Genomic DNA, 72,089 nt, shown 5'->3' on the forward strand with positions numbered 1-72,089 from the left:
TCCCTTCTCAAGTCAAATCCAATGAGAGCAAGATTCACTCATTCCCCCTCACCTGCCCCCTCTTCACTTCCAACACAGCTGCTTTTTTCTTGCCACTTTTATGTGAGATAATTTACCCCATTCTATCTCTCCCTTTCTCCCTCTCTCAATATATTCCTCTCTCGTATTTAATTTGATTTTTTTAGATATCATCCCTTCATATTCAACTCACCCTGTGCCCTCGGTCTATATAGATATATGTATATTCCCTTCAGCTACCCTAATACTGAGGTCTCATGAATTACACACATCATCTTTCCATGTAGGAATGTAAACAAAACAGTTCGACTTTACTAAGTCCCTTATGATTTCTCTTTCTTGTTTACCTTTTCATGCTTCTCTTGATTCTTCAGTTTGAAAGTCAAATTTTCTATTCAGCTCTGGTCTTTTCGCTGAGAAATCTTGAAAGTCCTCTCTTTTCTTGCAAATCCATATTTTGCCTTGGAGCATGATACTCAGTTTTGCTGGGTAGATGATTCTTGGTTTTAATCCTAGCTCCATCGACCTCCGGAATATCATATTCCAAGCCCTTTGATCCCTTAATGTAGAAGCTTCTAGCTCTTGTGTTATCCTGATTGTGTTTCCACAATACTCAAATTGTTTCTTTCTGGCTGCTTGCAGTATTTTCTCCTTGATCTGGGAGCTCTGGAATTTGGCAACAATATTCCTAGGAGCTTTATTTTTGGGATCTTTTTCAAGAGGTGACTGGTGGATTCTTTCAATTTCTATTTTACCCTCTGGCTCTAGAATATCAGGGTAGTTCTCCTTGATAATTTCTTGAAAGATGATATCTAGGCTCTTTTTTTGATCATGGCTTTCAGGTAGTCCAATAATTTTTAAATGATCTCTCCTGGATCTATTTTCCAGGTCAGTGATATTACCAATGAGATATTTCACATTGCCTTCCATTTTTTCATTCATTTGGTTCTGTTTTATAATATCTTGATTTTTCATCAAGTCAATAGCTTCCACTTGCTCCAATCTCATTTTTAAGATAGTATTTTCTTCAGTGGTCTTTTGGACTTTCTTTTCCATTTGGCTAATTCTGCCTTTCAAGGCATTCTTCTCCTCATTGGCTTTTTGGAGCTCTTTTGCCATTTGAGTTAGTCTATTTTGTAAGGTATTATTTTGTTCAGTATTCTTTGGGTCTCCTTTAGCAAGTCATTGACTTGTTTTTCATGGTTTTCTTGCATCACTCTCATTTCTTTTCCCGATTTTTCCTCTACTTCTCTTACTTGTTTTTCCAAATCCTTTTTGAGCTCTTCCATGGCCTGAGACCAATTCATATTTTTCTTGGAGGCTTTTGGTGTAGGCTCTTTGACTTTGTTGACTTCTTCTGACTGTATGTTTTGGTCTTCTTTGTCACCAAAGAAAAATTCCAAAGTCTGAGTCTGAATCTGAGTTCGTTTTCCCTGCCTGTTCATGTTCTCAGCCAACTACTTGACCCTTGAGTTTTTTTGGCCTGGTATGACTGCTTGTAGAGTAGAGAATATTTGTCCCAAGCTTGAGGGGCTGCACTGCTGTTTTCAGAGCTATTTCTACACAGCAAGCTCTGCCACACCAGTGCTCCTTCTCCCCCAAGAACTGCCAACCAGGATTGTGGCCCAGATCCAGGCAGAGCAAAGCAGGCTCTGCACTCCGGCTCTGATCTGCCACTTAATTCCTCCCACCAGGTGGGCCTGGGGCCAGAAGCAACTGCAGCTGTAGCTCTGGAAGCAGTGTCAGAGCTGCACCATCTCCACTGTCCTCGGCGCAGTGGCTGACTGCAAACTCCTTTCACTCTGTCTCAGAAGCTTTTCCCACTAACCTGCTCTGTTGTCTTTGGTGTTTGTGGGTTGAGAAGTCTGGTAACTGCCACAGCTCAATGATTCAGGGCCCTACAGCCTGTTCTGCCCAGTCTGGTTGGTCCTGGTGTGGCCCAACTGGGCTCCACTCTGCTCTGCTCCCAGCTCTGTGCGATAGACCCTTCCCAGTGACCATCCAGGCTGTCCTGGGCTGGAGCCCTGCTTCCCCCTGCTATTTCATGGGTTCTGCAGCTCTAGCATTTGTTCAGAGCCATTTTTATAGGTGTTTGGAGGGATCTGGAGGAGAGCTTAAGCAAGTCCCTGCTTTCTAGCCACCATCTTGGCTCTGCCCCCTCTCATATTTCTTAAAATAATTATTTTAAATAGCATTTTATATTCCTGAGTATTACCAATTTAGTGGTGGGAGGTACAATGAATGAATGAAGCAAGTTCTTACTATGCGCCAGAAACTATCCTAAACACTGGACATACAAATACAAGCAAGCATGATAGTTCTTGTCCTAAAAAAGCTTTCTAATGGGGAGGATAATGTATATAGGGAAGCAATGAACAAAGAGGAACATTATCAACAAGGGGGTTAGGAGAATGATGATTGGGGTAATAGGGCAATTGAATGCCACATCCTTAACAGTCAGTTAACAAGCATTTATAAAATCTTTGCTATGGACCAGATGCTAAGCTTAATACTGACGATACAAAGAAAGCAAAAAATAATTCCTGCCTTAAAAGTAGGTACATTCTAATGGTGGAGACAACCTGAAAATAACATGATATACATACAAAATAGATGAAGGTAGCCTGAAAGGGCAAAATTTTAGCATCTAGGGTACCCAGGAAAGACCTCCAGTATAAGATGGGATTTGAACTGAGTCTTGAAGGAAGCCAGAGAAACTAAGAAGCAGAGGTGAGGGAGCAAAGAACTTCAGGGAGAGAGTCAATATGAAGGCCTGGAGACTTATAGGAGTGTCATGCCAGAGGAACTGCAAGTAGGCCAATAGAGCTGGAGAGTGGGCAGAGGGGAGTAAAGAGTAAGAAGGCTAAAAGGTAGGAAGGGGCAAGGTTTAAAAACTTTAAATGACTAACAGAAAAGGTTTTATTTAATTTTAAAGATAATAGAGAACTATTAGAGCTTAATGAATAGATGGGTGATATGAAGGTCAAATCTACAATTTAGAAAAATCACCTTGGTAGCAAATAGAGGATGGGCTGCAATAGGGAAAAACCTGAGGCAGTGAAAACAGTTAGAAGGCTATTGCAGTAGTCAAGGCAAGATGTAGTATGGACCTGAACTAGGGTTGTGGCTATGTGAGTGGCAGGAAGGAGACATACGTGAAAGAATGTAAAGGATATAATGCACAGATATAATAATATTTGGCAGCAGACTGGATATATTGGGTGAGTTCAGTGAAAAGTTGAGAATAACAACATGGTTATAGACCTGGGTGACTGGGAGGATAGCAGTATCTTAGACAGTAATAGAGTTCAGAAGGGGAAGATCTGGGGGAATGATGAGTTTGAAGTGACCGTAGCCAGATTGTCAAAGAAACAATTAGAGATAAGTGCTTGTAGCTCAGTGGAGAGACTAGGGTTAGGAGGAATGGTAGTGTTATTTTTATTGTTCTCAGCTATAGTTAAGGAAAGGTGGTTCAGGATGGGCAGTGAGGGGAGCAGTGGCATAGCATGGAGATAGCTGGGAAGTGGCATGGTGTCCTTGAAACCAGGAAAAATAAAGCGAAATGCTCACCAAGAGAGCCTAGGATGACAGGGGTGACACCTTCAATTTGAGACTACCTAGTCCAAATAGTCATTACATTTGAGAAAACTGAGACTCAGCTGACTCCCACCATCAATTGTCTTCCCTCTTATTCACCTGCTATTGTATGAAGTTGGAGAAAATAAGGAAACTGTGCTGACTGAGTTGACTACAAATTTAATTTGTGTTACATAAACTTAACTGGGTCCTCACTGTGGCAAAGCAATCCCTTTACACCTCCTTAATTGATTCACTATTTCAATCACCATAGCAGCTTTTCCAAACTTTTTCATCCATCTTCAAACCTCCTATGGTTTTCTATTCCCCCACCTCCTCAGTTAAGAACCTTGTTTTATATTTCTCTAGAAAGAGACTAAGAACACTTGATGAGATCTCCCTCTTCTCTCCTTCTCCTCTCACATCACTCAAATGTCTTCCCCCACTATTTCCTCCTTCACTTCTGTGTCTAATGAAAAGATGGCCCTTCTCCTTATCAAGGCAAATTCCTCTTCATGCACAAGTGATCCAATAGCACCCCATCTTCTCTAGGAGATTTGTCCTTCTATCAACCCCACTCACTTACTCATTTTTAATCTCTCCTCTTCAACTAGCAAGTTCTCTACTGACTACAAATTTTCCCATATCTTCCCCTCATCATCTAAAAAAACACAGCCCTCACTTATTTGATCCATCTCTATTTATCCTTACTTGTTCTGTCCATTTCTAGCTATTGTTCTATATCTCTTCTCCCTTTCATAGATAAGTACCTTGACAAGGCTGTCTATAATCATTTCCTCTACTTCTTTTCCTCTCACCCTTTTTTAAACTCTCTTCAGGCTTACTTCTGACCTCATCATTCAACTGAAATCACTCTCTCCAAAGCTATCAATTATTTCTTAATTATCAAACCTAATGACCATTTTTCAAACTTCTTCCTTAACCTCTCTGTGGAGAAGATTGACCAGTCAATCACCCTCTTCCCCTTGATGTAATCTTTTCTCTAGGTTTTCATGACACTATTCTCCTAGTTCTTCTCACATCCGACTGCTCCTCCTCAATTTCTTTTCACTGGATCTTCATCCAAGTCAAGCCTACTGACTACAGGTAACCCCCAAACTTTCTGTCCTAGACCTTTTTCAACTCTCCTATGCTATTTCATTTAGAAATCTCATAAGTTCTCATGAATTCAATCATCATCTCTATCTTGGGGATTTAAAAAATCTATTTATCCAGAAAGGGGCAGAGCTCAGCACCAGGTAAATTACCAGATCATTACAACATCCAACTGTCAGCACCTGAGGCCCCAGCACAGAAAACCAGTAACCAGGCCTCCAGCCCCCAGCACAAGAAGTCTGGGACAGTGGCCCCCGGTCTCCAGAAGCAGAGATCAAATTTAAAAGCCAGGAGAAACAGGCAAACAATATGAGCAAAAAGAATTTTTTAAAAAATGACCATAGAGAAATGTCTTGGTGACAGGGAAGATCAAAACACAAATTAAGGAAAGGACAACAATATCAATATACTCACATCTGAAACCTCAAAGGGGAATATGAACTGGTCTCAAGTCCAAAAAGCCTTGGAAGAGTGCAAGAAGGATTTTAAAAGTCAAATAAGAGAGGTAGAAGAAAAAATTTAAAATACAATTGACAAAATGGAAAAAAATTACACAGAAAAAAGACTCCTTAAAAAGTAGAATTGGCCACATGGAAAAGGAGGTACAAAAACTACCTGAAGAAAACAATTCATTAAAAATTAGAACTGGGCAAGGGGAAGTTAAAGAGTCTATGAGACATCAAGAATCAGGCAAACAAAATCAAAAGAATGAAAAAAATAGAAGAAAATGTAAAATACCTTATTGGAAAAACAACTGAGCTAGAAAATAGATCCAGGAGGGAGAATTTAAGAATTATTGGTCTAGCTGAGAATCATGATGAAAAAAAGAGCCTGGACAGCATCTTTCAAGGAAAATTACCCTAAGGTCCTAGAACCAGAGGGTAAAATAGTCATCAAAAAAATCCACGGATCACCTCCAGAAAGATATCCCAAATTGAAAACACCAAGGAATATTCTAGCCAAATTCCAGAATTATCAGATTAAGGAGGAAATAGTGTAAGCAGGCAGAAAAAAACAATTCAAATATCACGAAACCACAATCAAGATTACACAGGACCTCGCAGCTTCTACATTAAAAGATAGGAGGGCTTGGAATATGATATTCCATAAGGAAAAGGAGCTTGGATTACAACCAATGATAAACTACCCAGTGAAACTGAGTGTAATCTTTCAGGGGAGGAGATGGACATTCAATGAAATAGGGGACTTCCAGACTTTCCTGATGAAAAAAGTCCATAGCTCAACTGAAAATTTAATCTTCAAATACAAGACTCAAGAGAGGCATAAAAAAGCAAACTGGAAAGGGGAAGAAAAAATGTTATTCAATAAGGACAAACTGTTTACATCCCTACATGGGAAGATGATACAACGCTTGAGAACTGTATCTTTATTACATCATATACATGGGAAATACATAGACAGAGGGAATGGGTTTCATTTGATTTTGATGTGATCATAAAAACTTAATTAAGTGCTGAAAAAAGATTATAATGGGAGAAGAGAAAAGGAGGGGGCAGAAAAGGTTAAATTACATCACATGAAGAGGCACAAAGACATATCACAGTAGAGAGAAAGAAGGGAGTGTGATGAACGTTGTTTGAACTCTACTCTCATCAGATTTGGCTCAAGAAGGGAATAACATACTCAGGTATAGAAATCTAACTTGCCCTATAGGCAGTTGGAGGAGAAAAGGGAAAGGAAAGGGAGAGAAGGCAGGGAAGAAGTAGTAAGGGAAAAGGGAAAGAAAAGGGTGGGGGACTGATAGAAGGGAGGACAGACTGAGGGAGGCAGTAGTCAAAAGCAAAATTCCAGTGGAGGGAAACAGAGAAAGGAGAAAGAAAAGCATAAACAGGCAGGGGATAGGATGGAGAGAAAGACACAAATAGTAATCATAACTATGAATGCGAATGGGATGAACTCTCCCATAAAATAGAAGCAGATAACATAATGGATTAAAAAGCATAATCCTACAATATGTTGTTTAAAAGAAACACATTTTAAAGGTAAAAGGCTGGAGTAGAATATATTACACTTCAACTGAAGTAAAAAAATCAGGTGTAGCAATCCTGATCTCAGACAAATCAAAAATAAAAATTGATCTAATTAAAAGAGATAAGGAAGGAAACTACATCCTGCTAAAAGGTACCATAGACACTGAAGCAATATCATTACTAAACATATATAGAGAATCCAAATTGTCAGAGGAGAAGTTAAGGGAGTTACAGGAAGAAATTGACAGCAAAATTATACTAGCTGAGGACATGAACCTCCCCCTCTCTGAACTAGGTAAATCTAACCACAAAATAAACAAGAAAGAAGTTAAGGAGGTGAATAGAATTTTAGAAAAATTAGATATGGAAGATATCTGGAGAAAATGAATGGGAACAGAAAGGAATATACCTTTTTCTCGGTGGTACATGGCACCTACACAAAAATTGACCACATACCAGGGCATAAAGACCTCACAATCTGATGAGGAAAGGTAGAAATATTAAGTAAATCCTTTTCAGATCATGATGCAATAAGAATTATATGTAATAAAGGGCCATGTAAAGATAGACTAAAAATCTATTGGAAATGAAATAATCTAATCCTAAAGAATAAGTGGATCAAACAACAAATTATAGAAACAATCAATAACTTTATCCAAGAGAATAACAATAATGAGACAACAAACCAAAACTTATGGGATGCAGCAAAAGCAGTTCTTAGGGAAAGTTTCATATCTCTAAATGCTTACATGAATAAAATAGAGAAAGAGGAGATCAATTAATTGGGCATGCAACTAAAAAAGGTAGAAAAAGAACAAATTAAAAAGCCCCAATTAAATACCAAATTAGAACTATTGAAAACAAAAGGAGAGATTAATAAAAATGAAATTAAGAAAATTATTGAACTAATAAATGAAACTAAGAGCTTGTGTTATGGGGAAAAACAATAAAACAGATAAATCTTTGGTTAATTTGATTTTAAAAAAAGAAGAAAGCCAAATTACCAGTATCAAAAATGAAAAGCGTGAATTCACCACCAATGAGGAAGAAATTAAAACAATAATTAGGAACAATTTTGCCCAACTGTATGCCCATAAATTTCACAATCTTAGTGAAATGGATGAATATTTACAAAAATATAAATTGCCCAGAATAACAGAAGAGGAAGTAAAATACTTAAATAACCCTAACTCAGAAAAATGAAATTGAACAAGCAATCAATGAACTCCCTAAGAAAAAGTCTCCAGAGCCAGATGGATTTACAAGTGAATTTTATCAAATATTTAAAGAACAATTGATTCCAATTCTATATAGACTATTTGGGAAAATAAGCAAAGAAGGAGTCCTACCAAATTCTTTTTATGATACAAATATGGTACTTATACCTAAACCAGGAAAAGTTGAAAAAGAAAAAAAAAATTATAGACCAATTTCCCTAATGAATATCCATGCAAGAATTTTAAATAAAATATTAGCAAAAAGATTATAGCAACTTGTCATTAGAATAATACACTATGACCATGTAGGATTTATTCCAGGAATGCAGGGCTGGTTCAGTATTAGGAAATCTATCAGCATAATTGATCATATAACAACAAAACTAACAGAAACCATATGATTATCTCAATAGACGCAGAAAAGGCTTTTGACAAAATACAACACCCATTTCTATTGAAAACACTAGAGAGCAAAGGAATAAATAGAGTCTTCCTTAAAATGATAAGTAGCATCTACCAAAAACCATCAGCAAGTATTATATCTAATGGGGATAAGTTAGAAGCATTTCCAATAAGATCAGAGGTGAAATAAGGATGTCTATTATCACCACTGTTATTTAATATGGTACTGGAAATATTAGCTTTAGCAATAAGAAAAAGAAATTGAAGGAATCAGAATAGGCAAAGAAGAAACAAAGCTGTCATTCTTTTCAGATGATATGATGATAGAGAATCCTAGAGAATCAAGTAAAAAAAATACTTGAAATAATAAATAACTTTAGCAAAGTTGCAGGATATAAAATAAACCTACATAAATCCTCTGCATTTCTATACATTACTAACATTGTCCAACAGCAAGAGATAGAAAGAAAAATACCATTTAAAGTTACTGTAGGCATTATAAAATATTTGGGAGTCTACCTGCCAAAACAAACCCAGGAACTATATGAACACAATTACAAAACACTTTTCAAATAAATAAAGTTAGATCTAAATAATAGGAAAAAAATCAGTTGCTCATGGGTAGGCTGAGCTAATATAATAAAAATGACAATTCTCCCTAGATTAATTTATTTATTCAGTGCCTTGCCAATCAAACTACCAAAATTATTTTATACAGCTAGAAAAAAATAATAACAAAATTCATCTGGAAGAACAAAAGGTCCAGAATATCAAGGGAATTAATGAAAAGACATGTTAAAGAAGGTGGCTTTGCCATAACAGATCTTAAGTTGTATTATAAAGCAGCAATCATCAAAACTACTTGGTGCTGGCTAAGAAATAGAGTGGTGGGTCAGTAGAACAGGTTAGGTACACAAAACACAGTAGTGAACGAATAATCTTCTGTTTGATAAACACTAAGACTCCAGCTTCTGGGATAAGAACTCACTATTTGACAAAAACTGCTGAGAAAACTGCAAAATAGTATAGCAGAAACTGGACATAGATCAATATCTTACACCATATACCAAAATAAAGTCAAAATGTGTACACAATTTAGAAATAAGGGCTGATACTATAAGCAAACTGGGAGAGCAAGGAATAGTTTACCTCTCAGATTTATGGAGAATGGAAGAAATAATGACCAAATAATAAATAGAGAACAGTATGAAATGCAAAATGGATAATTTTGATTACATTAAATTGAAAAGTTTTTGTACAAACAAAGCCAATGCAATCAAGATTAGGAAGGAAACAAAGAATTGGGAAAGATTTTTGCAACCAGTGTCTCTGATAAAGGTCTCATTTCTAAAATATATAGAAAACTGAGTCAAATTTATAAGAATACAAGCCATTCCCCAAATGATAAATGGTAAAAGGATATGAACAGATAGTTTTCAGAGGAAGAAATTAAAGCTATCTATAGTCATATAAAAATGCTCTAAATCGCTATTGATTAGAGAAATGCAAATCAAAACAACTCTTAGGCACAATATCATACCTGTCAGATTGGCTAATATGAGAAAACAGGAAAATTATAAATGCTGGAGAAGATGTGGAAAAATTGGAACACTGATGCATTGTTGGTGGAGTTGTGAACTGATCGAACCATTTTGGAGAACAATTTGGAACTATGCCCAAAGGTCTATAAAAGTGTGTACACCCTTTGACCCAGCAATACCATTTCTAGGGCTGTATCCCAAAGAGATCATACAAATGGGGAAAGAACCCAAATGCACAAAAATATTTATAGCAGCTCTTTTTGTGGTGGCAAAGAACTGGAAATTGAGGGGATACCCATTAATTGGAGAAGGGCTGAATAAGTTGTGGTATATGAATGTAATGGAATGTTATTGTGGTGTAAGAAACGATGAGCAGGCAGACTTCAGAAAAACCTAGGAATATTCGTATGAACTGATGCTGAATGAGGGGAGCAGAACCAGGAGAACATTGTGCACAGTTACAGGCACATTGTGTGATGATTAACTTGGATAGACTTGACTCTTCTCAGCAATGGAAGGTTCTGAGACAACTCCAAAAGGCTCGTGATGGAATATGTTATCCATATATAGAGAAAGAATTATGGAGTCTGAATGCCATTCAAATCATACTATTTGCTCCCTCTCTTTTTTGTTTTGTTTTGTTTCTTCTTTCTCATGGTTCATCCCATTGGTTATAATTCTTCTTTGCATGACTAACGCGAAAATATGTTTAATGTCAACGTATATGTAGAGCCTATAATAGCCAACCTTGTGTCATGCATTACCTCATAGTAGGCCTTGTGGATACAAATAAAATGAATGAAACATGGTCTACTTGCAGGGAGCTTACTTCCTAATTGTAGAGATAACAAGATAAATACATATATGTGTATATGTGTATTCAAATATACTATAAGGAGAATAAATACAAAATACTTTGAGTAGTTTGAGAAGAGCACTAGCGGTTGAGGGGATCAGTAAAGATTTTATCTTTCAAGGATTCTATGGAGGGGAAGATGAGGAGGAAGTGAGCTCTGAGATTGGGGGACAGCCAGTATAAAAGCAAAGAGAATGGCGAAATGGAGTACCTGTTCTATGTGAGGAACAGATACAAGACTAGTTTGACTAGATCAAAGTATAGAAGCTGCAATAATGCATGATGAAGTTAGAAAGACAGATGGGGAGAGGATTCTGGGAAGATTGCAGAGTAGGTCAGAAAATTCCAAGCTCTCAAGATTTTCCCCCGCAAAAGAGTTAAAATAGCACCTTAGGGCAAACGAAGTGTGGGTGGAAACAAAGAAGAATGGGGCACAACTAGGATGTTCCTGGGACAGTTTGAGAAGATCTGAAGAAAAATCCCAGGACCAGGTTTGGTCCCTGCAATGAGTAAACACCTCCAGGCTAGTTTCTTTTTTAACTACAAGTAGCAAGCCCCTTAAACAACTAGTGGCAAGCCCTGGGGTTAGTTGGTTGGAGAGGTTGCCTCGGCCCCAGCCACTGGAACTTTTCACCCCAGGATAGTGATGGGACTCATGCATTTGAGCTCAGGAAGATTGAGGAAACCTCTGCTGACAAGAACGCCAGACCCAGCTGTGCTGCGAAGAGCAGTGGGGGTGAGAAGAAACCAGCACATTCCCAGTGAATGCAGAAGTAGCGGGGCAGAAAGCCCCTGGCTGTGGGCACTTACAGGAGGTTGGAGGTTTGGCTTTGGCGGGGAGAACGGAAGATCTGGGGCAAGAGGAGCCACTTCCCATACCCCAGGGCTAGAGGTCATTACAAAAATCAAGTTATTACCACAAAAAATGCACGGGCAAAAGAGAAAGAATCCAACCATAGAAACCTATTATAGGAATAGAGATGAGGGGGGTTTATCTTCAGAGGATATTGAAGAAAAGAAACTCCCAAAAAGCAACGTCAAATGGTTACTTACCCAAAAAGAATTTATAGAAGATCTTAAAAAAGACTTTAAAAATCAAATGACAGAGATGGAGGAAAAACTAAAAAAAAATACATAAAAATAATACCAGAAAAACAAGAAGGTTATGAAAAGAAAATCAACCAATTAGAAGAGGAGGTTCAGAATTTCCAGGAGGCAAATGACACCTTGAAAATTAGAATTAGGTACATATCAAAGACTGACTATGAGGGATTCATAAGGACAGACTGTTTACTTTTTATATAACATAAAATGTAAAATGTATGTCTAAGATTCTTATTAATAATTATCAAGCTCATAAGAAAGAGGGGGATAAACCTGACTATGATATGAATTTAAAAAGTAAAACCATTTAGAAATAGCTAAAAAGAGTAACTATTTTATACAAAAGAGGTGCAAGAGAAAGAAAAGGATACAGAGGATTTAGATGAGGGAGGAAGGCTGGTAGTTCTGGTAAACCTACTTTCATCAGGAATGGGTTTAAAAGGGAACAATACATATATTTTTAGAAGAGTATAAAAGTCTTCTACATTTAGAAGAAATAAAATGGTAGGGGTATAGTGAGGGGGGAGAGGACAAGGGACGGATTAGGACAAGGGAGGGATTTTTAGAGGAGAGAATGAGGGAATAGGTAAAGGGTCTTTAGATTAATGGGAATGGGAGGATAGGGGAGGGATCCTTGGAGGTGGGAAGGTAAGTAATAGGAGGGTGATGTAGCAGGTAGAAGTAAAGTAGAGGAGGCAGAAGCGATAGGAAACAGGAGACATATACAAACATAAAAAGAAAGATCAGGAGTAGAGCATGTTTGGGAAAGTATACATCTATATATACATGTATATATGTATAAGTGTGTGTATATATATATGTATATGTATATATTGAGAAACATATCTAAACTATGTTGTAGCCTTCTGAAGGGTTGGGAGGAGGGGAAAAAGAACAAAGTTAAAAAGTGCACAGCAGAGAACAAAAGAAAATACAAGAAGGCAAAGAAAAGATGGACAATTTTCAACACAAAGTGGATTATTTATCCTACAAGCTTTCTGGAAATGAAAATTTATTGTTACAAATTTTGAATCCTCTCATGTTCTGCTATGCACATGTTTTTTTTTCTTTCTTACTTTGTATTTAACTTTCAATATTTAAGTTTATGATATGTTATTGTTTCTTTTCTCTATTCTGTATTTGTGTTCTGGTAAAATAAAAAAAAATTTTAAAAAAGAAAGACAGATGGGGGTCAGATTGTGAGTGTTTTAAAAAATAAATGCAGGGTTTTATATTTGATGCTAGAGGCAATAGGAAGCCACTGGAGTTTACTGAGTAACAGAGTGACATGATCATATCTCCGCATAAAGAAAATCATTTTGGCAAAATTAGATGGGCTGGAGTGCTGAGAGACTTGAAGCAAGAAGACCAATTAAAAGGATATTACAATTATCTTGGGCAGCTAGATAGCACAATATATAGAAGTACTAAAACTGGAATCAGGAAAACTCACCTTCCTGAGTTCAAATCTGACCTCAGACACTGACTAGCAAGTGTGACCTTGGGCAAGTCACTTAACCCTGTTTGTCTCAGTTTCCTCATCTGTAAAATGAGCAGAAGGAAATGACAAACTGCTCCAGTATCTTTGCCAGGAAAACCCCAAATGCGGTAACAAAGAGTCGGACATGACTGAAAAATGACTGAACAACGACCATCCAATAATCGAGGCAAGAGATGAGAAACACTTGAACTAAGGTGGTTGTGTGAGTAAGGAGAAGGGGGTCTGATATGAGAGATGCTATAGAAGATTTTTTTCAAAAGGCAACATTTGTCAACTGATTGAATAGCAGAGTGAAGGGAAAGTGGGGAATGAAAGATAATGCCAAGGTTACAAATCTGGGAAGCTGGAAAAATGGTGGTGTCTTCAACAAAAATAGGGATATTAGGGAAAGGGTACATTTGAAAGGAAAGATAATGGATTAAATTTTGGATACGTTGAATTGGAAGTGTGTCTGGGATTTCCATATGAAATGTACGATAGGCAATTAGTGGTGTGGAACTGAAGCTCAAAGGAAGGATTAGGGCTGGAGATAGATATTTATATGTACACACATTGTACATACATTTAGCATATCTATACATGCATAGACAGGAGTTGTAATTAGGAGTTATTGCCATAAAGATGACAAATAAACCCATGGGATCTGATGAGTTCACAGAATAAGTTCACCCTGAAAAAGTGTAGAGAGAAAAGAGTAGGTGGTTTAGGACAAAACCTTGGGGAATATTCACAGTTAGAGGTCATAATCTAGATGTCCCATCAAAGGAGACTTGGGCGGGGGGGGGGGGGGGGGGGGGGGGGGGGGGGGGGGGGGGGGGGGGGGGAAGACCATGAGATTTGGCAATTAAGAGATCACTGATTACTTTAGAGAGAGCAGTTTCAGCCTAGTGATGAAGTCAAAAAAGCAAGACTAAAAAGGGTTGAGGAGTTAGAAGAATTAGATGCAGGGAGTACAGACAACTTTTTTTCTAAGAGTTTGGATTAGAATGGAGTAGAAATATAGAATGATAGTTTGAGGGGATGGTAGGCTTCAGTGTAGGTTTTTAAAGAATGTGAATGATTGTATAATTGATACATCAATAAATCTGTAAATTAATTTAGATAGTATTATCATTTTATTATATTAGCATGGCCCAACTATGAAAAATCAATATCTCTTCGATTATCTATTTCTGTAGCTCTGTAAAGAGTAGGGTTTAGTTGTAATACATATAATAGCTGCATATATTTTGGTTAGGGAATGCTCAGATATTTTATATATTTCTATTTTATATGTGTGTATATATTTTGAATGGAATTTTTTTCTCTCTCTGCTAGGTTTTGTTGGAAATAGAAAGGCTAATGAATTTTGTTGTTTTATTTTATATTCTGCTACTTTGCTGAAAATACTGTTTCTTTAAGAAAACCATATCACTTGGAAAAAAGCTAATATTTTGTTTCTCTTTACCATTGCTTTTTGGGGGGGTCTTTTTTAGTGTGAACGTTTCTAGAAATACATCAAATAATAGTGGTGACTATAGATATGCTTTGTTTTTTCTTGATCTGTTTGGAAACACTTCTAGTGTTTCTCCATTACAGATAATGAAAGCTCTTGGTTTTAGTTATTGCTTGTCATAGCAAAGAAATGTCCATTTATTACTATGCTTCTTATTTTTTTAAATATAAATGAGTATTATAGTTTTTCAAAAAGAATTTTGTGTCAATTGATAAAGTCATGTGATTTTGTTTGTTATTAATTTAGTCTATTTTGTTTATATAGTTTTCTTAATACCTAATCAACTTTACCTAAACTAGCTGGCCAGGGTATACATTCTTTTAAATATGTTGCCCTATTCTGTTCAATATTTTTGCATCAATATTCACTAGAAACTTTGGTCTTTAGATTCCTTTCTGTGTTTTTTCCCCTCCTTGGTTTACATATTAGGACTATATTTGACTCACAGAAAGGAGTTTGGTTTGGATAACTTCTTATTTTTGCAAACAATTTATGTAACATTGGAATTAATTATTCTTTGAATTTTTAAGAGAATTCACTTGTAAATCCACTGGAACAAAGATTTTTTTCTTTTAGAGTTATTTGTTTTGTTTTGTTTTCTGTAGCTTGTTCCATTTTTTTTCTCTGAGATTGGCTTATCTAAATTCTTTATTTCCTGTCCTTTTAAATCTCTGTATTTTCAATTCATAAAAATATTGTGTCTATCGCATTTTAAAATCAGTTTTGATGGCATACTTAGGTGAATATGATGGCATAATTAGGCAAAATAATTTCTAATTTCCTTTATTTCCATTTTATCTGTTGTGAATTCTCCTTTGTAATTTTTGAATGTGGTAATTTGGTTTTCTTCTTTTTAAAATCCAAATAGCTAATATTGTGCTTATTTTACCAGCTTTTTTGTTTCTAGTTAAATCATTTTATCTTTCGATCTCATTTCTCAGATTTCCAAATTTTCTTTTGTATTTAGTTGGGATTTTCCAATTTGTTGCTTTTCTAGTTTGCTTGTTTTGTTGTTTTCTTTAGTTGCTTGCTCAATTCACAGATCTATTTTCTTTCTTTTGGTGATACAAATATTTAAAGATATAAAATTTCCCCATGACCATTTTGACTGCATTCCCAACCTAGTATATATTTAGTATGTTGTCTCACTGTTGTCATTTTCTTTGATAAAATTATCCATTATTTCTTTGACTTATCCTTTGACCTGCATATTCTTTAGAACAGGGGTGGCAAACCTGTGGCCTCACAGCCACATGTAGCCCTCTAGGCCCTCAAGTGGGGCCCTTTGACTGAATCCAAACTTCACAGAACAAAGCCCCTTACCAAAAGGATTTGTTCTGTAAAATTTGGACCCAGTCAAAAGGCCACACCCAAGTACCTAGAAGGTCACATGTGGCCTTAAGACCATAAGTTCCCTACCTCTACTTTAGAATTATACAATTTAGTTTTTACTTGTTTAAATATTTTCTTCAAATGCTTTTTATTAATTTTATTACTTTGTGGTCAGCACTAGGTTTTTTTTTAATATTTCTGCTTTTCTACAATTATTTATTTCTTTGTTTTCTAGCCCATACTCAATTTTTGTAAAGGTGCAATTCACAGCTGAGATGTAGATATGTTTCTTTCAATTTCCAGTTTGTAATATCCAAAATCTAGTCCTTTTTGACTCATCATCATCACTATTATGAATACTGATTACTATATTATCAATCCAGTCCATATTGCTATGTTATTTGAATTCTTCTATATGTATTGTATGTTTAAACTTGTATTTTCATTCCTTGCTTTTAGGCAATTTCTTTTCACTTCTATAAACATATTTTTAGTAGTCTCTCTTCTAATTTGCTGCTTTATATTAGCCATCAAGTTGAAAATCTAACCAAGCTTATTAGAAATATGTGTAATCTCAAAGTAGGATCTATATAAATGCCTGACAGTCTCCTCGGTAGATAGATAAATTATGTGTTTTTGTTAGATGAACTTTTAAATACCAGTTTTAGCTACTTGTAAATCTTTTTTCATTTACTTATGGTTTCTCACTGTGTTTTACAGTGAGGGTGCTTGATAGATGGATTCTAGATTGGCATGGCATTAATATATTATAAGTCTTTGAAGTTTCTTTGTTTTGTCTTTTTTTTTGACCTGTGATTTCATTAACATAGGGAACTTCCATTGTGTCAACTGTCTCTACCAATGAAAACAAGCAACTCCTCAGTAATTTACAGATATCCCTTCTACATCACAACTTTCCCCATTGCAGTTTTGATATATTGAGGGTCGCCATAAGAAATTAAATAGGAATTTGGGGGGAGTTTTGAGGAAGCCATGGACAATACACAAAGCCTGGCAGACAGCACGTAATTGACAGCAGACAACACAAAAAAGTTTAGAAACTCAAAAGTGCATAAATATATATATATACATATATGCACATATATATATATATATATATATATATATATATATAGTGTTTTTACTTAACATTGACCTACATATAGGCTTTGGGTCAAATACTTAACCCAAATTTTATAATAAGGTACTATAAACACACCATAAGAGAAAAAGAAAAAAAAGGGAGGGCCAAAAAATTTTATCTGAATTTTCTAGATCACTGGGGTGCTAAAACCCTAACCCCCATAAGATGTGGAAGAGATAACTGTAGTTTTAAGAGAACTGCCTGATGCATTGAGATTTTAAATGATTTTCCCATGATCACACAGTTTCCTAAATATCAGTAGCAGAGTTTGAACCCAGGTCCTCCTCAACTCAAAGTCAGCTTTCTCTGCATGATGACATTCTGCTTTTCACTATAAATCGGTTCTGGAGTCATATGGAAGGACAGTCGATTTAGTAGAATTGGGAATCCTATGCTCTCACAATGCTTATATTTGGTTAACTCCTAGATTATTTGGGGGACCACCATACATTAAAACTTTCCTGACACAGTACAGAAAAAGTTACGCTACAATAAAAGAAATGGAACCAAGTCCTTTCATAAGATGCAACCTTTAATCAAAAGACTAGATTTTGCAGAGGAAACAACTGATACTTTTAACACCATAGCAGATATAGTAATAGTTTAACTAACAAGTTTCCACTGAACTACACTGTGATAATCACAGTCTTTATCAAAACAAGAAGTCTACTTTCTTTTTTGCCTGTGATGGGCCTCAATCAAGAAACTAGTAAGTAAGGGGCACATCATTGCAGAGGTTTGGATATTTTCGGTAGAGAGATGTTGTTCCTGAGCAGCATGGTACTTCTATTCCTGGGATGTTCATCCAATGTTTTACAGAAGAAAAAAAACCCACTAAAATTCACTCGACTTCTGAGAGCTGATGTAACCATATTAGTGGATATAGCATATGGGTGCACTGATTGATTTGCACACATTTCATTTGAACCCATTGCTTGACTTTATTACTTTACCTTTTTATTCATGAAGCAACTTTGAAATGTCAATTTTTATCCATCAAGTGTGGCTGAGTGGCTCAATTAATGGCTAAATTATATTCTGTAAGCCAAATTATGCCCCCAGCTACTCACGTATGCAGCTACAACAGCTTTAGGAACACTTTGCATTTATATAGCACCTTTCAATAAAGAAATTTCATAGTAAGCAACAGTTATATAATAGAAGGAATAAGAGAATTTTGCTCACATAAGTAAGTTTTTGTGAATTCTTTAAACATTGCTTTGCTGTCATTTCATTTATGCTGTTTATTTACTGGTGTTCAGTTCCAAAATAGAATATACATGGAGTAGAGTGCTATATTAGAATTAAATGTAAAAACAAAAAAAAATTTAAATTGTACATATCTAATGTTTTAAAAAATCATTATCATATTTATTAAATTATAGAAGTAAATTTGTTCAACAAGACATTTTCCCATGTTAGTGAAGGATGCATTTTGTGGATATACAAAAATGAAAAAGACATATTTAAGACAAAGTGTTGAAAGCTCTTAATAATTTCTTTCAATCTATTAATTTTAAAGAAGAGACATGTCATCTGAACAGGAGAAATTCCAGTTCGTGGTTCGAGAGAGATTCACCAACTGGCAGATAACATTTTGCCTAATTTACATCTTTTCTGAAACCATCAAGAGGTTCAGTTTAATCTTAATAATTTAAATTTAACATATTTAAAGTACTCTATACTTTTAAGTTTAGAGAAATAGGCAAGAAAAAAATATGATCCCAGATTGTAGAGAAAGCTGACTAAAATGCATTACTTTCAGGAGAAAATGGCCAACCATTTCCAGGTAGACTATTTGACTTCTTGGAAGAAGTAATTTAACTAAAATGAGTGAGCATTTTGTTCCAAGGGAGAGCTTATTTTATTCAACTTATTCTACCATATGATTGGCTCATTTTGAATAAGGAGAACTGGAATCAAGATTGTGCTATCATTTTCCTCAATGATTTAATAATATCTTGTACCTAATCCTTCTAAGAGGCTAAAAGCTCTTTAAAGACATTTGGCTATTCTTCAGGTTCTCTTTAAAATAGAAAGTGGTTAGACATTATCTCAGTTTTAAAAGTAGAGAAACTGAGATATTTTAATAGAAAACACTAGATATTAATCATAAATTAGGCTCAAACCCAAAGTTAAAAGACCAATTTCTGTTACCATGAGAATTTATTTACATCACAAATACAGTGACCCCAAAGTCTTACTTTTAAGCTACTAAAGCCTAAAAAGCTTAAAACTGCTCTAAGACTTTGGGTACTGATCTGTATATTATTATTTCTAAAATGTAATTCCAATTACTAAGGAATTATCATGTTGATGAAAATATGTATCCTTACACATTCAAAATGCTTTTCCTTAGCATCGTAATTTGAAGAAAGATGAGATGGAGAATAGGGCACTCAATATTAGGATTTGTGCAGTCTTGAGTGAGTTACAGAATTATTTAAGATGTAGCTGTTGTGTTTCAGTAATATCAAATTGAACAGATAAAGTGTGTAAAGCATATTATTACCTGAGGTCCTATATTAATGTAAGATAATATTGTTATATAAAACTTCACCAGAGAGGTGGCATAGGTAGTGGATAAAGAGTGGGCATTGTAGTAAGGAAAACCTGGCTTCAAGACCTGACTCTTGAACATATTGGCTTTGTGATCATAGACAAGTTACTTGGCAAGTGCCCCATAGACTCTATGAGTAGAAATTAGAAATGTGTGGTTTATATGCATTGAGATAGGAGGTTTCCACAGCACTAGTTTTCCAAACTGATAAAATCACAGGTCCAAGCAAAAAAAAAATGACCATCTCAATAAATGACTCATTTCCTTGAGGAAATTCTATATATAATACCTACTTCAGTTGATTTCCCCTTAGAAGAGGAGTTATACTCTTACTCTAACTTTAAGAGCCAAATGGAATGTTGCAGAAAAATCAGTTTGTGCTGGCAGTTAAGAATCAGTTGAGAAATCTCTTGCAATAAGTGCTTCTCCCTATGGAGTCAGGGAAAGTATATGTGTTTCATTTTTGATCTAAAGGAATTCTATGAAGAGTTTGTGAGTGTATTCTGGAAAGACTATTTCTTGTGATGACTGAGGATAAGACAAAGTAAAAGAAAGACTAATTTATTTCCAGAAAGATTGAACTTAACCCTTATCTTGAAGAGAAATGTGAAAAAATTTCTTTAGAGACTTTAATCAGTGAATTGAATGGGGAAATTGTTTTTCTGAAAGTAGTCATGTACTTTTATATTGAGAGCCAGAGATGACTCATTGTGTTAAGTGATGGGGATACAAATAGAAGGTAAAAGAAAGCCCCTTTCCTCAAGGAGCTTCTGTTCTTACAGAGGAAGACAATCTATAATAAAGAGAGCTTGGGAAAAAAAATATGGCAGGGGGGATGGGTGACAGGGAGGGGAGCTGGAGAAAATGTACAGACTACAGATTTCAAGCCAATCCATTGTAATGTGTTATACCAAAATAAAAAGTGTCCAGCAATATGCTCCTTCAGAACATCATAATTATTTCACTTTCAATGAATGTGCTATAACTAAGGTTGCTTTCTAACCTTGCATAGTTTAGGGAACCTGGGTGGGAGGGGGAAATATTATGCCTCTGAAATGTTACAATTAGCTAACTAATATTCAGTAGAAGATGAAAAAGCAAACCTCCTGACTTAGTCACTCCTGGTAAATGAACCTGAATATCATCAAATATATTATCCTTGGCTGTAATCTAGCTCCTCTAATTCTCTGCCCATACTCAATTCAAAACAATCTTTGAGCACTTAAAAGATTTTAGAGATTTAAACTAGATCTTATGCTTTATATAGCACCTGTGTTACATCCCTTTCTTACATGGGTCTCCAAGAGAGTTACCATGGGTTTAAGATACTCCATAAATCCCTGTCTTCCCAAAACCATTGCTCCTGATTCCCAACCCAATATTATATTTATTTACATTTACTGTATTTATTTTTCTCTAACTAGTCAGAGAATATAATTAGCTTAAAGCAAAGACATTTAATGAAAAGACACAGTGATAAAAGAGTGGGGTGGAAATCACTTTATGCCATTTAACCCTGATATATATATATATTTTAGGTGAGTGAGAAAAGGACCTGAGCACCTTCCTAAGTGTTAAAGGAAATCTATTTGGGTTGCCTAAAGAAAGCTAGCCACACTCTGTGGGTCTTCTATATAACCAAGTCAGAATCACCCAAGATCTGAACAAGCAGAGAAGAAAACTAATGTTAGCTAAACTTCTAAAATGAAACTAATCGATAGGGAAGGAACATAGCCTCAGGCCTTAGCCCTGCGCTGCCCCCAGCCCCAGACTACAGGAAGACATCATGAACCTCAAAGATCTGAAGGACTACTGTCTTCCCATTGCTGTCCTAAAAGCATTCCTGAGTGGCCAAGGGAAGTGTCTGCATAAAAGGCCAAGGACAATGTGGAAATAGATTCAAGGCTTTACAAAAAGCCTAGAAATGAAGTCATACCATGTATAAGGGAACATTTTGAGGACTCTGGCAAAAGGACTTCCAGCAGTTGTGAGTTACCCTTTGGCCACCAGCGGAGGTGGCACTGCTTGTGTGTGTGTGTGCGCTGCTGGCACTATGTGTGCTCAACAGTGTGCTACACTGTGTGTGCTAAGGAGGCCGGAGAGAGTGAAAGAAACACGGGCTAGGCGGAAGAGTATAGGACAACTCCGTTTATTGAGCAGAAGCGGTGAACTTACATACTCTATGGAATAAGATAAGTGGACTAAGCATTGCAATGCTTTGTTACTTTACTGGGACATCCTGCCACGTGCCTCATGTAGCCCATGTAGCTTAGATACACCATGCTAACTGTATGGAAACATTACTGTTCTTTCCCATGCAGATAACAGCTTATCTTAGTATGGTCTCACCTAGCAGGGAGACCTTGCCTCAGATGGCCTTGCCTTGCAGAGGCCTAGGGAGGCATTATCAAGATACAGCTGGAACTTCACATGCCCTCCTGTACTTTGCCAGGGGAAGTTAGAAGGGAGTTGGCGAACCAACATTCCTAAGTACACAGCCCAGAGAAGAACAAGCACAGGCTAAAAAGAAAACCTGGCATGTACCCTTTTCATAATGGACTATCTCAGAGCTGGCCCTCTACATCCTTTTTCTATATGTGATCTCTAAGCTTGAACTCCTGGACTCTCTCTCTCTCTCTCTCTCTCTCTCTCTCTCTCTCTCTCTCTCTCTCTATATATATATATATATATATATATATATATATATATATATATATATATATACTTGTAGGAGAGTGTATCATAGACTTGGTGGGGTGCGGGAGAGACAGTATTTTGTACTAACTTCATATTATACTCTCTTAGTAAATATCCTTTTTTTAAAAAAAAAGTAGGTTAATTGATAATCAACTCAGAATCATGGTGGAAAGCATATCAGGGAGGCTTAGAAAGCTCTGTCCCCACTCTCTTACCCCAAACCTTTAGGGCTATTCACAAAGTTCTTAGAGGACATAATAACCAGGCTCTACAGATTCTGCTCATCAGGCAGGTGATACATGCATGTCAGCACCACAGTAGGGTCTACATGTCGCAGCCTGCTTATACCCACCAAGTTCTTCTCTATTGCTCTCTGAGTGATAGTCATTTTTAATTCTTTCAAGACTACAGTGTTCCATGACTCACTGCCATACCACAAGAAGTAGAAAATTGTTATTATAAAAAGATGGACCTTTGTTTTGGGGAGAAGTTTGAGGTCAATTAATTGTGCTTTGATTTTCCTAAATCTCTCTTCTTACCAAATATCTCTCCTATACACAACAAAATCATGCAAGATCCTTAAAAAACAGTTACAACAGAGGTAACCTTGTCTGATAACTGATCACTAATATCAGGCACAGTATAAACCAAGGAGACATACGCTAACCAAAGGTGTTCATCACTATATTAGAGGAGATCCAATGTAAAATCCAAGTCAAAGAGGAATTCCCTATGGTAAAGTGCTCCAGATGCTCCTGATTGTGATATTGTGATGGTTCCATCTTACCTCATACCCTGGCACACTAAAGAGCCACCTGGACAAAATCTAGAACCACTAAAAAAAAGTTTGGACTAGCCACCAACTCAGGAAAAAATAAATGGATAAAGAATGCATATTGTCTAGATTGGGGCTGCCAGGTGGTGTAGTGGATAGAGCACTGGGTTTGGAATCAGGAATACTCATCTTCATGAGTTCAAATCCAGCCACAGACACTTACTAGCAGTGTGACCCTCATTTTGCCCAAGTTCCTCATCTGTAAAATGAGCTGGAAGAAGGAAAGGGCAAATCATTCTAGTATCTTTGCCAAGAAAACCCCAAAATGGGGTCAGCAAAGAGTTGGACATGACTGAAAATACTCAATAATAGTAGTCCAGATTATGACACAGAGGTAGATGAAAAGTCTATTCTGTGTGTGTGTGTGTGTGTGTGTGTGTGTGTGTCTTTGACAGACACCATAAAGTGATAGCAAGTATGGCTAAGAATCAAACAGTAGAATGATAATAAATTGTTTATGTTTCTGGAAAAGCTGTTAGGCTGAGTGTGGGGACAGGTTATCATATCAGCATTATCATATAACAGCCATGTGATGATGTCAACACATATATAACACCATCCTTTTTCTCCTTTTTGTTTCCAGGAGTATAGGACAAAGGCTTCCACCTAGCATCAAGCTACAGGTTAAAGTATACCACAGGGTACAAGTCCTCCAGGTAAGAATGGAATATAACCACCTAATGAAACACTATCTGGCTCACCCAAGTTTAAACTAGCTGTGTCCTGTTTAGCTGAGGATTAATTTTCATTACTTAAAAAAAAATTCTGCAAAGCAGAGAACTTCCAACTACATTCAGTAAGTCTGATTAAAGAAACCTATGCCTATCAACACCATTCACAGTAGGCGCTCAATAATTTGCTGAATGAACGCTGAAATTTCATTTCAATTTTCGCTTTAGCATTGATGATTCTGGTACCAGAAAAGTTCAACATGACATTTGATTTGAAGTTTTTTTACCTAGTGCAGATAATTCTTTAACTAGAACAAAATGGAATGCTATATGTGATATTCCTAGTGGCATTTTGTAATGTTCCTTACCCTGGCTTTTTAAGTACTTCATACAGGTTTCAGTGTTACAGCTCTTCTCTTAAATTACTACAGCAGCCCTACAATTCTGTCTGTGAGATTTATATCTCGTTAAAGAGCATAGAATATGTTTCCAATGATTTTCTTTCTTTTCTTTTTTTTTCATTTTTTTTACCAGCTGTTTTCTTGATTATGGAAAGCTTTAAAAGTACATCAGTGGAGACATTTCTAAAAATCAAAATGGTGTTTTGTAACCAAAATATTAAACTGTTTTAAGCAAATACATGCAAAACAGAAACAACTTTTTTGATATTTTAAAAAAATATTAAAATACATTAAGTCCTATCACTTGGCTTTGAAATTGATAGACTGGTTTATGGAATAAAAGCCAAAAGCCAACCTAGAAATTTAAGGGTGTTTATTAATCAATCTGAATTTAATTACATTTTTTAATGTATTCTCTGAATATCATGGCAATCAGCTTTATATTGTTGTTGTAATGAGAGCTTGGGAAGCAATAGAAATTCTCTCTGGGATACTTAAATCAGACAAGTCAGAGAATGCTGACAGAAAGCACTGTCCGTGGCACTTTGAAAATAACAGGTAAGGTGCCCTCTAATCACCATAAAGTCACCCCCCCCATATTCTCATTCCAAAATTTCAGATTTACTTCTGTATTAACACTATCTAGGGGCCAAAAACAGAATGCATTCCCCTCTAATAGTAAATTAACCCATGTGAGCATAGAACACATGGCTTTAAATACAGCCCTAAATTATCCGTCCTCTACACAGAAGTCACGGACTCTGATTCATACAGTAGGTAGCAAAGCTGAGGTTTTCAATCACTGGTTTGAAGGAATTTATGTGCAGTGCAGACATTTGTTCTATGTTGAAGGTCATGGGCCTGGGAAATGCTCCCTGCCAGCCAACTTGCAGAGTACTATAGGCATTGCCCCTTCGAGTTGCTGCAAGTCTTTCAAGGGTGGAGGTCAGTGCTGTGATCACAGATAAGTCAAATTTAAAGGAAAAATTACCTGAGGTTAAAAAATGTAGTAAGGGGAAAAACAGGAGGGGAGGTGATGAAAGAGTGAGAGACACAGAGAAATAAAGAAACTAAGTAAATATATTGTGTTACTCTGGATTTTTGTGTGGAAATAAAGGAAAGCATGTGTAGCTTAGTATTAAATCTAGAATTTTTTTCTCCCTTAGGAAAGCTTCAAAATAAATTGACTAAATCTGAATATAAAATCTGATGGATGTCATGATGCAATCAATTTTGCGGGTATTTTTTAAATGCTGCAAACAAATCCATTTAAATGCTCATCAGCCTAGATATTCTAAAGAAGAAAAAAAATCAAGCTAAGTGACTTAAATGTGAAATGTGAACAGCAGTTCAATGATTAAATTACTGTATCAATTAACTTGAGTACACAAAAAGAATGCTGCTCTTTCAAGCAAAGCTAATTTTGTTTCAGATTAGAAAGATTCTTCATGTCATGGTTGCTGCTTCTTAAAACATAGATCATATAGCAAAAGGGAAAAGATTGTAAATAAGAATAAACTGCTCTCTGGTAATTCTTCATAAAGTAAAATAAGCAAAATAAATTGATGCTTTGGAGGAAAAATCGATAGTAATTTTCAAGTAATTCCTAGAGTAAAAAATTCTGAGAAGTATCTTTAAAAAGTGCAAAACTGATCAAAAGAAATTACCAGTATATTAAACATAAAATGGCTTTTCTATTTATAGGAAACATAAGTGCAAAAGATTAAAAGCTTTTGGACATGTATTACCAAAAAAATAGCAAAAGAGTTTATCACTGACAATTGCTATTACACACAATGGTCACAAATGTTTATATTTATATATTGTCATGTCAGGCAGTGGTGTTATAGTGTGAATATTCTAAAAGGATTTGTCCTTTTGACCTTTTGCAACATCCTCACCCACCCCCACTCTCTCTCTCTCACACACGCAGACTCAGACCTATTCAGACTCAGGGACCAATTTTTCTTGTAGGAGGACTAGATGATCTAAGACCCTACCAGCTTTAAATTCTGTGTGTTATAAATCGAGAGGAAGGACAGGTCACTCCGGGATGGCTAGGAAGGCTTTATGGATGTATTTGAGCCAGACTTTGAAGGATGTGGTTCCAGGTGAGAGGCATGATGTGAACAAAGAACAGTGCCAAGAGAAAAGAAGTGGGACATAAGATAGAAAAAGATTACAGTCTCAAGCCATTGAAGGGTTTTGGGCAGGAAAATGACCCGCTAAAAGGAGTGTTATGTATCCTTAATTTATCCATGTCTGCATCATCATCATAATGAAGTTTTTATTAAGCATCTGTGATAGAATCCCTAGTTACAATAAGCTTGCAATATTAATAGGGGTAATTAGGACACAGAAAAATACATACAGCATAAATATAAAGTTAATAAAAACCCACACACAATAGTTCAAATGAAATACAACTGTGGGAAGGAAGGTACTAGAAGTTAGGGTAATCAGGAAAGGCAAGCTCCTAGAGGACAGAATCTGTGTATGTTGTACTTGCTTTGTTGATGTTATCCCTAGGTTATTCCCCCTGTCACATTTGTTAAAGATAAACTAGGGGAAAAATATATCCATATCCATATATATATAATATATACACATATATACACACATATACATATATATATATATATATACATATATATATATACAAGTAACTGTGAGCGATAACTTAAAATGATGAAACAGCCTTTAACTCAGTAACATATACTTATAGTCCCTACTTTAACTCAGCCTTGAATATTTACTGAAACCAGTGGTGGGATTCAAATGAATTAATAACCAGTTCTCCACGGAAAGGAGCCAAGATGCTGCCGCGGTTAACAACCCACTCAGCCAATCCAACCTAAAATTAGGTACTGGTTCTACCAAACCAGTCGGAACCCGCTGAATCCCACCACTGAAACTGTGTTACTATGTCAGTCTCCACGTGGTTTTATAGACTGTTAAATAATAGGACAGTATGTAATGGGACAGACAGTACCAGGAGTAGGTGATCGGAACCACCAGAGTACAGTCTACAAGGGAGGTTAAAATCCAGGAGAGCAGGATGAATCGTTAGTAGGGCTTAATGACAAAGTAAACCTCCCAAAAGTGCACTGTTGTTTTCTGACTAGGAAATAATAACTTAGTTGTCCCAGTCCCCTCCACCTCAGCTATTTACTGAGACTCAACGATAGTTACAGTAGAATCCTCTCTTGTCCATCATTGCATTCCACCTTGAAATTTGATTTGTCCAGTAATTATACAGGTAAAAGGGAACTGGAATGAATATCATTACCAGAAAGCTACAGGACAGCTAAGTAGCATAATGGATGGAATGTTGTACTTGAAGTCAGGAAGAGCTGAGCTCAAATCTTGCCTCAGCCATTTAGGAGTTAACCTGTCTTAAGTTTCATTACCTGTAGAATTGGGGATAATAATAGCATGGGATTGTTATGGGAATCAAATGAGATTAAAAGGTGTAAAGCAGTCTGCAAATACTAAAGAATCATAAATGCTAGTTATTAAGAGAGCTGCTTGCATAATAAAACCATTCCAAATTCAGTTATAGCTGTGTTTGGTCCTTTTTTTATCATCTTTTTCCTGAGTGGAGGCAGGAAAGGCTTGCTTTTTTGGGGGGGGGGAATATGCTTAAGGCATGAAATTACTTAAGAGCTATTATTTCCTTGATCCTGAGAGAGAAAAAAAATGTATGTAGAACAGGCTTTCAAGTTTAATCTGCACCAACATTTTCTCCATCACCTTCTCAAGTCTAGTCAATCCACAAAACACTAAATCACACCCTGATGTGTGGAGTTTGTCCGAGGCTGCCCACTCCCCAAGGTCTGACTGTTGACACTGAAATCTTAGAAGAGCCGGTTTGAGGTGCTTTGCGGCCAGCTCCGCACTTCTCTCAGAGAGGTTAAGTGACTTGCCTTCGGGTGTGGCACACAGCGGGTCAGTGTCTGAGGGTGGAGTCTTCCCGACTCCAGTGCAGGGCTTTGTCCATCGGGCCACCAAGGTACTTAAAGACACTTCCTCAAAAGTGTCTACTTAATGATGGGTGACTAGACCTAGCCAGGTGCGCGGGGGCGGGGAGGGGGGGGGGCCGCGGAGGGAGGGGCAATCTCTGCTCTCAGCGCACCCTCTCCTCACAAACTACATCTCCCATGAGGCTATGCACGGACTGTCCTCCCCGAGAGCGGAAGTAGCCTGGGGCTTCCTCCGAGAGCTGGAAAAGTGAAGAGGGACTCTTCCCCGCCCTTGGGCTACGTTTCCGCCGCAGCCGTTCTGGTCGCCTCTGGGTAGGGTAGGCTTCCCCGCAGTCGCAGCCCCTCGGCGCCCCCTCTCTCGTGAAGTCTCCGGCCGGCCCTGGCTCCGCGCTGAGTCACGGTGGGTGGCCCAACGGGGCGGGTGCGCATGCGCGGGGGCTGGAGGCAGGAGGTCTGAGGCGCCCCCCGAAGCCGGAGGGAGGGCTTGGCCCCGGGGCGGTTACGTCCGAACCTGTGTGGTATGGGATAAAACTACCATCACCGAAGCCCTGGCCGCTGTGAAGGTGTTCAAAGATAAGCACTCGGGGGGCAGGGCGTTAGGCGAAGGAACCCCATTTTAAAGCACCCTGAACCCTTAGGGATTTAGGGGCTCCTGGGTCCTTGTCAGGGCCCGAGTACAGCATGGGAGTTCTGAGGCCCAGAGTGAATTAGACCCCCCACCACCCCCCCTCGCTGCTGCCCACTCCTGGAGGGAAGGGGTTAACTGGCCCTGGGCGGGAGGAGCCCTCGTCCCTCCTCCCGGGCTCCCCTCTAGTCCTTTCAATCCCCGCTCTTGATTTCAGACGACACCAAGAAAAAAAAAGAAAATCATGCAAGGAGACGACTCCTCTGGATAACCTGCGGCCCCGTCGGCTAAACGGCTTCCGTTGTAAGCGCCTACTATGTGCGGGGCACTTGCTCAGGGCTAGGAATCAAAGCAAGTCAAAAGAGCGTCCTTTTCCTCCCAAACGCAAAACGTGAAAGACTTAGTGGTTCATCGTCCCCTTACCCCGGTTCAGCCTAAAGTAGCTAATTTAGGGATGGGGACCGGGGTGTGGTTTAGTGGGAGCTTGTAATAAAAAAGAACCAGGCGGGGTTTTACTGGGCAGGTAGAGACCGTAAGGAAGAAGTGTGCCAGGAGCCACACGCGGTACCCTAGCCTTAGTGTAGACGCCTTCCCTTGGAAGTTTTAATCCGATTGAGGAGGGAGGGGCACAACTTTTAAAGCATCTGGGGCAAAAGCCTTCGCCAATTAATATTTCGGTAAAACAACGAATTATTTCATGATGTAGAAACTATCCCTTAATTTGTTTTTTGTTCAGATTTTCTTTACACCTGGTAGGGAGCCAGAAATGAACAGAAAAGATGTATAGTTAAATAAAAACTAGCATTTTCCTTTCATTCTCTCCCAGATTCTCATTTTTCTTTGCCAAAACCTAAAAAAACAAAAATTGGAAAGCCAGGTTTTGGATTTTCAAATCCTAAAGAATCTCAGTTTATTACCCAAAAGAATAGTTTTCCGCCAGAACTGCTTAATATGTAACCAGTTGGAGGTAGTTTATTAGCAAACCTTTATTGATTGCCTATGGTATGAGGGATGGACTTTGTCCAATGGGGAATAGGTGAGAAATAAAACCTATGATCCCTGTCCTCAAAAGAGTTCAACATCTGTTTGAGAAATCCATATATGTATTACAAGCATAAAAGCGAGAGGACATTTACAAAATGATATATCAAAAATGTAAGTGGATACATAAATGTTAAAGTAGAAAACAGTGGTGTAGTACAAGACCATATAGCACTGAGTCAGGAGGAGAGACTGGTTTTGCATCCTACTTTAAATACTGACTACCCTTGAATGATAGCCAGATAGACTGAACTCTGAGCCTCAGTTTCCCAATCTGTAAAATGGACCTAGACATTTTCTGTTGAACTTATTTCACAAGATTGTTGTGAAGTTCAAGTGAGATAACATACACAATGCATAAACCTTAAAGGTATGATATATTTTTATTATTTCTGGAGAGGCAATATGGCATTGTCAAAAGAAATCAGAACTTCGAGTCATGAGATATCCAAGTTCAAGTTACTGCTTTATGGTTACTAGCTGTTCAACCACAGGAAGCCACTTGACCTATCCAAGCTAATTTCCTCATTTGTACAACATTGATGATAATACTTTAAATGTCTCTGGATTGTTGTGAGGAATGTTCTTTATAAAGCTTGAAGTGTCATTTAAATGTTAATTAATATTGATATAAAGGAGTGATCAAGGTGGAGGTAGGGTAGTCTATCAGGCACTTCTTGGACAAAATGAATTCTGACCTTCAAGAGTTATAAAACTAGAATCACACACTTCAAGAATTTCAGAGTTAAAGGGACCTTTAGTGGCCATCTATCTTGTACATCCCATACCTGAAAAAAAATCCCCTTGACAACATTCCTGTCAAGTTAGGGAAATGTTCCAAGCATGTTCCACTTTTAGATAGCTTAATTCTAATTTGCCTGGAGAGAATATTGAGATGTAATAACTTGTGCAAAGACAGACATTAAAACATTTTGGGCAAACAATAGTAAAAAGATTGGTTTGCTTGGCAAAGATTAAAAGGTTGAAATTGGAGAGGTAAGGTAATATGATTTGATGGATACCCTTCAATGAAAAAAGATGGAGGTTGTATTTTATATTAAAGACAATGGGAAACTACATTAGATTTTCAAGATGATATAAAAACAGCACATTGCTTTGTACATGGTAAGCTCTCAAATAATTAATTTTCTTGAAAATTATTCAAGCAGTTATCCCCATGAAAGCATGAATATAAATCTGAGAAAAAAAGATGGCCAGAACTGAGGAATCAGTAAAGAGAGAATCAATTAGGGTAATAACTGTGAAAGCAGATCAAAAAAAAATTTTTACAGAAACAGAAATAGTTGAGTTTAGTTTTGCAGGAGTAAGCTGCATAATTTTGCTGCCTTAAGTTTTTTTCAGTATTATTTTATATATTATAGCCAAAGTCATCCCCTAATCTCACAAACTGCAGCCTAACCAACTTTAGATGCTTCTTTGAAACGCAAAGCTTTCTTGATCTCTGGTGACAAAAAGTTTTCTGATTATCAGTCTACCATCGCCATATTCTTCTTATGTAATAATTATCCGCCTATAACATTGTTTTACTACCTGTAGTGTGAGACCAGTTAAAATTAACTGCCTAAAAATAGATGGTCCCTGATTTATAAATAGGTCATTATTCCAAATGTTTATCATTTTAGAAATAGGAACACATTTCCACATAGAAATACTGATAATAGTAATAACTCACATTTATGTAGTCCTTTAAGTTTATAAATGATTCCTTTCAAAAAAAAGGTCCTATTAAACCCAAATAGACCTGAAATTGAGACAGTATGAAATACTGAATGGAGTACTGGGTTCAGATCTTCTCTGATAATAGGTATGTGACTCTGGAAAACTTTGTGTCTTAGGTAACTAACTACCAAGGTTTATCTTTGAAGTTATAAATAGGTTGCTTTGCTTTGGTGAAGTGAGTTCCCATAGGGGAGTTATTTATGCTGACAAAATCAGAGATTTCTTCTATAGTCATGTTTACCCCCCACCTTCATTTGATAATGCCATACCTTCAAGCTATGCCTTTCACTGCTGAGCACAGAGGAAAAAAGCCTTCTACACTAGCTGTTTACTTATTTCCCACTCTTCGACTTATGACATAGTTTCCTTTTACTCATTAGAGGACAAAAGCTTTTCTGCAGGGTTACCAGTGATTCATTTGCTACATCCTTTTTTTTTTTTTTTTCAATATTCCGTTTGACTTATCTGCAGCCTTTGTCATTGTTAACCATCCTTTCCTATATCATCTCCTCGATGGGTTTTTATGCCTGACCCCTCTCCTTGTTTGGCTGCTCCTCAGGATCATCATTTATCTATGTACCCCTGGCCTCTTCCCTGGGACCCTTTCTCTTTACTTTCTTGGTGATCTCATCAGCTCCCATGGGTTCAGTTATATCAGGGTTCAAGTACTACTGCTTGACATATAATGTTCATCACTTAATCACACACGTATATATAGTACATATTCCAGAATAGGCGATATTGATTCATTTACATGTCTCAAAGTGAGGAACGATAGAGCTCATAGTTACAAAATTCTGTAAAGCAAAATAATAACCTTATAGTCATAGAAAAGACTCAGACTACATTAAGTCACATTATATGTAACCAGCCTTACAATATCATGGACAAATCACTTAACCAATTTAGGTCTGTTACTCATCTGAAAAATAAATAAGTTGAACTAGAGTAACCATAAGAGTCTTTTTCAGTTCTAAAGCTGTGATCCTCTTAAGCATTCTGTCCAGCCACTCCCATTATATATTTTGCATTTAAGTTTAATAAGTACCTTATGTTTATATGTACATGCAAGTGCATGCACATACACACATTCATGCATGCATTCATTCATTTTAGTCCGGACTTACGATTTCATTAATGAAAGAGAACTCCCAGGGGGGGAAGTTTCTTCAACCAATTTACATTAGTAACTTCCACAATTTAGAGCCTTTGATTGTTACCTGGGAATACTGAGAGATAAGGTAATATACAAGGGTCACAGCCTGGATATATTAAGAGAGAGAATTTGAATCCAGTTCTTCCAAACTCCAAGGCTTGTTCTCAATCTACTATATTATACCTCCTCTCCGAATTTATATAGTGCTTTACAAGTCACTGCTATATGTTGTTATATGCCTTAGAACAACCAGTTGCTATTACTATCCTGTATTTGCAAATGAGGAAATAGAGGTTCAAGGAGCAATTTAAAAACTTAACATAAAAGCCATAAAGGCTATAAAAAGAAAGACCACTCCCAACAGCAACTCAGTACTGAATACTGTGTTATTATCATTCCAAAGAAGAGAAGTGACGCTATATCTTCCTCTCTTCCTTGCAGAGGCCAGGGATTATGGATGTAGAACAATTCATGTACTATCAGAAATTAATGGTGATGATTAATTTAGCTGAGCTTTTATCCCCTTCTATTTTAATTGTTGGTCAAAAAAGCCTTATGAGTGGAGGAGGGGAGAAATATATTGGGAAATGAAAATTATGTAAAAATAAAATATATCAATAAATTAATTTTAAAATATCCAAAGGATGTAAAATTAAATTGTTTTTTACATAAATGGAAGATTAGAAGCAATTTTCTTTTTAATTAAAATGGAAATTTTGTATTTTAAAAATGTAATGGTTTATGAGCACCAGAATTTGGAATCTTTGTACTTTGAAGTATTTACAAAACTGTAAAGCATAATGTAGCAGAGAATTTCTCATTATCAAAAGAAAGAACCTTTAGAAGTTTGTTTTCCTCAAACCTATAATCTATCTGAATAGAACCCCTTTGACAGTAGCTGCCCCATACTTCTTTTATGTTTTGTTTCTTTTTAAATAGATTTTTATTGATATATTTTTACATCGCTTATATTTGCCCCTATATCCCTTCTGCTTGTCCCAGAGAACCATCCCTTATAAAAGCTGAAGAAGAAAGATGGAAAAGAGGCAGAAAAACAGATCAGTATACTGAAAAAAAAATACATTGTATGCAGTGTACCACACAAGTCCCTCAATACATCTCTAAATAGTCCAGCAAAATAATTAGCCACATGGACCACATCTAAATCTGTATGTCAGTTTCTGCATTTTATGTTCATTCCCTGTCGGGAGATGAATAGCTTCATTCTTTTAGACTCATGGTTTATCTTGGCATTGATGAGAGTTTCAAAAGTTCCAAAGTTACTTTTCTCTATAGTGTTGTTGTCACTGTATAAATTGTCTCCTGTATCCCATCACAACCTCTGCAGAGGAGTTGGAGGAAGTGTCTTCTCATAATTTGTATTTGTGACCCAATTTATTCTCTGTAATTCTCACACTCTGTTACAGTTTTGTGATTGTTTCTATTTTATAGTTGTATATATTGCTTTTTCTGACTCTGCTTATATCATTTTGCATCAGTTGAAGTAATCTATGTTTCTCTGAATTCATCATATCAATTGTTCTTTATAGAACAATAGTATTCCCTTACATTCATGTGCCACGTTTTTGTCATTCCACAATCAATGGGGCAGCTACTTTGGTTTTTGCACTTTGCTAGCTCCGAAAGTGTATGTGGAACCTTGCTTTTTGTCAATGGAGAACATGCCTAGCAGTGGTATTTTAGATTCAATAGGTAGGGACATTTTATCTGCTTCATTTGCATAATTCCAAATTCCTTTCCAGAATGATTTTATTAATTCACATCTTTCATAACAATGCATTAGGGCACCTATTTTTCCATACCCCCTTCAATGTTGACTACTCCCATCTTATGTCATCTTTGTCAATTTTCTGGTTTTGTGATGAATCCTCAAAGTTATTTTGATTTGCATTTTTGTTCTTATTAGTGATTCAGAACATTCTTTGATTTAGTTGTTAATACGTTCACAGTTGCTCTTTTTGAGAATTGTGATACCCTTTGACCCCTTGTGTGTTGAGGAACAATTTTTTGGTCTTAAATATTACTGGTAGTTGAATACCAAACCGTTGTAAGATATATTTGACAGGGGTTTTGTCGTTGTTGTTTTTCTCCCAACTTAACTCCTTCCCTTCTTACTCTAGATGCCTTCATTTTCTGTGTACAAAAGCTTTTCAGTTTCATGTAATCGAAATTATTTTATCTTTTATAATTGCCTCTATCTCTTGTTTGGTTAAGAACTTACCCCTATTCATAGCTGTAAAAGGTGTATGATTTACTTGTCTTCTAATTTTTTTATAGTATGATTATAATATTCAAGCCACATATTCATTTTGAATTTATTGTGGAATAAAGTATGATGTTGGTTTAAGCCTGATTTTTTTTTGCCAGACTGCTTTTCATTTTTCCCTCTAGTTCTTAGCAATTAAGTAATTCCTTCTTCGATAATTTATGTTTTTGTATTTATTGAACACTGGGTTATTGAGCTCCATTATTTCTGATTTTCTTTTGTCCAGTCTATTCCATTGATCCACTTTTCTGTTTTTGAAAACATTACTAAATGATTGTGATGATTACTGCTTTACAATATAGTTTGAGGTGTGGAAATGCTATTTCCCATTTAGACCTACCTTTTTAAAAAGTCATTTCCCTTGATACCCTAACTCTTCCCTCCCCACCATAAATATTAGACTGGTTTGTCCTTAAAAAGATATTTAGACTTTCTTCTTGACTGACTCAGAGAACTAAAGGCTCAGTGTTGATATCATTTTATCATATCCTAAGTACCGAGCAGCCAGGAGGAGCTTCTAGGGCACTCTGGGCTTGTGGGAAATGGTGAAAGGCTTGGGCAAAGGAACTTCACTCAGCTGAATCAACTTGAGATGTCTTCAGTGTCTGTTCTTGTTGATATCCTTCTCCTGCTGTGGCTAAGTAAATCTCTTTTAGTTGACTGTTGAATAACCTGCTGGTCTCATTTTGTTCAAGTTTCAAACTTAAACTACCTAGTGACTGGCCTGAGTTCAGGATTAACCCAGAACATCATGTTTATTCAGAAATATTTCTTAGCCCTGGTCTGAATATACTTAAGAAGTGCTGGGAAAGACCTTAATAATCATCTAGGCCAACTTTGCTGTTTTATAGTTGAAGAAACTGAGGCCTAGAGAGGCTAAGTGTAAGTAGACTTTCCTTAAACCCCATATAATGGCAGAGTCGAAAATAGAACCCAGGTTCTCTGACTTCATATCCTTCCCCCTACAACACAGCTTGCAAATTAACAATTAAGAACAATAACTACTTCTGTCTCAAATATAACTCTTCTAAAACTTACTCGATCTTAGAGAACTGAGATGGCCAAAAAATTACTCACCCTGTAGCCCTGTGAACTGAACTAGATTAGTCCTCAGTGAATAGAAAGTCTGTCATTAGACCCATAACTCAGAACCCTTCTACTTTGGGAGGACCCAACTAATGGCCTGAACTGCACGCCATAAGCTTTGAGAACACAGGGTTAATGCCTAGCCACAAGGAGGTGTCAAATTAAGACTTTTATTGTAATAACTCACACACATAGTGTACTTTTTAAAAGTTTACAAGATACTTCATAACAGTTTGTGAGATAGATAGTGCAAGTATTTATTTTCAACTTACAGATGAAGAAACTGAGAATTAATGAGTTTAAGTTCCTAACTGCATAGCTTGCCCTCTTTCTTTGATACGCTGCCTGTCTGAAATTTCCCTTTTCTTTTAAAAAGGGTCCTAATTAGATGAGTTGTGAATTGTTTTCCTACGAAGTAGTTTTCATAACAAAGTTAGACCTGAAAAAGAACTAAGAAATCTTCTAGTCTTACAACCTCTTTACAGAGGAGAATATTAAATCTTACTTAGGTGACTTACCCAGGGTCACATGAGTAGTAAGAAGCAAAACTGGGACTTACTATGCTTTCATATCACTTTCTAGGGATTCATTTGTAATTTGAGCTAGGATTCTTCTCACCGAGGAATAAAATATTTGGGCTGAAAGTGAAGGGGGAAAGAACAAGCATTTTATAGCATATATTATGTGCCAAGCACTGTGCTAAATGCTTTTTATTTTTAAACAAATATTATCTCATTTCACCCCCACAACAACCCTGCAAGGTAGGTGCTATTATTATCTCCATTTTAAAGTTGTGGAAACTGAGACACATAAATTAAGTGACTTGCCCAGGGTCACACAGCTAGCAGAGGTATCTGAAGCTGGATTTGAATTCAAGTCTTCCTAACTAGTGCTTTAGTTAAGGGGTCCCCTGAACTTGTGTTTTTGAGTTACCACATTTTCCAGAAACACTAGACCCAGGCTCTGAATGTGTCAAGGATAAAGGCACACCCTGCCCCCCCCCACCCACAGCTGCCATAATTTGTTGTTTGCACCCCAAGCTGAATTCCCTGTGTCTCCTTGGGAGGCAAGACTGACATCAGCCAATCTGGGAAAAATGCTTGTGCAACTGGGGTCATTTGCTGATAAGCAGACCCTCCTATTTTCAGAGTCTATAGGTTTCCAGCAGAAAAGAATGCCATCACCTTGCTCCTCCCCTTCGGGAGAAGTTCTGCACCTTCTCCCTCCCATACCATGCCCTTTCCTGTTTTCTCTTCCTCCTTTTGTTGTACTATCATAAATATGCGAACTTCTGTAACTACTGTGAACTCTTTGGGTTCCACATGCATTTTCATTTCTCTTGTAATAAACCTGGTTTTCACGTAAATCTCTTGACATTGTGATTGCCTGTTGACCCTAAATCCAGCACTCTATCTACCGTGTGCCACCAGCTACCTCTAAGAAGAAAGAAATATTTTCGTGACCCACAATCATGTGAACAATTTAAATGCAAAAAACGTATGTCACAAAAGGGTTGTAAATGTTAGACTGGCAAATTTCAGTCTTATTAAGGATAAGGATCACATATAGCTAACATAATTCTACATACTGGTAAGTACTAAATGAATACTGAAGTGATTAAACTGAATTCCCTCTCTTAAAACATTTGAATGTTAATTGTTTTTATATTACTAATTGATACATAGGTAACAATAATCAATGCATAGTTTGATACATTTATTTTGTTTATTTTAAAGGACAGAATGGCTTCTTTTAAAAGAAATCTCAGACAAGAACTGGTTTCCCAGTTTCACTCTTTAGCTGCTGAAGGAAACATCACCAAGTTACCAGGATTCCTCAGTCAACATCCATTTCTCATAAATGAAACTTCTGAAAATGGTTGGACCGCCCTAATGTACGCTGCAAGAAATGGACACCCACATGTCGTTCAGTTTCTGTTGGAAAAGGGGTAAGCATAGTAGCAAATAGTTTTGCATTAAAATAGATTGCAGCCATATTTGTTTCTTGTTAGAGATTGTTTAAAACACCCTGTCCATTCATATACAAACATAGTTTTCCCATAATATTTTTAACATTGGCCTGCTATATTACCGAAAAATAAGACCAAGAAATATTTTAGTATAATCCTTCAGAGAGAAAGGTATTAAGAACGTAATACAAATAATAATAGCTTACATTTGTATAGCACCTACCATGGGTAAAGTGCTCATTATTTTCTCATTTGGGTCTCACAACAACTCTGGGAGGGAATTGCTATTATTATTCCCATTTTACAGATGAAGAAACTGATGCGGACAGGTTTCGTGACTTTTCCAGAGTCACACAACGAACAAGTGTCTGAGGCCAGATTGGATCACAGGACTTTATGCACAGTATAATAGAGGAATACTTTTCACATCCTCTCAGTTTTCAATAAATAGTTATCTAAGGTAGAACACAACATAAAAAAATGTTCTGGAATATATGCCAGGGTTTTCCAAATTTTCTGAGGTACTTTCTTTGGAATAATCCTTAATCAGTTAATCAACAGACTTATTAAGTGCCTGATATATGCCAGATATTTTGCTGGTGACTGGAGATACAAAGATAAAGATGAAAGTCCCTGCCCTCAAGGAGCTTTTGTCTTGGGAGATAATACACACACACACACACACACACACATATGTGTGTGTGTGTATATATATATATATATGTGTGTGTGTATATATATATATGTATTCTTGGGAGATTATATATATATATTCTTGGGAGATAATATATATATTCTTGGGAGATTATATACATATATATTCTTGGGAGATTACACACACACACACACACACACACATATATATATATATATATATATATATATAAGAATATTCAGAGTAAATAGAAGGTCATTTCAAGAGTAGAAAAACTAACAACCAGGGGCATCAGGGAATTCCTCATGTAGGACATGATACTGGAACTTAGCTTTTTTTTCCTAAGAAGCACAGGTAAAGAAGGAATACATTCCAGGCATGCAGGATAGCCTATGCAGAGGGGCAGAGGTGGGAACCTGGAGGTGGAATTTATATAGGACCTGGACATAATGGAGCAGACACAAATTAAACATGTTCACATACATTCTTGTGGAATTCTGGAGCAAAATACAAAAGAATACTTACATTTTATGTGCTTAGTATTTAAGCAATGCTCTGAAAAATTATAAATGTATGATGTTTTAAAGTTTTATTCATATGTTAATGCTTTTTTAAGATTTCCCCAGCATAGCAACTAGTCTCTAATAATTAAATATAGAAGGATGTTACATAAGATGGACACTGAAAACTTTTTGTTATATGAGTGGGCAAAAATATTGTGCTTACTGCTTTCCCTCCCAATTCTTTCCCTTTTCTATAGGTGTGACAGGTCCATTGTCAATAGATCAAATCAGACTGCATTGAATATTGCTGAGTTCTGGGGCTATAAGCATGTAGCTACCTTACTGTCTAATGCCATGGGTGTTCAGAAACCATTTTTCCTGCTCAATAAAATGGAAGAATATGAAAATTATTTTAGCAAGACACTCCTAGACAGGAAGAGCGAGAAAAGAACAAATTTGACATGGCTATCAATTAAACAAAACCATCCAGACACAGTCTATATCCTTTTCTCAGATTTAAGTCCATTGGTTACGTTGTCTGGCCAACAGCCAGAAGTGAGGCTTTGTCGCTTGAACTACATACATATAAAAGATTATTTGACCAATCTTGATAATGTTATCCTAGTTTTTCTTGGGGTAGAACTTGGAATTAAAAGAGAATTAATTAACAGTAAGATTGGGGAAGACTCAGATGAGGAGGAAAAGGATGGGTTGGTTGCTTGGTTTGCCCTTGGTATAGATGCCATCTCTGCCGAAGAGTTTAAACAAAGACATGAAGACTGTTACTTCCTTCATCCTCCAATGCCTGCTCTCCTACAGTTAAAAGAAAAAGAAGCTGGTAAGATAAAAATTTTACCTCATCATTTGGGGCGACTGACCTGGTTATTAGAAGAAAACAGGGCTGGTTACTCTGTAGCTCCTAAGAGGGGATCTCATGTAAACAATATGCACCATTTGTGCCTGGCAGTGACATAAAAACAATTTTATTAAAGGTTTCCAAGCTGTATGAAAAAAATCTTTAGTTATTCCTGTCTTGGACAGCTAAAGAAGGTTTATGTGGTTAACTTCAGAGAGCTTCTGTGTCCATGTTCCTCACCAGGATCATTTGTTCACAAAGATTATACAAAAGTTGAGTATGTATAATTTGGAAACTGCTTATATAGTAGGACTATAAGAAGGTTGAGTTTATTAGGTCAAAATGAAGAGAAGGTCTAATTTTCTTTCATTATCTGTATTTGAGAAAGAAGTTAGCTTATATTATATTAGAAAATGCTGACCAAAAAAGAGCATATTATCGTTATACTAGCCATATAGATATGTTTTTATACTTTAGAAATGCTTTATCATTTCCCTAACTACGAGTACTTATGTTATGTCTTTAAGGGGTAGTAGCCCAAGCAAGATCTGTTCTTGCCTGGCATAGCCGATATAAGTTTTGTCCGACATGTGGAAGTGCAACTAAAATTGAAGAAGGCGGCTATAAAAAAGTATGTTTAAAAGAAGACTGTCCCAGCCTTCAAGGAGTTCACAATACATCCTACCCAAGAGTTGGTAAGCCTTTCTTCTTACATTAAAATTTTGGATATTTCCTTTGCACAAGTATGGGGTATTATAGATGTGGAATATTGCATATGCTGTTAGACATAATTGATGTATTGATTGGTGTTGCTATAATGCAACCCTTTTTAATTTTTGTTACATCGCTTGGATGGGGTAGGGAGAGAGATATATTGGGAAATATAGATGATGTAAAACAAAATTTATCATTAAAAATAAGATTAAAAACACTTTGTCTAACTAATATCATTATAAGAATGAATCATCCAGTTAGGCAAGTTTACCCCTTTAGGATTTTTGTATCATAGAATGTTAAAACAGCAACAAACCTCAGAGACCATCTCCTCGTCTCCCTATTTTATAGACCGAAAGCAATTGAAGGACATTGAAAGAATAGAAATAAATGTTAAGTGACTTGATGAACATCATACAGGGTAGTTAGTGGCAGAAAGTCAAGACCAGTATACTTCTGACTCTTCATGTGGTATCTTTTATCACATATTTAGGATGTAAGAAGTTTTATGGGTAGTATGTAGGATCTCTTACTAGGTAATTTCTGATAATGCTCTTTGTTAAGAAAGGAAAGATGGGAAATTTAAGTGCCAAATCTTTATTTTAACCATGAGTTGAAGACCCTTCTAAAAAGTTATGTACTTCTCTGCCAAATTAAGCAGAGGATACTGAACATAGTTTAACTTTTTATTGACTCAAGATGGTCATTAAGAACCACCAGTTATTATTATGCCAAAATAGGATGATGTCATCTGGGTCTGTTGAGGTATGTGTTACTTGTACATTAAATGACTTCAGACTGCTGTACTTTTTGAGTTCTTATATCTGAAGCAATATAGTATAGTAGATAGAAGGCTTAGCCTTGGAATCAGGAAGATCTGCTTTCAAGTACTCTTTCAGACGTATACTATCTCTGTGACCTTAGGCGAGTCACTTGTTAGTACCCTAGATAACTCTATAAGGCTCTAAGTTTCATATAAGTACCAACCAGCAACAGTAGTACCTCTTCATATGGTGGTACTTGAGAAATCACAAGTCTAGTCTCTATCTCTATCCATCACCTATAGTATTTCTGCTTCTTTTGTTGTTGTCTAACTGCCAGTTATTACTTCTTGCTGCCATCAGTGTACCTCTTGCTAACAAGTCATTTTCCACCTCCTAATTTGCTACTTCAAATCTGCTTTTGACTTGGAATGTAGCTCAGAGCTTGTTAGAATTGCACATAGAATGAAAAAGAAAACAAAAGAAATAAAAATATTTTAAAACAACTGTTCTGCATGAAAATTTGAGTAAATGTGCATGAGTAAATGAACGAGCTTTAGAGATCTCTTTAAAACTATTCTGGCTCCTGAAAAACCTCTTTTGCTAACAAGCTGTGGAGTTTGCTGAAGAATCCTAGGATAGATGAGATTTTTTTTCTAATATTTTTTAAAATTTCCTAAATGTCTGAAGTAAATTTAATGTGATATCAAGTTAGATTTTAAAGACCACTTTTTTATTTTACTAATGTCACCTAAACCCTTGTCAACCCATAGAGAGCTCTCTGCCAAACCCTTACATCATATATCATTCTAGAAACATTTTGTTTCTGGTAACTTCTAATTTCTAGTGGCTATAAGGACAACATGATATAGTGGGTAGAGTGCTGGACTTGGGAGTCATGAAGACTTGGGTTCAAATCCCACCTCTGATACTTACCAGTTGAATAACTATGGACAAGCCTCTTAAACTCAGAGCTTTCGATTTCCTTATCTGTAAAATGGGGATTACAACATGATAAAACTCCAGTGAGATAATATGCGTGAAACTTTTTACAGATTTTAAAGCACTACATAAATGTCAGTTACTATTCTTGTACTTATCCTACTATGCAGAGTCATTTTTTAAGTGATCGTGAAAACTCCTGCCTAAGCTTTCATTTATTGATTCTAGATCCAGTAGTAATCATGCAAGTTGTTCATCCTGATGGGAACAAGTGCCTTTTAGGCAGGCAGAAAAGATTCCCTCCTGGCATGTTTACATGCCTTGCTGGATTCATCGAACCTGGTAAGACTTCTAGAAAAAGGATTTTTTTTTACAAGTATTTATACTATTAAGTGAATTTTTAAAGCTCTAGTTGTCACAAGCTAGGATACTTGAAACATTTTTATATTAATATATTTTAAAACTTAGACCTTCCATATTTTGGTAAAATCTTTTCATTTTTCTTCTTAGTAATTTCTATTTGTAAATTCATGTCTATATGTATATGCATCTAATAGATATGTATTAAAAGAAAAGGATATCATAATAACCAGGTTTCAAAAATACCTTCATAATCATAATCATCTTCCTCAAATATTAATTTAATAAATTTTATTCTGTTCAGAGGTAGTACTCTCAGATATTCTCCATTCTAGTAGGAAGGGTTTTGATCTGAAAAGAATAAATTTAGTTACCTAAAAGCATGTGTAATTAAAGAATTTAGATAATTTTCTGAATTCATCCCTAATATTTTTTGTTTTGTAAGATGGAAATTATTTATGTCAAATGTTACAATACTCCAGGAAACTCTTAAGGTCCTCTTTAGGGTCTCTCTTCCCCATAGTACTCTTCGTTTTTTATATACACACAAACACACACACACACACATATATACATGTATACATATATGTATATATGTATGTGTATATATACATATATATATATATAATTTTCTCTTGCAGCTTACTTTGATGAAATGTATGCATTTAGATCAAGTAACATTTGTAGTGGTGCACCCTGTTAATACATAGTAGATGTATTTCTAAAAAATTTGGGTAAAATTGAATTATTTTATAGGAGACCATGCTACTTAAAAAATCTTATTGTTGCTTTTTTTTTGGGTCAAAACAAAGTATTATTTTCTCATTTACCTTTTCTATAAACATTTTTTATGTTGGATTTGCCTAAAATGAATTGCTTTATATTCTATAATGTACCTTCTAACAAGTATGAAAGAAAATTCAAGCCCTACAAATCTTATCTCATTACTTTATAATCTCATTCATTTGAGTACTCCCTCCTATAGTGTGGATCACAACCAGAGGTATACTTGGGTAGGTGATATTCCCTCTCCAAGGTCTACCAGTCTATAAGCTATACTGTAAAACTGAATGACTACCCCAACTACTAAACCTGACCACTACTAAACCACAGACCACTTCTAATGTCCAGTTGTTCATTGCTTTTCTGGGACCCACTTTTCCCCACTGACATGCTCTCCTGTGTGCTATCTCACTGTTCTTTCCCTTTTCCCAGAAGTTAGAAGAGAGGTGTCAAAGATCAGGAGTCATTAGCTTTGCCAAGTAATTGTGGGCCAAACTCTCTGACATATAAGACACACCTTGTCCTAGTATCCAACCCAGGGCACATTATCTTTTAATAATAAACATCTGGGATTAACGACATGCACTAGGCCAGGTGGGATCCTAGGCTTCCCCACACTTAAGTAAGCTCTCTTCTTTACTTGTCTGCATTCTCCCAAGATTCTAGAATTTTTAGTTGATAACTCTTGTTAAAACCCATCCTTTCCTCCTCATCCTATGCAACGCTTTTCCATTCCTTCACATACATCTTCCACTAGGGGGCCACTCAACTTCTTGGAGGTCTTCTGGATCTCTTGACATTGATTAGATATCATTGGAGCATGTAGGCTGTCCACTGATTACTTTTACTCTATACATGATGAGCCCACCTCTATCTCTAGTTATTCATCCATATTGATAATACTTTATGCTACCTCTCCTGTGTAATTCTTCATTAATAATATAGCCTATTCATGCCCACCATGTACTTTTTCAGTTACCTCCTAGGTGATACAAAACTTAATTCTTAAGAGACTGGGAATTTTTTTATACATACATTAATTGGTTACTGTCTTACAAACCCATTTAGTTTTAATTGATTCTCACTATATTTTGCTTTCATCCTTAAAAACTACCTGAGGTCTCCCTTTCTTTCCTCAATTATAACTTGATCCAGAGTCCGAAAGATCCCATATACCCCAAGATCACAGATAAGATCTTTCACATCCTCCTCATTAGCAAACCTTACGTATGTAGACATTCAAATCCTATATATTTCCTTCCCCTCAAATTGTATAGTGTGCAAAGATCCCAAAAACTAAATCTAGACGTAGAAGTATAAAGTAAAATCTAACTTTCCCACCAGTAACTACCCTGGAAGCTCCCTTCATCCTCCCCTGATCCCCAGCAAAAGAAAGGGAGCATTTGTAGTACATTTCAGAGATAGGTCTTTTTCCTGTACAAAGCAGGAAAGCCATCTTAGGAACTGCCCAGTATCCATGCAGACTTGGAAAAGATAGCAATAGCCCTCCCGTGTCTAGCCTTCCTGAGACCTCAGGTGGCTTTGTAGAACATCCTTTAATAGCTCTGGCACCTATTTTTTTTAATAGGAGGTGGGGGAAGATCTCCTTTTCTCTTCCCTGTCATGAACACTGGCTTACAATATAGTCACTCATTTGAAGATGCCTTTGCCACCAAATGTAGAAATTATTATGGGTAGAAGAAACTGAGTAATTCTCCATATTTAATACTCCTTATGTTCACAGAGAGTCATCATTCACATTGTTGAAATTAATTGCCTTAATTTACTAACAAACTGGCAGTGATTAATTTCCCCAAAGAAACTAATCATTTTCTGTGCCACTCATCCTGCCCCCAATACCAGTTCCTTCCTATTGGTAAGAATTAGATCCAGAAAAGAATTTCTCCTAAAGGTTTTTTCTACCTTTTGAAAGGTGAAGTTAAGGCAAGTCAAGAAACTATTAGCTGGTCTGTTTTGGGCTCTTCAACTCCAATGGCAATATGGATACTTGAAACTTCCTCTAACTACTGTAACATGACCCTGTGACAGTCAATTGATCTGTTTCCCATATTCCTTATCTATACCTTCTCTTTGTCCAGGTGGCCTATTTGACAAAGTTACTTTCTGTCTCTGTGCCCGAAGTGGCGTGAATATATGATGAAGTAATTGACACAAAAAGACAAAGACATGGGGCTAGACGAGTCATATAGTCAGGGTATAAACTCATTTTAATGGAATTACTGACAGTATTTTATAGAGGTTAATTGCTGAGTCATCCAGACTTCAAAGAAGAGTGCAGTAAAGCATTGGTTAAGTTTTTTATCTCCTTGTTCCTAAGAGTGAGACACTTTTTCCTCAAGGCTAACCAAATTGAAACATTTGTGTCCTCTCTCATATAGATAACCAGACTGAAACATTTCTGTCATCTCCTATGTGGGTGATCAGTGACAAAGGCAGGTTTTCTTTGCCAAGTCTTCGTATCCTAAAACTGGCCTTGCCATGCATAGACCCATTCTCAGTTGACCCTACCTTGCAGAGGTCCAAGAGGCCTAAACAGGATATAGCTGGCTCCGCACATGTCTCCATTGATTTTCACACTTTCTACCATGAGTCTTTCTGCAGGTTCCAGAGTTTCCTGACATGGATGTGTCTTCTTAATATACGGTGCTGTCTTCCTAGGTTGTTTCTTTTGAATGAGGTATAACCAGCCAAAGCTGTATTCCGAGTCATGGCTTTTATTCCACCAAGTCATAATGATGTCTGTGCAGTCAGATTTCCATAGGACTTTTAGTCCTTATTGCTTGACACCAAAACTTTAGGCACTTGTGTATATATACATTTGAGACCACAGGTTTTACACCCTCAGATTTCTCAGATTTTTGTTTCCTGTAAATGTCTGAGCTCTTTTATATACACTCTTCCTCCTTAGAGTAGCATAGTGGAAATACTTAGTCATTTTTCCCCTGCCAACTTGCTTGTTAAGTTTAAAGCTTTTAAAATTAGATTTCTAAGACTTTAAGGAAATTAATCTTACCAGTTTTAAATCCAAATATTGACATGGTTTAGAGGTGCTGGGACCCCAAAATGTCAGGATACGAGGCAGAGTTGCCTGGGATGAATTCACACGCTCAAATTGTCTTCCAGTGAAGTGGCAAAGTTTATTGTGACACCAGTAGAAACAGGTGAGGGTTCTTAGGGAACCTGGAAGCTAGTGAGGATGGGGTTATGGCTTATACAGAAAAGGGATAGCGTTATGTTAATAAAGTATGTTAATTAGGTGATGTGGGGTGGGATTAGGGAGTGGTCAGCATATGCAAGTAGTCCAGGTGCTTTGAAAGAAGGCTCCTGAGATCTGTGGTTGGGAAGATACTGGGAGTCTGCAGAGATAACTTTTTTGATATCAGACATAGAGAGGGAAAGAGTCCTTGAGGCAAGCGCCCCTATGTCTTGTACTGATAAGGGAATCACAGTCAGCCTGCAGCAAGGAAAAATTTTATCATTGGTGGGGGCTGGGGGCGGCATATGCTGGGTTACTTAGACATGGCCTTAGGGCTTTTTGGGGGTCCGGTCCCACCACGCACCCCATCAATTCCATTCCCAGGTACCATTTTCTTAACTAGCTCTTCACTTCCCACTTGGTTGTAGTCTTTTTCCCAAATGCTTATCATCAGTAATTTAATAAGAAATAACCATGTATTTCATGAAATGATGTTTCTTGCTGTCTTGGGATGCATGATAAAACATTCTAGCAACTCCTTTTTTTGCTTTCTCTAAGAAGAAACTGAGTCATCCTTCCATTTACCTTTAATTTCCTTTTAACTTCTAGTTTAATTTGTAGCCAAAAAAAAAATGACATGATATAATTCAGTCCCTCAGTCTAAAAATTGTGATTCTTACCAGTTTCTTCTGTTTTCCGCAACTCTGTCACTAAGGAATATTGTGTATTTTTCTTTGAGTCATGTATTGCTGTAGCCAAATAAGTAATCACCAAGCCCCATTCCTACTTCTAAGGACCCTTTTTATATTTACCTAGTCTGCTTCTCATAAAATAAATATGGTTTCTTGTGTTCTGTTTGGCTTTTAAAGCCTTTATATCCTAGACTCCACCTACCTTTCAAAGCTTCTTACACCTTACTCCCCAACATATATTCTTTGATCCAGTGACAATGGCCTCTTGGCAGTTTCACAAATAAGACACTCCACCTCTAGTCTCAGGGCATTTTCACTGGCTGGGTTCTAGGTTTGGAATGTTCTCCCTCTTATCTCTGCCTCCTGAGGTTCTCTGGCTTCCTTTAAGTCCCAACTAAAATCCCATCTTCTATAGGAATCCTTCTACAATCCTCCTTAATTCTAGTGCCTTCCTTGTGTTAATTTTTTCATATTTATCCTGTATATAGCTTGCTTTGTATGTTTTTGTTTGCATGTTGTTTCACCCCATTTGATTGCTCCATGAAGGCGGGACTTTCTTTTGCCTCTTTTTGTATTCCCAAAACTTAGCACAGTGCCTGGCACATTATAGGTGCTTAATAAATGTTTGTTGATTAATTAAACTATACTCAGAACCTTTCTAGCATGGTACCAACTATCTGATTTGGGGCTCCACTGGCCTAGCCTTCAAGAACCAAACATTGGCATAGTACTTTATGGAGAAAGGAGTTTTGTTTGTTTGTTTGTTTTTGTTTTTTATTAGCACCACAACAGCTCTGTGAATAGGTGTTATCTCCCCTTTTTATTTAGATGAGCTGAGTCTCAGACTTGCCTATGTTCACACAGCTAATAAATATTCAAGGTTTTTGATTCTAAGTTCAGCATGTTATCCAATATGCTACACCACCCCTGAATGATAGTGCATTTCATATTAATATCTTTGCTGTTTTTGAATATATATCGTTATACTTAATGTCTCGGTGGACAGTCATCTATCTAGCTTGTTTTCTCTGAGGGAAAATTTGCCAAATTTTAAGAGGAAAGAAGTATTGCGTCTTATGGTATAAGGTTTTTCAAATACACAATATTAGTAGGGTACAAGATAGCTAAAATGATGTAAAAATAATGATTTTCACTAGCAATAGCTTTTGCATGTGATAAAAAAAATTGTAGTTAAATAAAGAATATGGCATTTCCAGACATTGAGATAGCACACACACATACATTCTCACACACATATGTATGTATGTATACACATACATACATACATACACATACATATATACACACACATACATATATAGTGATTGTCTATGATAGACTATATCATTGGGAAAGGAACTTTCTGTGTTACCATTTTAATGCCTTGTGGATGGGTTGACAATTGTTCTTTTCTTGAATGCCAATCTAGTTTTAGACTTCTTTTTCCTGACCTTATAGTAGGCTACTGTAGATAACATTCAAAGTGATTTCCTGTCTTCTAAGTAATTCATAGTATAAAATACAATTCTTGCTTAAGGCATTTTCCTCAGCCGCTTGTTCTTTGCACCATTTGATTAGGGGAGACAATAGAAGATGCTGTTCGAAGAGAAGTAGAAGAGGAAAGTGGAGTCAAAGTTGGCAGTGTTCAATACATCTCTTGTCAGCCTTGGCCAATGCCCTCCTCCTTAATGATTGGTTGCTTGGCTGTTGCTGTGTCTACAGAAATTAAAGTTGACAAGAATGAAATAGATGATGCTCGCTGGTTCACTAAAGAACAGGTAAAGTTCAATTTAATTTCCCTCTCCTCTTGATTGTTCTCTGACTGTATCAGTTTTGGAATGAAGTAGGTAGGCTTTTTTTTTCCAGCGAGTTGATTCAATGTTTATATTAATTCACATGGTTCAACTGATTACATTGTAATTGTAAATTACACATGGTAGTAGAAGTATGTCCATTATCAACTCGTTTGAAGGGCTCAGTAAGTTCAGCATCTTTTTGAGGATAGTGATTGTCTTACTTCAAAATAAGTGCCATTTCCCTGGTCCTTCCTTAAGTGTATATTTAATAAACTTGAAAATGCAGGAAAAAAAATGTTTTTCAGATAAGAATTAAAGGAGAAATGCCATTTTCCTACATAGACTTTGTGTTTATCTCATGGCTTAACAATTCAAGTTTCCTGTAGAACAATTCAAGTTGCTTTGCCTATTAAAAAAAACAAGCATTTCAGAATTTCTGACATATTTAAAACCTAGTTTAAAAAAGGGAACCACATTATGAAAGAACACTCATGAAAACTTTTGAAAGTTCTATTCCTAATAGTGATAAAATAACAGGAAATGAATTACCCTGTTTACCTTTGTACATAAGCATTCATGTAAAAACTTTATAAAAAAACAAAACTAATCTTTTGAACACTGAATCATTTTCTCTGGCTGTCTCAAACGTATTTTAGATTTTCCCAAATAAATTAATGTGGAAACAGCTTTAGTAATTTAAAATATCTCACCCTACAAAGAAATGAGCTATAATTTCCCAAAAGTTCATAGAAGGGGTTCTGCTTCATTAATTGCTGTTCAGGTTTGAAATAAAATATAGAATCACAGAGCTTCAAAGTAGAAAGGATCCTAAGAAGTCATTTATCTTGCCTTCTGGCCAGTCATGTTATCCTCAACAAGTATTTGCCCCTCGACTTATAGAATTACACATATCAGATACCCTTTATAAGCCACTGTAAAATTCCTTTCCCCCTCCTTCATTCAGTTCTTTATCACCATTACTTCTTATTCTTGTGACTAAACACCTCATTATAGTGACAGTTTTCCTGTTTTCTGAATCTGGTTGTTTCTACTTGTCAATGTCCCTTCAAAATATGGCACTAAAAATTGAATACAGTACTCCAGACGTGATTGCTTCCCTTGTTCTGAATCTTAGAATTCTGTTACTGAACACAACCCACGACTGAGGAAGAATTTTGGCCAGCACACTTGATTAATTTTGAGCGGGCAACTCATTAGAAACCCCCTGTCTCTTGCACAGGAACTGTTATATGGCTTTAGCGTCTCAATCCTATACTTTTATAGTTAATTTTTGAACATATATATCCTTCTTTTACATTTGTTCTTATTAAATTTAATTTTAACAAATTCTGTCTTTTATTCTAATTTTTATTACATCCAGCCTGATCCTTTCATTTTATATATTATGTGTTCTTCCCTGCTTTATTTCCTCCACAAATTTCAAAACACACCCACTTTGTATTTGGAGTCAAAAGACCTGGATTCAAACTCCATTTCTGTTCTTTACCCCTTCTCCTGTCTGTGCTTCAGTTTTCTCACCTGTAAAATAAAGGAATTATACTAAATGACTTCCCAGATCCTTTCCAGTTCTAAATCTATATATCTTATGGTCCCTAGTAATGGGAAGCTCACTGCTTCATAAAGTAATCCATTCCATTCTCAGAAAACCCTAAATAGCAAGACATATAAGAGTTGGCAGGAACTCAGAGGCCATCTAATCCGATTTATACCTGACCACGAATTCCTTTCACCAAAAAAAAAAAGTTAGGAAGTTCTTTCTTATATTGAGCCAGGATAACTATCCTCAAACTTTTTCACATTCATCCTACTTCCTATCTCTGGAGCCACTTCAGGTAAGTCTAATGCCTCTGGTATGTAAAATCCATCAAAGTTGCTATCTATGTCCCATTCTTGTGGCTGAACATTGTCAGTTCTTTTTTTCCAACTGACCCTAAAGTGACATGGTTTTGAATCCTCCCTTAGAAAATATTGTCCATCTAATGTGAAAATATGTTTAATATGAATGTATAAGTAGAGCCTATATCCGATTGCAGGCTGTCTTGGGGAGGGAGAGAATATTGAAAGCTCAGATTCTTCTTGGAAGCGAATGTTGAAAACTAAAAATAAATAAATGTGTTATATATATATACATATATTTTTTAAAAAAGAAAATCTCATCCAGATATCTTTCTTAGCACATTTGCTTTTCCAGGGATTCATTTTATAATGGGTGCCTGCTTCTAGGCTTGGGAAAAACAGTCATGGAGCAATTAAATATTGCTGTTACTACTTACTGTAATATAGTCCTCATATTTCATCCAAAGATGATAAAGTTATTTAACTATTAAAAGCTCTTTGTGATACAGTAAAAAATGAGAGGTATTATTTAAGTCTAATCTTGTTGAAATTCAAACACAATGTATCTTTGTATATTTGTTTTAGGTTATTGATGTTCTCACCAAAGGAAACCAACAGTTGTTCTTTGTGCCACCAAGCAGAGCTATTGCACACCAGCTAATCAAACACTGGGTTGGAATGAATTCTAACCTTTAAATTCAAGAACCTGGCTTTGCAGCACATTATTTTTTTTCTGATCACTGATTAGTCTTAAGTCAATTAGAAACATTTGGTGATCTTCTAAAGCATCAAAACTCGTGATTCATTGTAGCTTTTGGGAATTTTATCTGAGTGTTATCCATCTTAGGAGCAGAAAACAAAATTCATTTCTATGTAAGTCAAACAGTTGTCTCTCTCTAGGAAAAGATGTTTTGTAGTAAAGAAGCATGACTTTTAGGTCATGAGAATAAAGGTAAAGGATTCAAACACTAAATTCTAATCTTGGCTATTCTAACATTTCTTTTTAGTCTTAGACATATCATTTTAAATGTATTTCATTTCTTCATCTGAGAAGTGAGAATATACTGGAGATGATTTTCAGTGAGAAATAGCTTATTTTACATTTTCATCTTTTTTTTACCTTAAAATGCCTTGCAGTGTTATCACATTTTCACTTAATTATTCACCAGATTGCCCCCCACATGCACATGAAAATTCATTTAATAGCAAAAGTTATTAATATTCTACTAGCTTAGTCTAAGCTAGTCTACTCTAACCATTTTTATACTAGACTAAGACTAACCAGTGTTGCTAATGATCCCAGAGTGTCATGTTATCTTTCAAGAGTTGTTCAGAAGCATAACTCTGTAGGATATAATTCAAATCTTGAAATGAACCTAGGGTCGTAGGTGTCCCTGGGGGGAAATGCTTTATATAAAATTTAAAATTAAAACTTTTTCAAAAAGGATATAAAATAAGTTCTTGATAAATTGGTCTGTATAATTAAAAGGTACACAAGTATTTGTGTGTGTTATAAGATGTTTCCATTAGCTGAAAAAAATCACAAAAGTATATTTATTAAAATATACATTTCAACTAAATTTAAAAGTATTCTAAAGATGTGTTTATACACAAATTTATTTTAGTATCTATTTGGGAGACTTCATAGAATTTAGAGTTGGAAGAGACATAGTGATAATCTCATCAAACTTCTTCATTTTACAGATGAAGAAACTAAGACCTAAAGAAGGAAAGTAACATGCTCAGTGTCACATAGCTAGTAGTAATCTAGGATTTGATTCCAGGTTCTTGAACTGATTCACTTTTCTTTCCAAAATACCATGCTGCCTTCTGATGCTGCAATATTGTAATAGTGTACATTTTTAGACTTTTTAATTTAGATTTTTTTGCCTCATTTTAAAGTGCAGCATTAAATACATTTTGAAATTGTTTTATTAATCAATTTAGAAAAATGCAGATTTATATCACAGGATGTGACTTCCCTTTCAAGATCTAGAAAAGAAACTTTAGAAAATACCTACTCCCAAACCAAGAGAGATTAAGTGATTTACCTTGATGGTATTTTATACTTGATACACTTAGGACCTATTATTGAGAAGATATACAAAATAAACTAACACCCAAAGAACATATATCCAGAAATTAAAATGGAATTCCTTCTCTCCAAAATCAAAATACAATTTTCTAAATTTTAGATATTTATAGCACACTTGATCTAAATAAGAGTTTTTTTAAAAAAATAATTATTAGCATTGTTTGTCTTAGTAATTGATATAAATTTTAACAACATAAGTTTAAATCCAAATTAAAACTTACACAGTACATTCCAAAGCCTATTAAAGATAAGCATGTAGGAAATAATTTGCCTTTATTATAAATTATAGTGAGTAGAATTAAATTTTCCTTCCAAATAGTAAGTTCTAAAAATAGTACTTAAGTGATATTTTTAATACTTGCAGATTCTAAAAGTACATGCTGGAAATTATAATTTCCATAACATTTACTTAAGAGTGTTAAACAGCATAAGTTAATTATTTTAAAGATGTAATTATAAAATTATAAATCTGGGGATATTTTCTCAGGGAAAATAAGTATCTGAGTAATTTTTATAATTATTCTTCATTGTCCACCTCTGAGAGGTGAAAATCCAAATATAAATAGTGTAGCCAATTCAAAAAGGAGGCTGTGTAAGTACCAAATATGTATTGTTTTAAATGTATGTATTAATATATTAAAATATTTACTCATACATATCTGTTTTGTGTAGTTTTTTCCCCCAAATCTGCTGACAGATTGCAAAATGGAAAATAAATTTTAAAATGGAATTTTATCCAATGTTCAACACATTTATTGAGTACCCTACTACATAGTGGGCACTTGTGTTTTGGAAAATACAATTTATTATTCTTCATATGACTTTAGGAGTTTGTGTTAAAAAATAGTAACCTTAAAAATGATTTTCCTTGGTAAAAAGAACTTCAGGATTTTCATTTTTTCTAAATCTTGTATATTACAATAGCAGCTCAATGTTTCTGAACCTTATAGAGAATATTATGCATTCATCATAGTATATATTTTTGTTTCTTATCCAGTTTTTGCATTTTGAAAGGTGCATTTTATTGTGTCTGGCAAGATGGGGAAAGTAGGGGTGGGTGAATGCATGGTTGTGTCTAAAGCTAGCTCTTTTCTATCATCTTAAAACAGTAAAAAAAACTGCACCAAATTAGGTAAAACAATATTAGAGGAAGGAAAGAAGTCCTCTCATGAGAAACCTTTCAGAAAATCTGTTAAAGATACTGTAAAAATGAATAAATGAAAAAAGCCCTAATATGATGATGATTACTCTGGGGTATGAATAAGGGATAACTCTTGAGTAGAAAAGAATACTACCAGAACAGTAGAAATGATAAATGGAATAACCCTAAGGGTCATCAAAGTATTATAATGAGAAATTCATTGAGAGGAAAATAAGCTTATAAAAAATTTGATAGTTTAGAACTGGTTGTCAAAGTGTGGTTTATGAGACATTTTCAGTGGGTTCATGAGGTAAAAACTTCTCTTACTATTAAGATATTTTAATTTCCAGTATGGTAAATGTCAAGAGGTAGCAAAAGCTTTTCAGAGAGTGAGGTCTTCAATTTTAAGAGTATAAAGGGATACAGAGACCAAAACGTTTGAGAACCACTGGTTTAAAACAGTGGAAAATTGTAGTAAAATATGAGTACTGGAGAAGTTGCAAAATAACACCAAAATGATGGAACAACAAATATAACAAAATCTAAAGGCAGCAATACTGGAAGAATATTTAAGATCTCTGCAAACCAAAATAACTCAACCTTCAAGATAAAACAATTTGAGAATTATTGTTGTTGCATAAAAATATGACAGAAGTCTGAAACAGGGATTCACAAGACAATTTCCTGGAAATGTTGGAAACTGTTCAATAGACAGAAGTGGAAATAGTATCCAATAGAATACCCAGAACATATCAGATAGGAACCTAAATTTAACTCAGAAGTGTCGTCATCATAGAGAATCTTGCTAGCAACCAAGAAGAGGCAATTTACACTCAAGAAATGAAAGACAATCACTGAACTGTGGTATACTAACAATAGAAAGCAGTTTGCATCCCAAAATAATATATCTTACAAAGGAGAGAATAGGTGAAAAGCGATGAATCTTCTATGGGATCACAATTTCAACCGCTAAGGAAAACAGACATGAGTAAGAACTTTTTTAAATAAAAATTCAGCAATCCAAAGAAAGTTAATAAATCCAAATAACATGAAAAGGCTTAAATGATGAATCAGTGTTTACAGCACAAGAGGAGAAAAGACAACAAACTCCAATCTTGATTTGGGAGCTTAGAGAACAAAGAATGGAGTAATGGGGTAATAATTCATGGGTTCATCTGAGTAATAATCCCTTAGAAAGTGATTTAGATGAGTTTACCACATAAGTGTCCTTGATTCCTCGCTCTCATTCCACATATTGGTTGCCAAACTTGCTTCTGTCTATCTTTCACATCTTTCCACTCTTATTGCTCCCACCTTAAACAAGTCCAGGTAGACTTCCAGTTTCCAGTCTCTTCCCTTTCCAACCCCTATCTTCCACATCCAAACCAATATTCCTAAAATACAAATCTGACCATTTCACTCAATAAGCTCAGGTGCCTTTCATTGCCTCCAGGATCAAATATAAGTCCAGAGTTCTGTTTAGCACTTAAAGCTTTTCCTAAGCTTCCAAACTATTTTTCCATCCTCATTATACAACAGTGTCCTTCATGCACACTCTCATCTGGCCAGACTGGCCTTAATATTCTAAACACACAGCACTCTGTCCCATGCTGAAATAAACCGTCAGAATCTTTTTGTTGTTAAGTCATTTCAGTTGCATCTAACTCTGCCTGAACCCATTTGGGGTTTTCTTGGCAAAGATACTGGAGTGGTTTGCCATTTCCTTCTCCAGCTCATTGTGCAGATGAGGAACTGAGGCAAACAGGGTTAGGTGACTTGCCAAGGGTCATACAGCTAGGAAGTGTCTGGGGCTGGTTTTGAATTCAGGTCCTTGACTCCAGGGCCAGCGCCCTATCAGCTGCACCACCCAGCTACCCCACAGAATCCTTAGTTTTCCTCAAGGCTCAGCTCAAATCCTACCTTCTACATCACGCCTTTCCTGCTCAATAGCCTTATATGTTTTTAATATACTAAATAAGTATAAGTTATCTCCATTGGCTAGATTGTAAGCTCCTTGAAGGTAGGGACTATTTTTGCTTTTCTCTTTGTCTTAACAGTGTCTGGGACATAGTAAATACTTAATAAAAGCTTATTAATTAAATGAAATATATGAAAGGAAGGATAAGATATACCACCCTAAATTCCAAATAGATAAGTTATCTTAACATTAAAACTCATACCATTAAAAATGAGGAGCATGGAAGTTTTTCTCAGCAGTGAACAAGGAAGTCTTTATAACCAAATATTGGTTACAAAAGACATGAAATGTAATTTTGATTGTATAAAATTTTAAGAGTTTTACCAAAAAAATCAATGAAACAACAAATAAAAGAAAGGATATGGTGGAAGGAGAATCCGCATTAAACATCTCCGATAAAAATATAAAGGGAAGTGACAGAAATCTATAAGATTAAGATCCCTTCTCCAGTAGACAAATAAGAGTATGAACAAAAAAGTTTTTAAAAATCCAAATACCAACAACTATCTAAAAAAAGGTCCAAAAGACCCTGATCAGTTTGAAAAAAAGTTATCACTTCACATACATCAAATTGTTGATGGTAGTAGAAAGCCTGTAAAATTCAATATTGGAGAGGCTGTCAGGTGAAGGTTTGCTAATTCACTGATTGGTGGCAGATCTGTAAATTGATCCCAGCTATTCTAGAAAATAATTTAAAATTATACATGAAAAATTATGAAATCATGTATACGTTTTAACCCAGAGATCCTATTGTGAGACTTGTTGAAAAGACTCCAATGCTCAGAAGTATTCACAAAATCATTATTTTTAATAGCAAAATCCGGAAAAAGAATATGTGCCCACAATTGAGGAACAACTGATTAAATTGTGGTATATGAACATAATGGAACATTATAAAAATTGAGAGAAACAGAAGAAGGCTTCTATGAAGCGATACAAAGTGAAAACATCTAAAATGAAGATAGCACTAAATTGCAACACAGTTCAGGTCAAATACAATGAACAGTTGGGGGGGGGGGTCACTAAATCTCAAAACCTTGCTATATAGTGACACCTGCTGGTTACATGTAAATATCCCCATTTTACAGATCAGGAATCAAAGCTCAAGTTCAATAATTTGGTCAGTCATGAAACAAATATTTGAGTTAAGAGTCAAAGTTCCTCTTACTCCAGACTCAGCACTCTGTTCATTATCCTGAAAGACCTTACAAAATGGAGAAACTGGAATGGTAAGAGAATTGTCAAATGGAAAATAATGGTGTGTAGCAAGGTTTACCAATCTGCCACTGAGGCATGAGCATGCCATGAGATTATATAAAAATTAGGAGGATGACTGGATTTCACAAACCAGCATATGAGGTTTGGCTGCATGACCATCAAACTCCATTTTGGGTTTTCATTTTGAATTGCTAGAAGGGGAAGGAGCCATGTACCATTCCGCAGGCAACCAAGTAGGGTAAAGCAGTAAAAACTGAGATGTTCCTGGAGTTCTGTGGCCACCCCCAACAAAGACTTGTAAAGTGGTAAATCTAGAACTGACAGGAAAAAGCAGAGAATACTGAAGTGAGATTTAGAAATTTGGACTGAGGAAAGACAAACATGCCATATCATGAGCATACAGAGCCACGGGGGACTAAGTGGAACTTAGTCCAGTGCCTCCTCTTCACCCCGTTTCCCTAGAACACTTGCTTAGGAAAGCCTTAAGTTCCAAAAACAAGTAAAGTCCTTCCCTTTTCACCTCTCCCTTCCCCCACTCCATTTAAAAGTTTGAATTTTGTTTAGGGTTTTTAAAATTATTTTTATTATTCCAATAAATCCCTGTCCATTGAAAGTGAATTGTCAAATTGTATGAGGAAGGAGGAATACAAGCATGGGATGGGGGTTTGGAGATCAGAAAACAAGGATTTCCTAATTTTGGTAAATGGAGGTACCGTCCAGAAAACAAACACCAAAATCTGGAATAGTTTTAGAATGAAATTTATTAGGTCATTTGGTAGAGAGAATGGAAAAGAAAGGTGGGCTCTCTCTCCCTAGATTCTGGAAGAGAGAGAGAGAGAGAGACAGAGAGAGAGAGAGAGAGAGAGAGAGAGAGAGACAGAGAGAGAGACAGAGAGAGAGACAGAGAGACAGAGACAGAGGGAGAGACAGAGACAGAGGGAGAGACAGAGAGAGAGGGAGGGGAGGAGGGGAGAGAGAGAGACAGAGAGAGAGACAGAGAGAGAGACAGAGACAGAGGGAGAGACAGAGGGAGAGACAGAGAGACAGAGACAGAGGGAGAGACAGAGACAGAGGGAGAGACAGAGAGAGAGGGAGGGGAGGAGGGGAGAGAGAGAGAGAGAGAGAGAGAGAGAGAGAGAGAGAGAGAGAGAGAGAGAGAGAGAGAACATCCACCCCCAGGATAAAAAGAGGGAGCCATTGTTGGAGAGTCCTGCTTTGTAGCCCATTGAATAGAATGTTGAACCTAGGGTATGAAAACATGAGCTCAAATCCTACCTTAGACACTTATTAACTGTGAAACTCTAGATAAGCCTCAGTTTCCTAATCTGTGAAAAGAGGATAATAGTAGCAAATCCTTCACAGGGCTGTGAGGATTAAATAAGGCTTTGCGAACCTCAAAGCATGATAGATAGATAGATAGATAGATAGATAGATAGATAGATAGATACTGTATTATAGGTATTGCTATTATTGTAGAGCCAGGATGCCTCAGGCAAATAAATCTCAAATCACCAAGTGTCCATACAAGAGTCTGGGTAGAGGGGAACTAAAGAGAAAGTCATGTTCCTGTACCACTCAGTGGAAGAAAAATACAAGTCTGGAAAGAATCAGCCCCTCTCCTCTTTTGGGAGAAGGGAGTGAAAAAAGATCTAATTCTCAACTTAATATTGCTCCACAGCAACATCTGATTGTTGAACTATTGTGGGACTAGTAATGGAGGTAAAGGGTGTGTTGGGGGTTTGGGGGGAAAGGGAAGATGGAATTAATAGGTATCAGAAATACAACATTATTAGACCCATCTAAGAGATGAAGAAATGGGGTTCAGAGAGGTAAAAGTCATGGAAGTATCAGAAGTGGGAAATTACCTTGCACGTACTAGTGATTAATAAATACTTTTTGAATCGGATTAGAAACTACTGGATGATGTGAAGTGATCTCTTCTCATTATGACCTCCCTAAAGCTGGTGTCTAAGGGTCTCTGTCTACCTTCAATGTTTTTCCTGCCTTTTTATCCAAGGTTCAAAAAAATTCTAGCTCAGTTCTAGTTACCACAGTCCCAAGATCTCAAAAACATGTTAAAACAAACGAGCTGCTCTGTGAGGTCCTGTTACTGGGAAGCTGCCCACTAATGGGTCTTCCCATATCTGAAGTCTCCTCCTGTACCCCCATTGATCTCTGATGCATTAAAAGAATAATCTGTCTTAGGTATAGATCTGTTTCTCATACTTCTGTTCAAAAATCTTCCATAACTTCCTATTGTCTACTGACTAGAATTCAAAAATTGTTATCTGGTATTTGAGGATCTCCCCAATTTGGCACCACCCCACCTTACCTGTCATGTCTTACATTGCTCTCCTCCATATACTCTATTATTTGACCTAACAACCACACTCCAGAACTTGTAAATACCCCAGGGGTAGCCACCTCTACGACCTTACTCTTAAGAGTCCCTGTACCTTCCCCCCTGCTTCCTCCGGTCTGATGAATCCCTACATACACAGCCTTTAAACCTCAATTCAAATGAAACTTTCCCTGAACACCTTGTTGGTTATGAACTTCACCCCCCAAGATATTACATAGCACTTTTCTTTATACCTATCATTCTTTGCTTGTAATATAGTATGTTATAAGTATCTGTATTTGTGTGATCCTCCTATTGGACTATAAAGTCCATGCAAGAAAAAATATTATCTAAACTTGGTATTCCCCCTCTCCTACCGTCCACCCCACTAGTGCTTCACATAGTGCTTACCACCTAGCAGATACACAAAATGTTTGTTGAATTGATTTGTAGGAACTAAACACTCGTCTCATCTATGGATTTTTTTGTTTTGGCCTGGTTTTTTTCTTTCATTCTTTCCTTTTTTTACAAACCCAACAAAATACTTTACTTGGTTTTTCATTCTGATTTTAACAATAAAGAATTTCTACCCTGAAGCAAAAAGAGAATTCAGAAAGGGCTGTTCCAGGCCAGTGTTTTGAGTACTTTCTAGAAGGGATATTTGTTCTCCCCCGTAACTTATTTTAGTTTACTTTTTAAACTGCTTATTTTATGCTAGTCTATAATTGCAGTCTATTGGAAATGTGCAATGTTCTGAACACTTCAGTGAAGTTGAGCACCTTATAAATATTTATCTCTTCTCTTTTCAGATGGCTGAATGCGTCAGAAGTCATCTCTGTATCAATAGAAGTAAAATGACTTTTTAAAAAATCGTTTATCAGGGAAGTTCTGTGATGAGAATTATTTTCCTTTCCAACTCAGATTGTCTTACATCTATGAAAATACTTGGCCAGCCTGAGGCCAGTTTAAATCTCCTTACACGGCTAAGAAAAAAATAGGCCTCATAGTCAGCAAAAGTAAAGAATCCCAAAATTCACATTCATCTGCTATCAGTGGCCATCACCTCAAGAGTTATATGTGAGAAAAGAGGTAGGGATCTGATTTTTTATGGAAAGCTTTTTTACATGGATGGAGTGTATAGGGCATTATGTATATTTTGTAGGCTGGCAAAAGTTTAGACAAATCTTGCATTTTCTCAAAATGTCTTCAAGGATATCGATACATCATCATAATAAAATCGGTTAGGTTTCACTAAAACCATCGATAGCATATTGCTTTTGTCATATACTATATGGTTTATGTTTCCAGTATAAATTTGTTATTCTGAGTTTTGATTCTTCCTTAAAAAAAAAAAAGAAAAACATTTTTACAAGAAGAAAAATCCCACCTTGTTTTGTATTGTCTGGAAGTAGTTCCCTTTAGTTGTGCATTCCTTCATTTATTTGTCATCAAAAGAGCACTTTGCTGAAAAAAAGGGATAGACAAAGGTGCCTAATGTTTACAATTCTTCATAAATTCCATGAGGAGTAAAAGTACTTTCTATTATGACAGAATATCAAATAACTTTCTCTCTTACTTGCTATTCTCTTGCTGAAGCCCTGTCAAGATATTCTGTCATAAAAAGAGGCTTTTATTCCTCATCGAGGAGCATTGGTTTGGGGTTTTTTTGTTGTTTTTTTTTTTTGTCTAGACCTATATTTCATTGGTATGGGGCGCTTCCAATTTGGAAACTGCCTCATCTTCATAAATTGTTCTCTGTAAAAGTTTCCTGGAACATTGAAAAGTTAGAAGTTCTACTCATGGTTGCATAGCTAGCTTGTAGGAGAAGTGGAATTTGAAACTAAGTCTTTCTAATACAAAGTTGGCTTTCTGTCTACTATATTGCTTTACAGAGAGCATTATATAGCCAGCATAAATAATTTTTGTTGGGCCCTTCATGGTCAGTGGAAACTTGCCTCTTTCAAGAAAAGCTACTCAGAGATATTCCGGAGAGATCACTTGGAATATGCTGGATGCAGATAACGATGGTCTATTTTTCCCTTTCACTTCAGAGAGGGAGGTGGCAACAGGCAACAATCATTTATCAAATACTTACCACTGTGCTACGGGCTTAGGAATACAAACACAAGAAAAAGAAAAACCCTCAAGGAGCTTATATTCCACTAGGGGAAGACAACATGAAAATGTTAACAAAGTCCAGAGAGTCAGCAGCATATCTCAGAAAGGAATGAAACATGGCCAACCTGGGCCCCATCACCAAAATGGAAACCCTGAAGAAAGTTGTCAATGAGAGAAAGCCAGTACAATGGCGGAAGGTTCCATCATAAGAAGGCTCCAGGCACTGAGGGAAATTCTAGGGTGAGAAGGAACATTTAAAGAGTGAGTTCTACTCCAACCTTTAATCCACTCCAATACTAAAATGATATCCAGTGAAGCAACATATCTTCTAATTGGATTCAAACATGCTAAGACATCAGACCTAATTTTCAAGCTCATAAATTGGATGAAACACAGCTATCAAAGGTTATTCCCATTGTAACATCCCTCCTTTGACACTTGCTGTGTGACAATCTACAAACTCCTTTAACAAGCCTCAGGAAATTCTCTGTCCCCCATGCCTGGCGTGCACTGGAATGTTTTAGAAAAGTTGTGTTCTGCGTTGGTGGAGTTGTTTCCATTTTGGCAGTCTTCACACAAATGAAATCACAGGTATTTATTTCATTTGATAAAGTATTTACAAGTATTTCGTTTAATGTCATTCCTTTATATAATATAAATAAAATATAAATTCCATTTACAGATATTCCTTAAAGCATTCAGAATAACTTTTTCCTTGTGATACTGTATTATTTTTACACTACTACTCTCTGCACTCTATGGCATGTCTTACCACAATTTCTGTTTTCCAAAAGGATCAATATGGCCCAAAATAAATATTAGGCTTTCTTATACATTATTTTATGCTTCCTATTTTCCGCCTGCATATTATAACACCCATCAAGTGCTTCTCATCTCTTGTACAACCCTTCCTAGCAGGTACAGTTTTATGTTCTCTTGTTTTGCTCAATTAAAAAAACAGATACAATGTAAACCTAAAACTGTGGCAGTACTCTGTAAGTTATTTTTCTCCTCAAATTTAAGTTTCTGGATTTTTTTAAGCAAAAAAGAGAAGCATGGGATAGTGGATAGAGTGCTGACCTATGAATTGGGAAGAGCTGGGTTCAAGTCTTGCCTCTCTCAGCTGTGTTTGCCTTGGAAAAGTCACTTAACTTCTCTCACTGCCCCTACACAATTCTCTAAGACTTAGTGTTAGAGGCAGGTATGGATTTATATTGGGTGAAAGGAGTTTCCATACTGGGAATTCTCTAAACAGGAGAAATCATAGGTCTAGCCCAAACAAAGAAGTTACCTGGTGCCATCACTTGCTTTTGAATAGTACTGATATCACACTCCTGGATGGCTTAATTGTTATCTCAGAATTCTGTCTTCCTCATCTTTAAATAGATTTTCCTCACATAGCCGTTTTCTTTTGCCATAAGTTTAACAGTGACACCACTTCAACAAGAAAAAAATACAGACATAATTTGTTTTTCAAACATCATTTTTAAGGGAAAATATCAAAACCAATAGCATCAATGAAAGGAAAAGAGAAGGTGTTTCCAAAATGTTTCATTCTTCAGCTCCTATCTGAACAACTATGAGAAGCTCATTTTTACATTTGACAAACAAGGAAACCAACAAACCACTGTACTTCCCTGGGACTCTGACGTACAGATAAACCGAGTCAGCAATTTCTTATGGTCTAAATTAGAGTCACTTGCTCTTAAGGGTCCAATGTGCTCCCATGGTTTCAATCATTACTTCCATGCTGATGATCCTTACATCTTATCCAGCCCTCAGCTTTCTGCTGATCTCTAGTCTAGCATCTCTTCCTGCCTATTGAACATCACAAAGTGAATAGACATTTCATAGACACATATCCAAAACTCAACTCATTCTCTTTCCCTCAAATTCTTTTCTCCACTCCCTGGCTTCTCTGGATTCCTCAGAGTTCCAACTAAAATCTTATCTTGTTCAAAAAGCCTTTTCTGATCTGCTGTAATTCTAGTACCTTTCCTCCATTGCTTAACTCCAATTTACTCTGTATATATTTTACTTGTAGGAGGGAAGGAAAGAAGGAAACTAGTACATAGTAAGTACTACTATATGCCAGGTGGCACACCAAGTGCTTTAAAAATACCATCTTATTTGAACAATCCTCCATGGTAGTTACTATTATCATCCTCATTTTATAGTTGAAGAAACTGAGGCAGACAAAAGTTAAGAAATTTGTCCAGAGTGACTTATACTACTACCAAATGTCTGTGGTTGAATTTGTATTCAAGTCTTCCTGACCATAGGCCTACTGCTCTATCCATTGGGCCCTATACATAATTGTTTGCACATTGTCTTCCTCATTAAATTGTAAGCACCTTGACAATTTTTAAAAAATTTTTCTTTGTATTCTCAGTGCCTAGCACAGTATCTGGCATATAGTAGGTGCTTAAAAATGTTTTTTGACTGTAAAATCATCTGCCTCTCTGAACCTAAGTGGGATGTTTGTAATTAAATTAAGTTTTATCTGAGAATTCTCAGAAGACAAGTGATAGGCACCCAAGGTATAACTGTTTCACACACATTTATAGGTATATTGCTGCTTTGAAAAGAATCTTTATGGGTCTCTTTCTACTCTCTTAAAGAAACAACTTCTCTTGCTTCTTTAAGACAAATGAACATAAAGCTGCAGGCCTTTCCAAAATAGAAGTAAATGACAAATATCTGGCCACACCAAGAAGAGAAGTGGAAATCTGTCAGTTATTTATCAATGTAGATAGAATAAATGAATAGCGCAGACCCAACAGTGAATCTATTTTTACCTGAATGATTTCTGCTTCATTTTTTAGATGCAGAGATCCTCAGCTAGAGGATCCTTTTTAGACTTTCCATCACACATCTGCTTCATTTTTTTAGATGCAGAGATCCTCAGCTAGAGGATCCTTTTTAGACTTTCCATCACACATCTGCTGTACAGGAAGCATAAGAGCACAAGTAGTTACAGAAAAACATAAATAATGATTCATTGTCCCATATAAGTTCATTGCAAAACCACCTGGTCACCATAATTTGCATCAAGGTAAACTACTAGTATTTACATGTGATAATGATAATTCACTAAATGTTTAAACCATTCCACTTTATTTGTTAAAGCATGCTGATTAAAGAAAGGTAAACTAATCTTGACTCTGCATAGGATTAAACATGCCAATCAGATTTGGGATTTACAGGACCAAAATAGAAGACAAAGAAGTAGCATAATCCAAGGTAAGGAATAGTCCATACTCCTTTGATCTTCCTTTCAAAATAAATATTGTGTTTTCTCCATGTCTCTTGAAAAGTGGAGCAGTTTACGAAGGCTTTGTTTAGGTGAGTTGATGATTTCTTCTCTTTATGTTTTTAAAATTTTATGCATATAATAACTTTAGTGTATCCTTTTCCTGTAGTTTTCAGTACAAGTCTGAGTGAATTGCATAAATGAAGCAGGACAATAATAAAAGGAAACATTTCTTCAGGCAAAATGGAAAGCCTGGACTTGGAGCTCCTAGCCCTGTGCTCGGATCCTGGCTCTGATATCCACTAGCTGGCTGTGTGATCTTGGGCAACTCTATTAACTTCTCTGAACCTTAGTTTCCTCACCTATAAAATGGAACAAAAATACATATAAAACATATCTCTTGGGTTTTTTGGGAGAAACATATTACAAATCATAAAGTACTATGTGATATTAGCTCCCATTTACAAAGCAACTTAAAATTTACAAAGAACTTTCTTTACCATAACCCTTTGAAGTAGGTAGTATATTATTAACTCAATTTCACAGATGAAAAAACTGAGACTCATGTAGGTTTAAAAGACTTGACCAAGATTTCATAACTAGTAAATTTCAGAACTGGGATAAATATGAGTTACTATACTTACTTAATATTTAATATATCAAGACAATTTCATCATACATTGCATGTAATATATTATCTAAATTCTGTTTATATATGCCTTAAGGGATGATTCTCTAAATTCTGAGTGAGTTAATATGGATCAGCATCTTTTATTTTAACTAAGATGTCATAGGTGCCTTAGGATACCAGTAATCCATATCCAAATTTTGATACTTGGAATAAATGGTACATTATGAAACCAAGAAGATAAATTCCAATGTATGATTTAAAATCATTCTGAATTCAGTGTGAAAACAATTTGATTTCAAAGCACATGTCACTATTGCTTTAGGTCATAGTACATTTTTTGGAGCAAAGTTTACAGACTCACCCACATTCACTTATAAGTTACTCCCCATTTGACTCATTACCATAACTATTGTTATCATCCCAAGATCTAAGATTATGGAGGGGTATGTTTAGATATTTCCTCATTAATTACTAAATTGCAAAATCTCCATTACTAATAAATCAATTGGTTCAGATGCCCCAAACAAGTTTATCCAATGTTGTTTATTTAATAAACTGAAAGAACTTTACCCACATGCAATTGCTGATATCTACATATCAAAATCCGTAATTTCCCAGAATTAAAGAAATAAAGTCACTAACTATTGAAGTTATTAGCAATGCAATCAGTATCAACATAAAATATAAACAATTATTTATGTTTTAGCTGTGAAAACATGGCCAGAGACATGTCTATCCATCATTGTAAATGCAGATAACTTCTCTTACAAGTGAAAACATAGTTCCACTATCCAATTTACTGAAAGTACCAAGAAAAATTCAGTCTCAAGAATCTTTGTCATCCTTATAAGACAAAAGTTAAAGTAGTTTTCTTAGGAAGGTAGATCTCTCTCCAACCTTACATCTTCTTTTTCTGTCTTGTTCAGCTTATTTTCAGCCATGACAGGAAAATAGTCACTTCAGCTTCAATTAAGCCTGGGATTCTTACCTTTTTATGTGTTGTGGACCTTTTTCATAGTCTAGTGAGGCTTTTCAGTCCCTGCTGAGAAAAATGTTTTTAATTATATAAAATAAAATTGCAGAGGATTGCAGAGGAAGCCAATTATATTGAAAAATAATTGTCAAAATTTCAAGTTCATGGAATCCATGTTAAGAAGCCCTGAATTAAGCCATCACTGCCATTTCCACAACATTCCATTTGGATCTTTCAGAAAGAGCAACAGTATTTGTATTCTTTGCAGGAGAACATAGAAAAACAGACACTATGCAGACCCTATCCCAACATTAAGCATCTGATTTTGTGTTATTTTTTACCTTACTTTTTTCCTTTTCCAAGTACTTGGGTCAACTAAATTCTCACAGAATACAACAAACAAAAACTAGGAATCTTGAAAGCTAATGTCCTCATAATCACTGAAATCCACTCACTTAGTTTTCTTGACTTCATATGCAAAATGGACATCAGATCCTGGTCAACTTCTTTGACATAAATAATTCTCAAATCAGACCTGGATATGTGATTCTTAAGAATCTACATCCATCATAATTATTGCCAGTTGCTTTAAAAAAGATATTTCCAAGTAATTCAATGAAAGTGCATTTTCACAATTGAAAATACCTTTCTGCAACAGTGATCCTACTCCCACCAATGAATAAATAATTAAACATATGTTTCAAATTTTAAATTTTGGAAGGTTTTGTCCCTTTTCATTTGCCCAGAATTTAAGCTCTAGTGCTTCCTTTCCCTTGATACTGCTATGAGAGTCCTGGAAACTTTATACTGACTTTGATGATTAAATTAGCTTTGGTAGATTCTTTCCTTTAAAAAAAAGAGGAGGAAAAACTGATCCTTGATATCCATTTCATTGAAGGATTTCCTCTGATTCTATCAATTTGTAACTGCTTTTACTGTGAAATTCCTTGCCCCCTCAAAAATGTCTGTGGTAACTACATATTTGATTGATGTAGTTAGAATTCATATAAAATATTCTTGGCGGTTTTTAGCCAGGAGAAAAACTAACCAAAGGCCAAGTTTTCAAAGGGCATTTAATGTACCATAAAGAGAACTTATTATCAAAAAGGTAAATCTTGACCGTTTTGTAACTCATTATATCTGTTATAGATATAGACTCAGGAGTGTGTTGGTATCCACTTAAACTTATTCACAATATCTGAGTGTTAAATTTCCAGTCTGAGCCTTTACACAATGGGGCCAAATGCTACAAATCAGGGTTTGAGCCATTGTTTTGTTTTGATTGTTTAGATTTAATAGAGTGATAAAGAAAAGTATGTCATATAAGTTGTCAAACTAGCAAAGCCTTAGACACAGTCTATATGTATTTTATATTGACTAGAATAAAAAACTTGATATATATGCGTTCACAAGAATCAATGAATCCACATTTATGAAGCACCTCCTGTGTGTCAGACATTGTGCTAAGCATAGGGGATACACAGACAAAAAATGCATCAGTGCCCGACCTCGAGAAGCTTACATAATGCTTCTGTTTTGAACATAATGAATTTGGGATGCATATGGGACATCCAAATGGATAGTTCATAAAAAGGGATGGAGCTTAGGAGAGAGACTGAGGTTGGATATTTATATCTGGGAGTGATCTGCAGATAGATAATGGAACCCAAAAAAGCTATTTATGACCTCAAGTGAGAGAATATAGAGAGAAAAGAAAGGAAGGTCAGGACAGAGCCTTGGGGTTCACTCACAATTAATGGACCCAACATGAATTATAGTAGATTCATTTGGCATCATTATATATGACCTCTATACAGCTACCGTCATGAATTTCTTTAGCATAGATCTGCCCATATCACTCTCCCATTTAGTAAACACCCATGTCTACCTATTTCCTTTAGGGTAAAACATAAACTGTATTTGGTTTTTTTAAGCCCTTTAATATTTGACATCAATGCATATTTCTAGCTTCATTATACGTTACTCTGTTTCTCACATTCTATTGTCCAGCTCAACTCCATTCCTCATACTCAGCATTCCATCTCCCATATCTGGCTTTTACACTGGCCATCCCCATACCTGGGATACTGGAATATGCTCTCTACTCACTTGTGCCTCATCATATATTTAAATTTCTTGAAGAGACAGATCAAGAACCACATTCTACATGATGCTTTTCCTCATCATTTTCCCCAAACTGCTAGTGCCCTCCCTTGCTAATCTTCTTATAGTTAATGTCCTTATATTTATTCTTTATGTAATTATATAATATATAATGTTGTTAAGGGGAGAATGTCCTTCATTTGACTACTAGCTTAATTAACAGATGGATCTTTGGTATAAACACTCCTGTATTCTGAAAAGGACTGTCAAAGAAGATACAAATCTTTTTTTAAAAATCGCTTTTGGTTACCTCCCTGGCCCCAGTCATAAACAGTAATTCTGGAAAAACATTGCCGTATTAGATCAATCTCTGTCTCTTCTCTGGGAATATTTGCTCCCTTATTGTCTCCTCCCAACCGTATTCCCAGTAAATACACCCTGACTAGCAAATACTATTGGGTAACACTGTTATAAACACTTAGGTAAACATTTAAAATAAATAAAGTTAAACAAAATGTCCTTATACCCAGAGTAAGAGAATTCAATCTACTATGAAGGCACTCATAGGGAGAAAGGAGCTACAGGTTTACTACATTGTAATCTGTATTTGGAGGAGGGTGGGGGAAGAGGTTGTTTTGGCAATATAGTTTACATCTGGTCACACCTCCCAGATGAGTCCAATAAGCCTCATTTCCATTTTTCTGACCCCTTTCTTTGTGGTAGTTGCCTTTGTCAGTAATTCTATTCCCCAGATCAACATGGCTTTTCTTTCTCTAGTTCCATGTGTCTTCTATTCATCCAGTCCCAGACCTGAATCTAGGAGATCTAGTTCTTTGACTCAGTGATTTGACTTTTAAAGATTATCTAAAGGTATGGACTATTATTCTCCTTCCTATCATGGTTGCTTCCTTGCTCCCTTAAGGCACTAATTTGCACTTCATAAAAGTATCATATGATCATCATCATCACTGTCATTGATGTAACGTTTTAAGGTTTATAAAGGGCTTTTCAAACAATATCTCATTTCAATCTCACAACAACCCTAGGAAGCAGGTGTTATGATTAGCCCTGTTTAATTGACTAGGGAAGTGAGGAAAACAGAGGTTAAGTGACTTATCCAAGGTCACACAGCTGGTGTCAGTGCCTGATTTTGAACTCAGGTTTTCCTGACTCCAGGTTCAACGTTCTATCCACTGTGCCACCAAACTATCATAGCTGGCATGACTTCATTCTTACAGTTTATTTAATGGCTCATTATCTGGCCCCTTTTCTGTGAAAGACAAATTCCCTCAACAGCCAAGGGATAAACAGCTGTATATTTTACATACATACGGGATACTTCGTCAAGGAGTTTATACTCAAACAGTATGATAAAACCAATAAATATATAGGGAACAGAAACAGATCATAAAAATAATGAATGTGAGCTCAAGGGATGGGATGGGTGAAAGATTGTGCCGGTAGGCTGACAGATTAATTAAGTTGGTGAGTAATTTTGGCAATCTAGGACAGAAACTAGGAGTCTAAATGAGAAACTTTTGACTATAGACTCAATATTTTCTTACCTGGTTATTTTAAAGGGAAGTGAAAGTTAAAGAATCCCAGATCTCTGAAATGAGGAGGAAAAGAATAAAAACCTTTAAGAATAGAAAAATCTTGACTACCACCAAATGTAAGTTTATTTAAGTGTTATTTCTAAATATCTATAAAAGGAATCAACAGTTGTTTCTAGACTTTGTGCTTCATTAGAGAGATAAATGCATATAAATGTATTTATGATTTAAAGTTTCTGTCACTGGTATTATGATTCATTAAAAAATTAAATTGGTATTATGGCCATGATGTATTAAAATAACTTTAATACCAATTAAACACCTTTAAAAAGAAGGGCTTGTTTATTCAATTGCAGATGATTTCAGGCTGCTATTTTCTCTATTTCTTGGTATATGTGATCAGATGTGCTATTGTGTGTCTTATTATTATCTCCCTATATGCAGAAATAGTAGCAAAAGGTATGAGTACAACACTTTTTGGGAAAATTGCAAAGAGGATCTAACTTATTTCTAGTAAGAAGGTGGAATTTAAAGAAGAATTTAAAATTTCCCCATTGCAAGGCCTTTTTTAAAAGGAGTCTGTGAGGTATAGTTTAATTCATCAATCAATAAATGTACTAAGCTCCTACTATGTACCAGGCATTGTGCTGAGCACTGTCATAAACACATCTTATGTGTAACATATCCTAAAAGATGCAGCTCATGGTTCAGTGAAGAGAGCACTGGGCCTGTAGTCAGGAAGACCTGAGTTCAAATATAGCCTTAGTCACTTACTAGCTGTGTGACCCTCAGCAAATCACTTAGCCTCTGTCTGCCCAGCTTCCTCAAAAGTAAAATGGAGATCATAACAGCACCCACCTCCCAGGATTGTTGTGGGGATCAAATGAGATAATATTTTCAAAATTTCTTAGCAAAGTACCAGACACATAGTAGGTACTATACAATTCCTTCCTCCCTCCCTCCCTCCCTTCTTCCTTCCTTCCTTCTTCCTTCCTTCCTTCCTTCCTTCCTTCCTTCCTTCCTTCCTTCCTTCCTTCCTTCCTTCCTTCCTTCCTTCCTTCCCTCTCTCCCTCCCTCCTTCTCTCCTTCCAAAACCAGGCCACTGCAAATTGTTCTAGTATATTTACAAGGCCACTCCCTCTAAGTTTGGGATGGTCAGATACTGGCTAGACTTCTCTCCTATGTTCATAATGATTGTTAAGGTA

The 72,089-nt window shown here is 36.1% G+C and overlaps 1 protein-coding gene across 3 annotated transcripts; it reads left to right on the top strand.

The window, feature by feature from the left end:
* The first annotated feature begins 28,560 nt into the window (after positions 1-28,560).
* Positions 28,561-54,231, top strand: NUDT12 (nudix hydrolase 12). 3 transcript variants are annotated; one of them, XM_036737316.1, is made up of 8 exons: positions 28,561-28,840; positions 29,283-29,368; positions 38,112-38,323; positions 39,760-40,340; positions 40,886-41,053; positions 43,004-43,117; positions 49,406-49,605; positions 52,066-54,231. In XM_036737316.1, exons 3-8 carry the CDS (start codon positions 38,118-38,120, stop codon positions 52,174-52,176), a joined length of 1,380 nt encoding a protein of 459 aa, XP_036593211.1. In that variant the 5' UTR covers positions 28,561-28,840; positions 29,283-29,368; positions 38,112-38,117; the 3' UTR covers positions 52,177-54,231. The 3 variants fall into 3 exon arrangements, with proteins under 3 accessions (XP_036593211.1, XP_036593210.1, XP_036593212.1); XM_036737317.1 differs by lacking the exon at positions 28,561-28,840 and adding an exon at positions 28,856-29,003; XM_036737315.1 differs by lacking the exon at positions 29,283-29,368 and having other exon boundaries at positions 28,637-28,840.
* Positions 54,232-72,089: the final 17,858 nt, after the last annotated feature.

This window comes from Trichosurus vulpecula, chromosome 1, assembly GCF_011100635.1.
Source record: "Trichosurus vulpecula isolate mTriVul1 chromosome 1, mTriVul1.pri, whole genome shotgun sequence".
In the NCBI taxonomy this organism is placed as follows: Eukaryota; Metazoa; Chordata; class Mammalia; order Diprotodontia; family Phalangeridae; genus Trichosurus; species Trichosurus vulpecula.

Coding starts and splice junctions, on each gene's coding strand:
- NUDT12 (XM_036737316.1), top strand. CDS start 38,118: ATGGCTTCTTTTAAAAGAAATCTCAGACAAGAACTGGTTTCCCAGTTT. Junction 38,324..39,759: donor CAGTTTCTGTTGGAAAAGGG/GTAAGCATAGTA, acceptor CCTTTTCTATAG/GTGTGACAGGTCCATTGTCA. Junction 40,341..40,885: donor GTTAAAAGAAAAAGAAGCTG/GTAAGATAAAAA, acceptor TATGTCTTTAAG/GGGTAGTAGCCCAAGCAAGA.